This window comes from Haliotis rufescens, unplaced genomic scaffold, assembly GCF_023055435.1.
Source record: "Haliotis rufescens isolate VD_foot unplaced genomic scaffold, xgHalRufe1.0.p SCAF_1, whole genome shotgun sequence".
In the NCBI taxonomy this organism is placed as follows: Eukaryota; Metazoa; Mollusca; class Gastropoda; order Lepetellida; family Haliotidae; genus Haliotis; species Haliotis rufescens.
This window is the reverse complement of record NW_025963779.1, coordinates 29,388,073-29,460,161: the sequence shown is the minus strand read 5'-3', so window position 1 is coordinate 29,460,161 and position 72,089 is coordinate 29,388,073. Positions and strand designations below refer to the sequence as shown.

General features: G+C 39.8%; 3 protein-coding genes across 3 annotated transcripts; 2 read left to right on the top strand and 1 right to left on the bottom strand.

The window, feature by feature from the left end:
- Positions 1-10,023: 10,023 nt before the first annotated feature.
- On the top strand, positions 10,024-28,584 carry LOC124114068 (QRFP-like peptide receptor). Its single transcript, XM_046474610.2, has 3 exons — positions 10,024-10,150; positions 20,675-21,095; positions 22,044-28,584. The coding sequence occupies exons 2-3, from the start codon at positions 20,702-20,704 to the stop codon at positions 22,721-22,723; spliced, it is 1,074 nt and encodes a 357-aa protein (XP_046330566.1). The 5' UTR covers positions 10,024-10,150; positions 20,675-20,701; the 3' UTR covers positions 22,724-28,584.
- Positions 28,585-53,361: 24,777 nt separating this feature from the next.
- On the top strand, positions 53,362-67,062 carry LOC124114099. The gene is made up of 5 exons (XM_046474652.1): positions 53,362-53,455; positions 61,871-61,955; positions 63,646-63,927; positions 64,512-64,601; positions 64,734-67,062. Exons 2-5 carry the CDS (start codon positions 61,934-61,936, stop codon positions 66,887-66,889), a joined length of 2,550 nt encoding a protein of 849 aa, XP_046330608.1. The 5' UTR covers positions 53,362-53,455; positions 61,871-61,933; the 3' UTR covers positions 66,890-67,062.
- A 1,688-nt stretch (positions 67,063-68,750) lies between these two features.
- On the bottom strand, positions 68,751-71,442 carry LOC124114100 (major royal jelly protein 1-like). Its single transcript, XM_046474653.2, has one exon. It carries the CDS (start codon positions 71,391-71,393, stop codon positions 69,960-69,962), a length of 1,434 nt encoding a protein of 477 aa, XP_046330609.1. The 5' UTR covers positions 71,394-71,442; the 3' UTR covers positions 68,751-69,959.
- Between the last annotated feature and the right edge of the window lie 647 nt (positions 71,443-72,089).

Here is a 72,089-nt window from a genome sequence, read left to right as displayed (position 1 = left end):
TATACTGCTATGTATCCAAACACTTAAAATGTTTTGTATCATAACACTAATACTGTTACATATCCTACACTAATAATGTTTTGTATCCTAACACTACAATGTTGTGTATCCTAACACTAATAATGATGTGTATCATACCACTATATATAATTGTGTGTAACATACCACTAATAATGTGGTGTATCCTAACACTAATAATGTTGTGTATCCTAACATTAATAATGATGTGTAGCATAACACTAATAATATTGTGTATAATACTAACGGTAATGCTGTGTATCATACCACTGCTAATATTGCGGATCATTCAACTAATTATGGTTGAGATCATAACACTATAATGGTGTGTATCCTAACACTAATAATGATGTGTAGCATAACACTAATAATATTGTGTATCATTCAACTAATTATGGTTGAGATCATAACACTATAATGGTGTGTATCCTAACACTAATAATGATGTGTAGCATAACACTAATAATATTGTGTATCATTCAACTAATTATGGTTGAGATCATAACACTATAATGGTGTGTATCCTAACACTAATAATGATGTGTAGCATAACACTAATAATATTGTGTATCATTCAACTAATTATGGTTGAGATCATAGCACTATAAGGGTGTGTATCCTAACACTAATAATGATGTGTAGCATAACACTAATAATATTGTGTATCATTCAACTAATTATGGTTGAGATCATAACACTATAATGGTGTGTATCCTAACACTAATAATGATGTGTAGCATAACACTAATAATATTGTGTATCATTCAACTAATTATGGATGAGATCATAACACTATAATGGTGTGTATCCTAACACTAATAATGATGTGTATCCTAACACTAATAATATTGTGTATCATTCAACTAATTATGGATGAGATCATAACACTATAATGGTGTGTATCCTAACACTAATAATGATGTGTAGCATAACACTAATAATATTGCGGATCATTCAACTAATTATGGTTGAAATCATAACACTATAATGGTGTGTATCCTAACACTAATAATGATGTGTAGCATAACACTTATAATATTGTGTATCATTCAACTAATTATGGTTGAGATCATAAAACTATAATGGTGTGTATCCTAACACAATTAATGATTTGTAGCATAACACTAATAATATTGTGTATCATTCAACTAATTATGGTTGAGATCATAACACTATAATGGTGTGTATCCTAACACTAATAATGATGTGTATCCTAACACTAATAATATTGTGTATCATTCAACTAATTATGGTTGAGATCATAACACTATAAGGGTGTGTATCCTAACACTAATAATGATGTGTAGCATAACACTAATAATATTGTGTATCATTCAACTAATTATGGTTGAGATCATAGCACTATAAGGGTTTGTATCCTAACACTAATAATGATGTGTAGCATAACACTAATAATATTGTGTATCATTCAACTAATTATGGTTGAGATCATAACACTATAATGGTGTGTATCCTAACACTAATAATGATGTGTAGCATAACACTAATAATATTGTGTATCATTCAACTAATTATGGTTGAGATCATAACACTATAATGGTGTGTATCCTAACACTAATAATGATGTGTATCCTAACACTAATAATATTGTGTATCATTCAACTAATTATGGATGAGATCATAACACTATAATGGTGTGTATCCTAACACTAATAATGATGTGTAGCATAACACTAATAATATTGTGTATCATTCAACTAATTATGGTTTAGATCATAACACTATAATGGTGTGTATCCTAACACTAATAATGATGTGTAGCATAACACTAATAATATTGTGTATCATTCAACTAATTATGGTTGAGATCATAACACTATAATGGTGTGTATCCTAACACAATTAATGATTTGTAGCATAACACTAATAATATTGTGTATCATTCAACTAATTATGGTTGAGATCATAACACTATAATGGTGTGTATCCTAACACTAATAATGATGTGTAGCATAACACTAATAATATTGTGTATCATTCAACTAATTATGGTTGAGATCATGACACTATAATGGTGTGTATCCTAACACTAATAATGATGTGTAGCATAACACTAATAATATTGTGTATCATTCAACTAATTATGGTTGAGATCATAACACTATAATGGTGTGTATCCTAACACTAATAATGATGTGTATCCTAACACTAATAATATTGTGTATCATTCAACTAATTATGGTTGAGATCATAACACTATAAGGGTGTGTATCCTAACACTAATAATGATGTGTAGCATAACACTAATAATATTGTGTATCATTCAACTAATTATGGTTGAGATCATAACACTATAATGGTGTGTATCCTAACACTAATAATGATGTGTAGCATAACACTAATAATATTATGTATCATTCAACTAATTATGGTTGAGATCATAACACTATAATGGTGTGTATCCTAACACTAATAATGATGTGTATCATAACACTAATAATATTGTGTATCATTCAACTAATTATGGTTGAGATCATAACACTATAATGGTGTGTATCCTAACACTAATAATGATGTGTATCCTAACACTAATAATATTGTGTATCATTCAACTAATTATGGTTGAGATCATAACACTATAAGGGTGTGTATCCTAACACTAATAATGATGTGTATCCTAACACTAATAATATTGTGTATCATTCAACTAATTATGGTTGAGATCATAACACTATAATGGTGTGTATCCTAACACTAATAATGATGTGTAGCATAACACTAATAATATTGTGTATCATTCAACTAATTATGGTTGAGATCATAACACTATAATGGTGTGTATCCTAACACTAATAATGATGTGTAGCATAACACTAATAATATTGTGTATCATTCAACTAATTATGGTTGAGATCATAACACTATAATGGTGTGTATCGTAACACTAATAATAATGTGTAGCATAACACACCATATACCCCTCGAGATCTGTTGACATCTAATATTGTAGCTGACTATTAAGCATAATTTTTCGCCACTGTTGGTGACTACATTTACCGTTAACCACTGCGCAGGCCCTGTAGTTCCAATGTAATATAACATGTTGACGCGATACCGTTGTCCACTATTTGCCAATACTTGAAGCCATTGCAGAAATCAACTTTAGTAAGGTCTCACACGTCATAGCTAGCGAGATAGCCAACAAGCTGTGTTTTGATCACCACCTGTTTTCATCACCAACATGTTTCCAGTGACGCCAGAAGTAGACAAGCGCACCCACTACTGCCTATAACGGGCTAATATGTACCGTAAGGCCATTATCTCCGGAAGCACCCGATAGCCTGCAAGTTTTTACCAGCTTCATTACCTCCCCCGATCCAAGCATTTGGTACTTAACCAATTCGATTGTGTCATTCACGTGTGGACGCCAGCAATAGACGCTGAGTCGGCTGAAGGCGCCTTTCCAAGACATCCGTGAAATCCGTCGTGAAATGTGCGTCATGAGCGTGCAGCTGCCGCCAACACCTACTACTACTCACGCGGGCAGGCGTTCATAACACGATCAATCCTACCTTGAGGTCCAGGAGAAGTGCAATACACCTCAAACACCGCGGAAAACACAATTACCCCTATTCAACTGTTTTTGTTGAGTGAGTGAGTAAATGTGGACCAGGCATACTGGTGAATGTCCCGATACGCATAATGACATACTTTGAAACATATCGAATTTTTTAATATTTGGCGTTATGTATGTAGACAATTTGTATGTACTTCAGACGCTATGTACATGTATGTAGACCGTTTGTATGTCCCTCAGGTGTTATGTATGTAGACAGTGTGTATGTACCTCAGACAGTATGTATGTAGACAATTTGTATGTACTTCAGATGTTCTGTATGTAGACCGTTTGTATGTCCCTCAGGTGTTATGTATGTAGACAGTGTGTATGTACCTGAGACAGTATGTATGTAGACAATTTGTATATACTTCAGATGTTATGTATGTAGACCGTTTGTATGTCCCTCAGGTGTTATGTATGTAGACAGTGTGTATGTACCTTAGACGCTATGTATGTAGACCGTTTGTATGTACCTCACACGCTATGTATGTAGACCGTTTGTATGCACCTTAGACGCTATGTATGAAGACCGTTTGTATGTACCTTAGACGCTATGTATGAAGACCGTTTGTATGTACCTTAGACGCTATGTATGAAGACCGTTTGTATGTACCTTAGACGCTATGTATGTAGACCGTTTGTATGTACCTCAGACTCTATGTATGTAGACCGTTTGTATGTACCTTAGACGCTATGTATGAAAACCGTTTGTATGTACCTTAGACGCTATGAATGAAGACCGTTTGTATGTACCTTAGACGCTATGTATGAAGACCGTTTGTTTGTACCTTAGACGCTATGTATGTAGACCGTTTGTATGTACCTCAGACGCTATGTTTGTAGACCGTTTGTATGTACCTTAGACGCTATGTATGTAGACCGTTTGCATGTACCTCAGACGCTATGTTTGTAGACCGTTTGTATGTACCTTAGACGCTATGTATGTAGACCGTTTGCATGTACCTCAGACGCTATGTTTGTAGACCGTTTGTATGTACCTTAGACGCTATGTATGTAGACCGTTTGTATGTACCTTAGACGCTATGTATGTAGACCGTTTGTATGTACCTCAGACTCTATGTATGTAGACCGTTTGTATGTACCTTAGACGCTATGTATGAAGACCGTTTGTATGTACCTTAGACGCTATGTATGAAGACCGTTTGTATGTACCTTAGACGCTATGTATGTAGACCGTTTGTATGTACCTCAGACGCTATGTATGTAGACAGTTTGTATGTACCTTAGACGCTATGTATGTAGACCGTTTGTATGTACCTCAGACGCTATGTATGTAGACCGTTTGTATGTACCTTAGACGTTATGTATGTAGACAGTTTGTATGTACCCCAGACGCTATGTATGTAGACCGTTTGTATGTACCTTAGACGCTATGTATGTAGACCGTTTGTATGTACCTTAGACTATATGTGTGTAGACCGTTTGTATGTACCTCAGACGCTATGTATGTAGACCGTTTGTATGTACCTTAGACGCTATGTATGTAGACCGTTTGTATGTACCTTAGACGCTATGTATGTAGACAGTTTGTATGTACCTCAGACGCTATGTATGTAGACCGTTTGTATGTACCTCAGACGCTATGTATGAAGACCGTTTGTATGTACCTCACACGCTATGTATGTAGACCGTTTGTATGTACCTTAGACGTTATGTATGTAGACCGTTTGTATGTACCTTAGACGCTATGTATGTAGACCGTTTGTATGTACCTTAGACTCTATGTATGTAGACCGTTTGTATGTACCTCAGACGCTATGTTTGTAGACCGTTTGTATGTACATTAGACGCTTTGTATGTAGACCGTTTGTATATACCTCAAACGCTATGTATGTAGACCGTTTGTTTGTACCTTAGACGCTATGTATGTTGACCGTTTGTATGTACCTTAGACGCTATGTATGTAGACCGTTTGTATGTACCTTAGACGCTATGTATGTAGACCGTTTGTATGTACCTTAGACGCTATGTATGTAGACCGTTTGTATGTACCTTAGACGCTATGTATGTAGACCGTTTGTATGTACCTTAGACGCTATGTATGTAGACCGTTTGTTTGTACCTTAGGCGCTATGTTTGTAGACCGTTTGTTTTTACCTTAGACGCTATGTATGTAGACCGTTTGTATGTACCTTAGACGCTATGTATGTAGACCGTTACGTGTGTCAACGTAAACGTTCCTGTGTCCGCTGTGTTTACATACGGAATATGGGAAGACATAAACTTTGTATGGGAATGTTGGACCAATTGACGAAACGTTGTAAGTGTAGATATAATTGTAGTATGTAGCCGTAACCATGTGTTGACGTTTGTATATATGCACAATGTGTTCCTAAACGGTTTTGATCAATAAATGTGTACGATGTGAAAGGGAAAATCAAGACGTTTATGTAAACGGTGGAAGTATACTTTAAAGACAAGCGTTCGAGAGTATTGCACTTATATATAGACGTGCATGGACGTGTGTGTGTGTGTGTGTGTGTGTGTGTGTGTGTGTGTGTGTGTGTGTGTGTGTGTGTGTGTGTGTGTGTGTGTGTGTGTGCTTGTACTACATTTATAGTGCTCGCCCACTGAGATACAATGCTGCACATTATACTACGTCATGTCTACGTATACATAAAGGTTAAATTGACACATGTAAGCGCTATATATGGTTTAATATTGTAATCCAGATCTCATCTATACCATTTATTGCTGAAAGTAAATGTACAGAATAAAACTGTAACCTTTGAAAATATAGCCTGGAATACAAAATAACATCACGATCTTGACCGTTACCACCAACTGCTGTAAACATATACATGTTTTCAACATGACTCATGACGTATTATTCCTGTCTTACCAATCTGCGTCAATGCGTTCTGTTGAAGCATTTAAGTAAATAGAAATTGAAAATACATTCGATGTGAGAAAGATGATAAAGCCTTCATCTTAAATGTCAAACCTATGTTAATGGGGTTTCTACAAACAGATATAACAATTCTGTGGCTTCTATTGGCTCGTTGGTTGTATCAGGAAAGGTGTTTCAAACCCTGGGTGGAACTTGGAATGGTACCACTGAACCAGAGCTGAGGAACTATTTCTGCACCGAGAGGGCTGGATACGCTTACCTATTCGCGAACACTCGGTATCAGCACTCATAAACACATATTATGATACAGGCGGCACCGTACAAAGGAATCTGCTTAAAGCAGATATTTCTTATGCATATTGAAATAGATTTGTAGATTTTATTAATATGACTTAAGAGTTTTGAGAAGATTGTGTCGCTTTTATTTAACTCATTGCGTTGAACTGTTCAGTCATGGAATATAGAAGCAGGTGAGCTACAGGGACAGAGAGTTACATTTCCAATCGCCTGGCACTTGCTCTGTTGGTACCAGATTTAATGCGTTAACAGCGAGTTTAGTGATAGGAGAATTAACATTACTAGTGGTTCTGTGATTCCCTCTGGACGGTCCATGGTAAGATGTGAGTGACTACACTTTTCATACTGTAGATATAGATTGCACCACTGACCTTCACGGACTGCGGTGGAGGGGAGTTGTACCCAATGACGTCCGTATTACATATATACATAAGCCACGTAGCTATTGCTGACTTGTTGTAAATGTTTAATGACTGTACCAGATATAATCTGATGTCTTGTTATCGCTCCTGTCAATGTTTTATATGTTTTTATTGTCAGACTATACTAAGGACGACATATGTCCCGTTTCGGTCGTGAATGTGTTAAGTTTGTTTCCTTTTCATCACGGCAATGTAAACGTTTCTGACGTCTCTTTGGGGCTGAAACTGCGAATCCTTAGAGATTTGACAAACACCGATTACCAAATACATAATAACACGTTCAGCTACTTTGAATATTTATTTATCGTCACCTTGTAAATAAACGTTGGGAATAACACTCTCAATATAGTTCAATTTGTTATGCATATATATATGCAGTGCAGGGTACGGCGAAAACAATTTCAGATTCTGACCGACATTTTTAGGTCTGGTCATTGTTGCTATGGCAACACATGTTCACTCTGAGATAAACAACTCAAACGGTACACTAGTACTAGTGTGAGGTGTCGAAGTGAGTAGGTATCCTATGACTTTGAGAATTATAAATAACATTATCCTATCTGTGTACATTCACAAGGCACAGTTGAATTAATGGCTAAAACTGACGTTATAAGCATGAGTCAGATGTTACAAACCATTACTCTCAATATAGAGTCCATCTGACTAAAAGTAAGCCTTGAGAATTATAAATTGCATTGACCTTTATCAAAAGAATTATTTAGAACCAGCCAGTTTAAATGACACGTACCTCTTCTGTATGTACATATATCTTGCCTTAATCTGTGTAACGCTTCATATGAGAGTCTGGATTATCTGCCGAAACCGATGCCATTGGTCGCAGACGGCAAATAATGACAAAAATTATAGGAATGGGTCGCTGAAAAATTAAATCAGTGATGACACCAGGTGATCGCGAAAAGGGAAAGCGTGTCCCGTTGCACCCGCAGGTCACAAAAAGTAGGTGTTTGTTGTCTAACGTCTCACCAACCAATACGTTATCATCTATATATCTGAAACAGAGGTTGAACGTCTTGGCAATGTGTTTTTTTGGAGTTTAACAATAGAATAGTAGTCAAACTTACCAACTAACCCCTCAGAAAACCTCCCCACTTGAAAACACTAACACTGTGTAAGCTTATGCTACTTACATGTAACTGTATCTGATGGTGTGATGCTATCTTTGAAATATTCAATATGCGTAACGTGTGTAGCTTGTATGCATCATGTTCGGCTATTGGAAGTAGCCGTTCATATCGGATACTGTGATATATTGATGTAAGAATCGTTCCTCTAAGGGTATAGGGTGATTAACAGATATAAGTCCCTTGGGCACGCCAGAAACCTATGATTGTGGGTTCAAATCCAGGTTCGCCCCGATTATGTTTCTAGGTTTGTCAGCACCATACCCGTGCTCGTGGGTTTCGCCGAAGTGGTAAACGTCTAAGACCTGCATCACTTGGGGCTTTCCTCCCACATTAAGCTGACACGCCGTGATATGACTGGAATACTGTTAAAAGCGGCGTTAACCCAAACTCACTCACATTAACAGATATAATATATAATATAATATAATAATACTGTTTGAGTTACATAGTGAATAGGATAAATCTCCCACAGTAAACAGAAACGAGAACAAAATGATGACACTCTTGGAATTGGACACATCAATACGAGTTCCTTACACAGTGAGTGAGTGAGTGAGTGAGTATGGTTTTACGCCGCTTTTAGGAATATTGCAGCAATATGACGGCGGGGGACACAAATGGGCTTCACACATGGGCTTCTTTCTGAAAGTATTGTCCTGCCATATATTTATGCATCGTATTTCATAGTCACCTTTCCGTATTTGCTTGTGTAGTGATCATGTGACGCCCGATAACAAAGTAATCGATTTGAAATGACATTTACAGAAATTACAGAAACTCACACAACTGCATAATCTGTGATTGGTTAGGGTATACATGTCACGTTAATGTCAAAGATTTAGAGGTGATGTGAAATGGGGTTTATCGTCGCGTCCAAGATGTTTTCACTTATAAAGCGACGTGCATGCACATGTGTGTGTGTGGCTGCTTGTACTAGTTCGGACTGATGCCGATTTATAGTGCTAGCTCACTGATATACCATGCCGCAGTTTAACATGAATACCCCACTCAGACACAGTATACTGACTCCGAGCCGACCAGTCCTTGTTTAAGCTCCTTCATGCCGAGCACCAGGCAGGGTAACAACAAGTACCATCTTTTAACGTCTTTTGGTATGACGCGGCAGGGTATCGAACCCCTGACCTTCCGCTCTCCGGGCGGACCCTCTACCACTAGACCACGGAGTAGGTCACAAAGATTTATAAAGAAGAAAACAAACTGATCGAGGCTGTAAAACTTCAATCTGAAACTAAACTGACTACCAGTGCATCAGTATGTTTTACTGCTTGTTACAATTAAGTGTCTATTCTCGCCTTTGATAACTTAGGAATGTTCACTTATACCCTGGACTTAATCAAACGGATTATCTGAACAGACACAATGTCATTTGGCCCATATTCTATTCGCCAAAGATTGAACAACGAAATTATTCCGATGCGCCAAGCTCAAGGGGATTGCTATTTTAGCCCAAGACCTGTTGATGATGCGGTTCTTTCGTCAATACATAGCAACCACACAGAGCTGTTCACACCAGGGACATCAAGAAGCCCGTGTCCAGAGTGCGGGCCAAATCTCTCAGAAGGCGTGGTCTTCTCATGCTGCTAATTGATAACGTCTAGTATTTTACCATCTCTGCTCATGCGCGGCCGTCAACAAAACCAACAGATAGTAAGACATCGATCAGTTCGTGGTTAATTTGTCTGCGATGTTGAATGGTGGTAGCACACTTGAGACTGGTACAGGTGTGATATTACCTGAGAGACAAGTGCCTTGATGTGGAGTGCATCCTGAAGCATTGTGATTGATTTCTCATCAGGTAATTATAAAAATCAATAAATTTCAGAAACCTTTTTCTATCAATCGCGGATCAAGTTTCAGGCAGGCGTATATGAATGTGTTAAATGTACGATAGTTCATTTCATTATATTGATACCCATGCCTATATAAACTTAAACCTCGTTAATCCGTTCAAGTGGGCTCTCTATTTGTTCATATAATAACTCATTTCCAAATGTCTTTGTCCAATATGAAGTTATATAAGTTTGTACGTCCGTAATCCATATTAATGACTGAATGGTTAAAAAACATTAAATGGAATTGGATTTTGGTATGTTTTCGGATACTTCACGAAACGTTTTTATATCATCTCATTTGGTCCTATTGCAAAAAGTCCAAGAAGTTATTGGTATCAATTCTTACTTTTTCAACAATGTGGCTGTAATATTAGAAACGCTTGACGTATTGTGAACACATGGTTGACATGTATACCTCTCTATGCTAATTGTGATGCGTATGTTTTTGCGGGTGTTTTAAATGTTTTCGTTGCAAGCAATCTGTTTCTTCTACTCCTTGAACCGTCCTGCCATATTGAAGTACATAACATCCACGCGAGATAGTAACCAGATTCGTTAATCCACCGAAACGGTTTCCATTGGCGTAAAAGGCAAAATAGCGGTAAAAGTTATATCATTTAATTGCTGAAAATCAGTGATGACTTCGTTTTTCGTGAGAGGAAACGTGTTTGTTAACATATATCTCCTGGCTAGTCGCACACTCTCTGTTCAGAGATCCTTGAGAGTTTTCTCAAAATTACAATGGTTTAAACATGTCCACGTGTCACATTCATACGTTTTTGTCATGACTCAAAGCGGGAAGAAGCGGCATAGATGTAAATGAAGTGTCATTCTACATTCCATCATGCTCATCTTCTCGCTCATCATTAACTTTTGTCATTTTTACCGTTATTATTGATTGCACATTCAACGTCGACGATCGTGTCACGTTTCTTCCTGTTTATGAAGGCGCTACATAACTGGGTATGTGCGTCAGCGGAGCACCAGCCCAAGTATCGATTAAACAAGCACTGGAGGAAGGCATGTGAATAAACCTGTGGTCTGAAGCGGTGAAATCCGGACAATAACAGTACATAATCAGAGAAGAACATGGAGGACGCATTCTACTCTCAGCCAATTTACATGTTACATTGTTACATTAAGAAGTAAATCATGTTTTCAACGGCATTTAATCAAGCTCAACAACTTGTTATTAAATATTAACACGTTCATTATCTGGAGCCTCAGGTTACGTCTGCGTTCAGCTGCTTGTTAAATAAAAAGACATAAATCTTGAGGAGGGTCATTATTAGCAATTCTGTTTAGCCAAATACAAGCCCAATGTAGTTAGTCAAATGTCACATTTCAATAGAACCGGACCATGAGTACTGGTTATGTTGTTTGTATAGACCTCCACTGAGGCTCCACTGACCTCCACTGAGGCTCAACTGACCTCCACTGAGGCTCCACCAAAACAAAAGACAAAACCGATTCCCTAATCAAAAGAACTCTCTGCTGAAAGCAGCGTCCATCCACGATTCCGACTATAAAATAAGCATGTGTTGATGGAAATATTTGTGATACTAGGTGTTGGCTAAAATGTAAGCGTATCCTGCTCCTCCGGTGGCAGTGTTAACAAAAACATGCAAAAGACAGATTTTATCACCAAATGATGTACTCCCTACATGGCCTGAATTGAATTAAAATATAAAAAAAACTTTTTGGTTTTCAGACACCAAGTGTGAAAGGTTTCCATTTCAAGTTTGTTGTTTGTTTATTGTTTAACGCCGCACTCAGCAATATTCCTGCTATATGACGGCGATCTGTAAATAATCGAGTCTGGACCAGACAATCCAGTGACTGACATCATGAGCATCTATCCACGCAATTGAGATACGATGACATGCATCAACCAACTCAGCGAGCTTGACCACCCGATCCCGTTAGTCGCCTCTTACAAGCATTGTCGCCTCTTACGACAAGCATGGGTTGCTGAAGACCTATTCTCTACCGGGAGCTTCAGAGTTCATTTCAAGTCAAACCTGTCTTAGTTCTGCTGTATATCTGGGTTGCGCAATATACAATATAGCAGCCGCGTGATAGATCTTTCAAGCCAGTAGACTGGTACACATGTACCGGTGCAAATGCGTTAATTATTTCAGGTACGATACATGATTAATGATACCTGTACAGGTACTTATACGTTAAAGTCTTTAGAGTACGAATGCACAATTATTGTGGTATGAAGGATGACTACCGAACACTCGCTACTCCATCAGTTTGGCACTTTGAATTAAATTTGTGACGAAATAGGCAGTGCTGATACACAGTGACCTAACCAGTCATACAAATACAAAAAGCTGACCTGATTTTACCGTTGAACGTCAGCATACAATATTAGCTTTTGAAGGTGAATGCATATTAAAGCGTCGTTTTAAGACGCGTGGGAGAGTTACATGTATCGAATAGGGAAATTGGCAAGAATGTGTTCATGATTTTATTTCGAGACATCCACCTGTAAGTAGAACGTGGATAATATATATGTCTGTTAACACCTCGTAGAGCATAATTGGAAATTTAGCCAGAAAGATCTACAGATTGTATTACATGGTAGTCTTGATTCCGTAACGGATACGAGTATCGGATAAAGAAATGTTCATGCATCCCACCAATGAATATTTATCAAGGCCGTATTATATATCCCCAATTGCCATATTGTTACATCCGAGGGTCATTTCATGCACTGATTTAAACTATCGGTTTACTATGTATTGACCAGTTGCACAGCATTGTCTGGGACATGCTACAATGTATTTATAGACGTCATTTTCGCATTCCGCCTCCACAAATAGACCTGCCGAACGGCTGTTGCACGAAACTGGCATTTCGACATTATCAAAGATCGATTTCGTTACCTTTGTACGTCAAAGAAATCCATGACATGATGTGGAATCACGTGGCATCGACGCACGAAAACGTAAATCCATCGGCATTTGAACACATTCACTCATATCTAAATTGAGGACGTAAATATTTAACGTGTAAGACCACTCGGGATTGTCCCAGCATTGTAATAATGGCCTAGATGTACTCCTACTCACTCTGCTGCAGATCCACTCCTATACTTCTTCTCCGTAGGCGGATAGACGTCCCCTTAGAACGGCAGTGCAACACAAAAATTCATGTATAGTCATTACTATCCATTGCAAAAAACATATACAATTAGAATCATTTTGGTATAATCTATAACCCTGAACGGATCAGTAGACTTACGCTGTCATACTGAGGGCGAATCTCTAATTTGAACAATTGATAAGAAGGTGCTGACTCACCACTGTCGTTGTTGATGAAGTCACGTTTTCTGTGTGTCATGTTCGTTGTATAATGAGCGTTACCTGTACCCAACGGCTTCAACGTCATCAGAACTATAAAATTATACTTCTTTTGCCATTATTATTATTGTTATCTGTTTCAAGGCTATCGAGCTTTGTCATAGATGCCACGTGAATATCGAACGACCCCGTCGGCTTTATTATAATGTAATTTCATTATGAATTGTTTTGCTCGTAAATAATGCCTAGTAGATGTTGTATTTATCGCGAAGACCTTTTACAACAGAACGTCGACAATCCAAACGTCTTTGATTAGCGTGATTTCCGACAAAGTAAGATGATTTAAACATTTGGATTTATGGGAGCTCCTGGTTATCTGATTACGAAGTCATAGATTTGCTTCTGAATAATAATATAATTAATCAGCACAACACGCAGCTAAACTACACACATGCACATCAATATTTGAAGGCGTGGCCAAAAAAAAAGAACCAAGAAATGTATAACAGCGTTCAAATCTTTATATATTATATTATATTTTATTATATTACCCGCGGTTAAAGGTTTGATACTTTCCCAGAACTGAACCTGTCATCATTGTCTAGACTTGGACAATTGATCAAAGATTTGCTTTGATTACCATTATGTGGAACAAAGACCGTAACCTGGGATTCCTTAATTACTACCTGCTGGGTTCACGGCGGTGACACTGACACCAGGGCCAAATCCGCCAATACTGGCAGCAGAAGCAACAAGCACGCCTAGTGTCTACATGGCTATAGGGCTTGAGACAAATCCCTAAGTCTTCAGGGTCACATGTAAACGTCAAAATCCTCATGTCACTGTTTTGTGTATTTAGAATGAGTCGAGGGCATTGGTTGCCCTTGATTGAAAACAAGGCTAACAAACCTTGATGACATACGACTGATGTGAATGACCATATTGAAACCTCATGCTGCACACTGAAAACATGGGAAAGACAAAACCACTTTTCGGCAAACAATCACTTAGCAAAATTGTTAGGATGAAAATATATGAAAATGAAAAACAATTCTTGCTAATATGTACATAACTGCAACTTATAAACTGAGCGGCAATAGAAAGTATAGGTTGGCAATTTGTAATTTTCCTAAAAACGGCGATAACTTGTGGAAAGTGGGTATTGGGAATATGATAACCCAGGAACAGGTACCAAAAAACACCTCACCCGATCGCGCCACCTTTGACGGCGCTCCTGCGGTGATTAAAAAAATTGGTGAAACAGGTTTCCCGCCTATGGCATAAACTGCACGTGCATGTTAGCTGTATAAATGCGTTCGTCTGAACTGTATAACCACACGTGATGAAAGCACACAAAAGAAATGCCACGACTGTCACAGGAGCAGAGAGAGAGAGCTATCGGTATGGCCGAAATGGGGGCAACACAGGTCCAAATTGCCAGAAGGTTTGATTACCATTGACAGTAGCTAGGCTGATTCAACGGTACAGGCAGACAGGGAGGACACGGGACAGGCCTAGAACCGGACGACCCCGAGTGACAACACCACTGGAAGACGGGCAGATACGGCTCATTCACCTGCGAAACAGATTCGTAACAGCGACGGCAGCAACAGCGTTGGGACATCCCATTAGCCAACGTACAGTACTACGACGACTTCGTGCTGCTGGAATCCGAGCGCATCGTCCTTTCCGAGGAATGGTACTGACTGCTCAACATCGACGCCTGAGACTGCGATGGGCGAGGCAGGTTCGACGCTAGCAAGTGAGAAATTGGCGTCGAGTGCTGTTTACTGATGAAAGTCGGTTTAACTTGTTTCGAAATGACGGCAGAGAACGAGTTTATCGACGCAGGAGGAAAGTTTGGCTCCGGCGTGTATTCGAGAGGTCCATCCATTCGGCAGGGGAGGTGTCATGGTGTGGGACGGTATTAGTGGAGATTAAAAGACTGATTTGGTGAGTATACAGGGAAACCTGCAGTACAGAGACCAAGTGTTGCAGCCAGTTGCATTCCAGTCCACGTCATCAGAAGACTGACGTCATCGATGAGGCGGCGTATCACAGCATGCATGTCATACATGCTATTGAAGGCAACTGTGTCGACAATGAACTTGTAGTGTGTCTGACAATTTTTTGGTGACATTTCAGACAACTTTTGAAAATGAAATTTCTTACCCCACCATTGATTACCTTGAGCTTACATTACCTGTGATTGCACAATTTCATCCAAACTGTGGTTGATCAATCATTTGTTACCCCTCCCTAGATTATATTATAATTCACAACAAAACCTCTTCTTGTTATTTTTTTATCGATCATGGAACTCGACCTATACTTTCTATTGCCGCCCAGTTTATATTTTACCGGCTAATATGTAATATATATTCAATATTCATGTCTTGTTTTGATGGCTTCGTGAAAGAGGAATTTGATTCTGTTTGTGATTCTGAGACATCGCGGTTAAGTAGGCTCTACTGACCATTGTAGTTGTGGTAATAGTATATCAAAGAGAATTTAAATGTCACCCATTGAAGAGCTGGAGAAAGTTAGACATCATCACATTTTGCACAGCCCTTGCCAGTTCCTAAATACACGTATAATACATGAGAGATTAGTTTAAACATTCCCTTGGCAAGACCCTGTACTATAAGCTTGGAAATGGAAATCAATGATGGTGCCATTTGCCTTCGTCAAGGAATCTTAACGTTGCCACTTGACCTGCCATAGGTAGTTTCCTCGATCATATCAGTGACACATGTAGTCAACAAATGTCAACAGGTCAAAAATAATATGATCCATCAACTATTTCTTGGCCTCGCTATGTGCCATCGGTACTGTCTAAGTTCATTAGGGTTTGACTTTTCTTTGTTCTACAATTCTAGAATAGAATCAATAGGGTTTTTTAGTGATGCAATCTCAAGCCCAACTCTTGAGTGTAAGAATTCAGCGGGATTGTCCTGACATTCCACCGACAAGGCTATCTATTTTTTTCAAGCAATTTCCCTTTTCGATCAAGTTTAGAAACAATTGAGCATTGGCAGTCATTACCAGTAACCCAGGGAAAGCCTCTTGTGTCTGTTTGCAATCACCCTTTGCCTTTGTTGGTAGAGCTGTATTTGACCTTGGCATCCATCACGCATGTACATGTATGTTCAGTAAGCTGCACATTGTGTAGATCGCTCTGTCACTCTGTCAGTTATGGTTAAATGTTGTAAGGTATGTTAACTATATAGATACAAAAAATACTATTTTGACGTCATGGAAACCTTACTCTTTTACCAATTAGATAGCCCAGCGATGCTGTGTAAGACATTGTGCAGAATCGCGTCCCTATGGCGAGACAGGACCCGCCGACTGTGGATTCGAATCGCAGATACGCCCTGATTATGATCTCCAGTTGTACGATTCCGACTATTTCATACGCATGTTTTATGAATCCTATCAAATAGTTATGATACCAAATACAGACACATGCAAAGGCATGGTAATTATTTGTCTGAAAGAAACATGGGAATCTTTGGTACAAGTCAAAATAAGGAATTGCATCGGACATCATATTTGTCAATCAGCTATCACAAAACTTTGTGAAAGTTTTACTAAGGCTTTGAATGTTGTAACCCTAATCAAACAACTTTTGAGCAAGCCACTCTCCTCTAACAGTTCTGGAATAGGAATATAATCATAGGGTAATATGTTTTACTGTTCTGACAGATTGCATTTATGTGCACCTATTGCGTTTTAATTGGAAGCCAAATATGAAACGTTCCTAATTAAGCAGTTAGTAATATATGCCAATGTTCGCGTACATGTTTACTTGTACTGGACATAAATAGATGAGTCATACATTTATAACGAGAGAAAGAGAAAGACAAAGCAATCATCTTGACCTTTTCAGCTCTGTGAAGCCTTTGTTTCATCTAAAGACATGCCTCGTGGCCAGATAATGTGTTATTCCAATGGAGAATCGTCACGACATCGGTCTCCTTGCTGTGGGCATATGGATGACCCGGTGACGGATGCTCAGAAGGATTGTTTTGACAGCTCATTCCAAATACGCTTCCAGGAGTACCTTCCTAATCATAATTGCTCATATTTATATATTTATGTTCGTGCTTTACTCGTTTTATACAATAACATAATTCATGTAGTTACCTCTAAAGGGAATGAGCTCGAACCCCCCCCCCCCCCCCCCCCCCCCGAGGACCCCACTAGTCATATCACCGTTGACATGTAAAGGGACTAGCTAAACGAATATGTGGGGATGTTCAAGAACCATCATCCAGACACGTGGCGGTTACAGTCGCTAAGGGTTTTATGGATTGTCTTTATGAGATTACACTGAACGTTTTCGGACAGCGATGGTCAATGGTCTTTTATACCAGATTATTACAACTTTCCACATCTATAGTTATTGTGATTCCCAGTTCGAGTTTACCACAGCACTGTCTAAACTGTTATTCACGCAATTACAATAGTGAAGATTACCATCATTATCTGCGTAATCGTTATACGAGAGCCTCATTTTCCCGGTGGTTTCTATTCATCCTTCATATTTCTGACTAGATGCAAGCGAGACCATAAAGTTAGCCATACATGGTCGATAAAACAGGGTGTCTTTAGTTAATTTCCCGGTGTATAAAGGCACAAAGATAAGGTTCAGGTTGTTATATGTATCAGATACTTAAAATCCAGTTCGACACACAAAGGAATAGAAGTATGTGCTTGATGTAACACCCTGTTATTAATAGTATGTAAACATGCACGCCCATGTAATAGCTGTTCAGCTTTGCCTCTTAGTCGTTACATAATGCTGTCATTACTGTCCTCTTCAGTGCACCTGAAATAGCCTCTGACATTTGCTAAACGGTATTGCACAAGATTTACGAATCTTATTAAGAGACCCTGCCATTTAGAATGTCAATAGAATGAGTTCGTGATAGATAGGATCACCAGCCGTTAAGATGCAAATAGAATAGGTAACGTGACATACTGTACACTCACTTTTAATCATGCTTTCGATACACAAAGATCTAATTATGGGCTAAATACATAATCACCATCGACTTATAGGATGTCTGTGGTCCATGCCGCAGTCCACGTTTTTAATAGTGACACGCTATGGTCCATGTCGCAGTTCACATTATGAATAGTGGCATAGTATGGTCCATGTCGCAGTCCACGTTATGAATAGTGATACACTATGGTCCATGTCGCAGTCCACGTTATGAATAGTGACACACTATGGTCCATGTCGCAGTCCACGTTATAAATAGTGACATACTATGGTCCATGTCGCAGTCCACGTTTTGAATAGTGACACACTATGGTCCATGTCGCAGTCCACATTATGAATAGTAACACACTATGGTCCATGTCGCAGTCCACATAATGAATAGTGACACACTATGGTCTATGTCGCAGTCCACGTTATAAATAGTGACACACTATGGTCCATGTCGCAGTCCACGTTATGAATAGTGACGCACTATGGTCCATGTCGCAGTCCACATTATGAATAGTGACACACTATGGTCCATGTCGCAGTCCACGTTATGAATAGTGACACACTATGGTCCATGTCGCAGTCCACATTTTGAATAGTGACACACTATGGTCCATGTCGCAGTCCACGTTATAAATAGTGACACACTATGGTCCATGTCGCAGTCCACGTTATGAATAGTGACGCACTATGGTCCATGTCGCAGTCCACATTATGAATAGTGACATACTATGGTCCATGTCGCAGTCCACGTTATGAATAGTGACACACTATGGTCCATGTCGCAGTCCACGTTATGAATAGTGATACACTATGGTCCATGTCGCAGTCCGCGTTATAAATAGTGACACACTATGGTCCATGTCGCAGTCCGCGTTATAAATAGTGATACACTATGGTTCATGTCGCAGTCCACGTTATGAATAGTGACACACCATGGTCCATGTCGCAGTCCCAGTTTCAGTATGGTGACACATTTACAGGAACTTGTATCGTAGGCAGTAAGTGTGTTCCTGTGAGGGCACGGGGGATAGGTGGGGATTCAGGCGCTGCAATTCGCTGAGTTGGGTTGCTTCCCTTAGTCTCCCCAGGATCTGTTGATCGTAGGTTCGAAATCAGGAATCTCCCTGATTATGACCCTTCATGTGCCATACCTGCGACATACTTTCACCAAAGTGTGCGCTGTGGGTTTCTCTAAAGCATCCATGACAAACTGGCATGCTGTGATAAAACTGAGATACTGTTCAAAGCGTCCTTAAATCCCTCTCACTCACTTACTGTGTTCATGCTTTAAGATAAATAATAGATTAACATAATTATTAATAGAAACTGGTGCCTAACAGCTTTGAAGAGTTTTGCGTAGAGTTCTCAGCCACTCCTATAAATCTAAGATAGTCTCTTCTGGATATAGGTTGGCGAACGTATTGCCCAACAGGAGCCGTGATGCAATGATGTTGCTGATTTAGTATTTGGTCAACGAGATCCTATCCATGAACGATGAATTTATATACGTCCTATTTAAATTGTGCAAGGAATGAAGACACCAATGCCAAATGATTTATCAAGATAACGTTGGTCATCGTTTGCAAAACCTATCCCATAAGCATGAAAATATTCTTGTGATCAGTTATATTATGTCTGCATACATTATGAGTCCCCCTCTCTATTGTTCAAAGCTCTACCAACCTCACACAGTATGTTGTCCCAAATCAATGCCATTGAGGTCACATGTCGGTCATTTACTGGTCATGTTCATCAACGTCCTACATGTATCTCCATCTGACCATGGGATTGTGTCCAAGCAATGAATCTTCCATTGTTATTAGCTTGGTCAGTGGACAATCAATACACCTATAGTCTCCGAGCAGTGTTACACGATCCTTTCATGCACACTAGTATAAGTGAACCGTCTACATGGGCACAGCGTACACTACATAATCGAAGCACCACAACCACTGATATCGCAGGCCAATTATACATAGGTATCATTTAGTGAGCACTGCCAATTCCGATGAGTTCCTGGCAAATCGTTTGCTGTTAATGTATTTTAAATTAAATGTCTTAATATTTTGCAATTTGTATTTCTACGCTTGTATGAATTCTGATGCAAGGGTAGGAAGATGGCGTTTGTATAAGTGTATCTGTGTGATAACAAATCTGACGTTTGTTTCTTGCAGATCCTCCCCGATTCGGTGGCATCCGGGATGGATCAGCAACAAGAATATAACTCCTACAAGCACCTGTTGGAGTCCAAGAACTTCACAGCGTTTCTCGGATACCCCTACAACTTCACAGGGGCGGAGGACATACTTCATGACTTTGAGCACAGCTACTACACTCGTATGACATACAGAACAGTGATTCTGCTGTCACTGTATGCCCCTATCTTTCTCGTCGGACTCGTGGGGAACATCCTGATCATCTGCACTGTAGCAAGTGACAAGAATGTGAGGAAGGCCAAGAACTACTACTTGTTAAATCTAGCAGCAGCCGACCTTATGGTGACGCTATTCTGTATGCCGATGGCGATAACGACTATCATATACAGATTATGGATATACGGGGAATTTCTGTGTAAAGCTATAGTGTTCGTGCAAGGTAAGTTCATATGTACTGTTTTAAGGCTATTGATCTATGTATCTTGGTTGGAACCATGTTTATGTTAGATATGTCATAATGTTGCTCTATACGACATACATCAAAACAGTTCATGTTCATATTTGCATATACATGTCAAAACAACTAAGATTGTAGTCGAATGCTCAAACAAGGTTAAACATATATATTCGTATGCCCAGTATAAAACATATATTTTTCGCCCAATCTGTGCAATTGCTCATTGCGTGCATTAGGCAGCCGTTCGCCCAATGCGAGCAACGAGCAATGCAGCTTGCCAAGTGCACGCAATGTGCAAACAATAATCTGCTCATTGCATGCAAAGGGCAATAGTTTTGAATGAAAAGTAATTGTCCAAATATTTCACACTATGAGCACAACTAGCTTGCTCATTTCACGCAATGGGAAGGTAATGCCAAAAGCACACAATTGAAATTGGTATTGTTTTACATGTTTTGTTTGGCAATTATGCATAACCCAACCCATGCTTGTAAGCAGGAAAAGGGGGCGGTCGGGTAGCCTAGTGGTTACCCGAGTGGTTTCGCCCGTCACGCCTAAGACCCGGGTTCGATTCCCGACATGGGTACAATGTGTGAAGCCCATTTCTGGTGTCCCCCGCCGTGGTATTGCTGGAATATTGCTAAAAGCGGCGTACAACCATACTCACTCACTCACTGTAAGCAGGAAAAAAACAATTGTGTGAATAGATAAAGTTCAGCGAAGATCATCGTTTAGGTGAATAGATCCTTATGAAATATCTTTGTCCTTTCGACTTCTGTGAATAAGATTTTAAAACTCACGTCACCGTCCATTGCATGCATTGGGCAAACGGCCTGCCAAATGCACGCAGTGGGCAGTTGCACAGATTGCGTGTAACATTTACACCATAGCGCAACATCGATTCTAACCGTGTTTCAAACCGCATTTCAGGTATTGCAGTGGCCAACAGTATCTTCACGCTGACTGCGATGAGCATCGATCGTTACATCTCGATTCAGCATCCTGTAACAGCACATCGGGTGACATCGCCGGGACAGGCACTTATCATCATTTTGGTTATTTGGATCGTATCAGGCATTTTCATGGGACCACTTTTATATATAAGAAAAATTGACACATTGGAAATGCCACAATTAACTGTGATGCAATTCTGCATCGAGGACTGGCCGCAGGATTATGATCGTCAGGCATTTGGTGTATTTCTTCTGTTCATGATTTATATCATCCCAGGGGGCACTCTGGCCATCTGTTATGCGCATGTCGGTAAGACTCTTTGCAGCGATGATATGTGCAGGGAAAGCTCCGACAGCAGCACAAAGAGACTGTTCTCCAGAAAGCGTGCCGCTCGTATGCTCATCATACTTGTGGTGATATTCATGATCTGCTGGCTTCCATACAACATAACGTCACTCAGTGTTGACATCGCAGAAGAAAGTGAACCGGTCCGATTACTTCCCTTTGCTCTTTGGCTCGGACATGCGCACAGTGCAGTGAATCCGGTGATGTATTGGCTGCTGAACAGGCGATTTAGGGACAAGGTGCGCAGTATGATGAAGTACATCAGAAGAAGCAACATGTTTCTCAGTTCTCCTACACCAGATTACGTGTAATGAGGAATGAAGTTCTTAACAAGAGACGCTGGGCTAAATGCATGTGTGCATGGCATGGTACTTACAGTAACGTTTTCCTCCAGTCTCAAGGGTTCAAATAGGTTTTTTTTATAATACGTTCTGACATATGAGGAGAATCGATCAAATCACAATTGATTAATCTCATTTCTTTGACTTGCCATACTCTGTTGGCCACTGTCTAACGGTATTCAGACAGTTCTTCCTTGACAAAATGAGTAATCATTGCTAAATCGGGGTATTGTTATTAAACCAAATACCAATGTAATTATGTAGTCGCACAGGGCGAATTTGTTCGTCACTTTTTTAACACTCAACTATGTTAATTTGTGTGCAATTGTGCTGCTTTTAAGGCGGTTGTCTTTCATGAGGTTTCAGTTGCACGTTCCGTTGGTGCATTAAGCAGTTTTATCATCACCGTAAGTAGTGCAAGCTTGCCCAAAACAGTTTGACCATCGCTCTAAGTTGTGCTACTGTACTTAAGCAGTCTGACCATCGTAGTAAGTAGTCCAAGCTTCTATTAAGCGGTCTGACATCGCTGTCAGTTGTGCTCCTTTGCATTAAGCGGTCTGACCATCGCTGTTAGTAGTGTTTATTTGCATAATGACATTTCGTCCTTGACAAACTGAGTAATCATTGATAAAAGAACAAATTCTATTTTAATGATTTAACAATACATTTATTTACATTTAACTATAATTGTGCTGCGTGTAAGGCGGTTTCGTGAGGTTTCAGTCGCACGTTCCGTTGGTGCATTAAGCGGTTTGTTCATCACCGTAAGTTGCGCAAGTTTGCACAAAACAGTCCGACCGTCTCTGTAAGTAGTGCTACTTTCCATTAAGCGGTCTGCCCATTGCTGTAAGTTGTGCTACTTTGCACAAAACAGTCCGACCGTCTCTGTAAGTAGTGCTACTTTCCATTAAGCGGTCTGCCCATTGCTGTAAGTTGTGCTACTTTGCACAAAACAGTCCGACCGTCTCTGTAAGTAGTGCTACTTTCCATTAAGCGGTCTGCCCATTGCTGTAAGTTGTGCTACTTTGCACAAAACAGTCCGACCGTCTCTGTTAGTAGTGCTACTTTCAATTAAGCGGTCTGACTATCGCAGTAAGTAGTGCAAGCTTATATTAAGCAGTCTGACCATCGCTGTAAGTAGTGCTACTTGACATTAAGTGGTCTGACAATCGCTGTAAGCAGTGCTACTTTGCATTAAGCGGTCTGACTGTCGCTGTAAGTAGTGCAAGCTCATATTAAGCAGTCTGACCATCGCTGTAAGTTGTGCTACTTTGCACAAAACAGTCCGACCGTCTCTGTAAGTAGTGCTACTTTCCATTAAGCGGTCTGACCATCGCTGTAAGTAGTGATACTTTGCATTGTGCTGTCTGACCTTCGATGTAAGTAGTGCTACTTTGCATTGTGCTGCCTGACCATCGCTGTAAGTAGTGCTACTTTGCATTTAGCGGTCTGACCATCGCTGTAAGTAGTGCTACTTTGCATTAAGCGGTCTGACCATCGCTGTAAGTAGTGATACTTTGCATTGTGCTGTCTGACCTTCGATGTAAGTAGTGCTACTTTGCATTGTGCTGTCTGACCATCGCTGTAAGTAGTGCAACTTTGCATTAAGCGGTCTGACCATCGCTGTTAGTAGTGATACTTTGCATTGTGCTGTCTGACCATAGCTGTAAGTAGTGCTACTTTGCATTAAGCGGTCTGACCATCGCTGTAAGTAGTGATACTTTGCATTGTGCTGTCTGACCTTCGATGTAAGTAGTGCTACTTTGCATTGTGCTGTCTGACCATCGCTGTAAGTAGTGCTACTTTGCATTAAGCGGTCTGACCATCGCTGTAAGTAGTGCTACTTTGCATTAAGCGGTCTGACCATCGCTGTAAGTAGTGCTACTTTGCATTGTGCTGTCTGACCTTCGATGTAAGTAGTGCTACTGCATTAAGGGGACAGACCACCACTTTAAGTAGTGCTACTTGGGCATAATGACAGACTGGTTCTTCCTTGACAAAATGAGTAATCATGGCCCAGTGAACAATCGGGGTATCATCATTACTTCAAGTTCTATTTTAATGATGTAGCTTCACAATACAAATTTGTTCGTCAATTTGTCAACTTTCAACTAGGTTAATTTGTGTGTAATTGTGCTCCGTGTAAGGCGATTGTCTTTCGTGAGGTTTCAGTTGCACGTTCCGTTGGTGCATTTAGCAGTTTGATCGTCACTATAAGTGGTGCAAGCTTGCATAAAACAGTCTGACCATGGCTGTGAGTAGTGCTACTTTGCATTAAGCGGCATGACCATCGCTGTTAATAGTGCAAGCTTACATTATGAGGTCTCACCGTCGCTGTCAGTTGTGCTACTTTTTGATAAAGCAATGTGACCATAGCAGAAAGTAGTGCAAGCGTGTATTTCCATCGCTGTAAGTAGTGCTACTTTTCATTAAGCAGTCTGACCATCGCGGTAAGTAGTGCAACTTTTCATTAAGCAGTCTGACCATCGCTGTAAGTAGTGCTACTTTGCATTAAGCTGTCTGACCATCGCTGTAAGTAGTGTTACTTTGCATTAAGCGGTCTGACCATCGCTGTAAGCAGAGCTACTTTGCATTAAGCGGTCTGACCATCGCTGTATGTAGTGCAACTTTGCATGAAGCAGTCTGACCATCGCTGTAAGTAGTGCAACTTTGCAGTAAGCGGTCTGACCATCGCTGTAAGTAGTGCTACTTTGCATTAAGCTGTCTGACCATCGCTGTAAGTAGTGTTACTTTGCATTAAGCAGTCTGACCATCGCTGTAAGTAGTGCTACTTTGCATTAAGCGGTCTGACCATCGCTGTATGTAGTGCAACTTTGCATGAAGCAGTCTGACCATCGCTGTAAGTAGTGCAACTTTGCATTAAGCGGTCTGACCATCGCTGTAAGTAGTGCTACTTTGCATTTAGCTGACCATCGCTGTAAGTAGTGCTACTTTGCATTAACCAGTCTGACCATCGCTGTAAGTAGTGCTACTTTGCATTAAGCAGTCTGACCATCGCTGTAAGTAGTGCTACTTTGCATTAAGCAGTCTGACCATCGCTGTAAGTAGTGCTACTTTGCATAAAGCAGTCTGACCATCGCTGTAAGTAGTGCAACTTTGCATTAAGCGGTCTGACCATCGCTGGAAGTTGTGAAAGAGACAATATCATTTTATATATGTGAGTTATTGTGGGTATCACTGATATGTTGTAGGTTCTTGGTTTATAGACGGTAATACAATGATTTCGTTCGTACTTTGAAGTAGCGTATAATGCATGTGTTATTTTGTACTGGATTTTATTGTAATGTTCGAATCCTTACTACTCTGTCAATCACCTCTGTTTAGTTCATGAATATGCCAGATATCCCATGTCAATGTCCTTGCACGTTGTTGATGTAATAGTGTTGTGTCTGGTATTACCGTTACCGTTATTGCTACGTATCATAATCAAACAGCGTGCCGTAGATACGCATTTATCGTTAATGTGACCTTATACTGGCTGCCCTTTTCCAAAACGATCAGACAGCACAGGTTTTAAAAAAAGGAAAAGGATCCACACGGCTATGAAGACCCAGTCGAGTTAAGCTAAGTGTTAGAAAAGTTTTGTTCCATTTCCATTCAAAATATGTCATCCAAAAAATATAAGCAGTAATATATATTAGTTACGATTTGTTTCATTAATTTAACGCTTGTCTCGGTGGGATTTATCACTATAATGCAAGTCATTGTTTCATTCAGTGCAAATATGTGATGCATATAAACAGTTCACAGTCACGATAACTTCATATCTAATACCTGTTGTAAGACCCTTTTTACAGGCAGCTTCTGTGTAATTTGCTCACTTTTAGTGTTGGGCTATTTGTATATATGGCGTGTTGTATTGCCAGCTTTTGTAGAAATCGATGCATCAAGCTACATCCCATAGCTCAAACCACTTAAATATGTGCATAACTTAGTTTAGATTTGTCAGGATTCATAATCTTCAAAATTGATTATATATACAAATTCGTGGTAATTTGCACATAATCATGATTGAGTTTTAGTTTACGAAAATATCACATCTTTCCTCGGATCACTTCATTTCTCCAACGGATACATTATCTTTTTTAAAAACTGCCTTTTTATGTAAACCAATCCGAGATCTTTTACATTCAAATCATACATAGTTTTCTCTTTTTGTGTTTCTAGTCACACTTTATCCCATTTGGCTATAGTTTTGGTTCAGGTTTTACATAGTAAGATGTTATCCTCTTGTACATACATCTGGGACCTTAAATCTGAGTTGTTCTTTCGCATTTTTGCATTTCATTACCTAGATGATACACTATGTGATACAAACCCGGTTATTATTGCTCACCGAACCAGTTGATGTTCATATAAACCCTAGGCTATATGTTCGCAGCAGTCCTATCGACACCAGTTGAACACACTGACACTGTTTAACCATTTCTCACTAATTTCCTGTCGTACTGAATAGGATCTGTACAATGCATTGCCCCTGAAGCAGACATTAAAGCTTTCTAAATGGGATCGAGCGTTGAGACAAATGTGCGCGCAAGGATACTTAAGTGAATATCAACGCGGAGGAGGAAGGGATTTATATATTGAAATATGTTAACATGTTCACTCATACGCACAGTTTGCAATATATCAAATTGTACATGAAGAATGCAATATGGAGAGTATATAGTATTTTCAAAGTAAGAAGCAGGGTATCCCCTTCTGAATTCGCTGACCAGTCGTGCCAGAATCTGATTATCCATGGTTTGAATCCCAAATTCACAATGATTCTTGTTCCAGGTTGGTCAGCTTCAAACACGCGCAAGTGGGTTTTTACCAAACTGGTAAACATCAATATCAATCTATCACATTTTTGTTTCCTCACTCATTAGGCTTACACGCCGTGACACGGAAACCCTGTTCAAATCTGCGTTAACCTCAACTTACTCATTGTTAGTTTTCCTCCCACATGTATATTCCCTTGTCAGTGGAATGTTCTGCTTACATATACCATCACTCACTGAATACATCCATTTATCGATTCAAATGCCGAACACAACGTACAGGTTCCTACGAGAAGTGCCTTTCAACGTGTCAATAACGAACTGGTCCAGTTCTATGAAATAGAACCATAACCAACTCCATAAAACTCAAATAACACTGTTATCGCAGACATGTGTCTTAGTGTGAAACGCTTTGCTGTTGTGTTTCTTTGAGAATTATAGCTTATGGGCTATTCATACTTTTAATTGTGACTTTGAAATCATTCATTTGATTGACACGTACAGCAAATATTGAAAATAGTGTACAAGCGAAACAGAAAATAACTATCTATCGTTCATTAGCCAAGATATATGTACGTCAAGCTTTATCGAATTGTTTTTTATACTGTGTACATTGTGGTTCAATGTACAACACATTCCCGGTTTTACAGATACAACATGTTAATACAAGTGTAACTGGTCTCTCCACGACCAAAGGTTATAAGTTGGGACCGACCATTCAGTATTGGTGTGAAGGGCTTCGGGGGGCTGGCATCATTATTTGAGAGAGGATTTGTTCACTCAGCACTTCAAGACTTACAATGTTCTTCTCTGAAAGGAGGAACTAAACAATGTATTTTACAGGACATCCAGAATGTCTAGTGAACGTTATTTTGGGTAAATCATGAGGACAGTTTATTTTAGCCTAGGAATCCCCCCCTCCCAACCCGAATACAAATGGTCGATCGCTAACAGACAGAACAAATATTTTTATTACATGCCGAGTGCAATGACAACTTGTGATGTATAATTGTATTGTTAATTTTGCTACTCATAAATCGTTGTGACAGCTCCATTTTGTACTATTGTTACAATAAAATGTTAAAGAAACTATACATCTCATGTTTTTACTTTACAGGCAAAAGCTTAGAGATATGAATCCGCTTTTTCCGGATTTGAGAATGTTGTCTTTACACTTGACCATGGTAAATTGCTAAAATCATTCTGTAAATACATTCATATATACGTACGTGTGTCAATGAAAACCTTGACATGATACATTTAGTTTCACATCTGTGTTTTTGCATAACCTGGAAAGGAGTTTAAGTTTGAGCAAAGGAGTATATTTGCTGCACCATGCACCAAACATTTTCTCCCATGAGTCAAATATTTTAATAACGCTAAACATTAGCTGAATTAAGTTAACGAAATACGTTGAATGATGATTCAGGTTACTTGTTGACACAAACTTATGTATTTGTAATAGAAGCGAGAAAATCCATTTCCATATTCATACGATTATACGATTCCGACTAAACCATGAACATTTGTTCATGAATCCCTGTCAAAAAGTGATGATACAATGAACTGTGAGCAATAGAGTTAGTGTCATGATACTTGCTGACACACCTTTATGCATTTGCAAATAGAAAATATGAGTTTTGATCAAATGACACTTTGCGCGCCTGTGGGCAAAATGCGTTTGCCTATAGGCGAAACATTCCAATAAGGCTTTCAATTAGCTGAATTAAATGAGTTGACTTATGTGTCATGATACTTAGGGAAAAACCTTTATATATTCCAAAACCAAACCATGAAGTTTGAGCAAAGGAAAATATTTTCGCCATTGTGCGAAAAATATAATAACTCCACAAATTAGTGGGATTAAGTCAAAATGAGATGAATTATGTGTCATGATATTTGTAGAAACACATTTATAATATGCAAAACATAAACGTGAGTTTTGAGCAAAGGAAAGTATTCTCGCTAATCGGCCATACGTTTTCGCCCATGGGCGACATATTTTAATAAAGCCACAAATTAGTTGGTTTAAGTCAAAAATAGTTAAATTATGTGCCATGATACTTGTAGAGACACCTTTACAAATTTCAAAACAAAAACATGAATTTTGAGCTAAAAATATTCTCGCCCATAGGCCAGCCCATGAAATGTTCCCATGAAATGTACCCATGAAAACAGCATGTTGAATTTCGAAAATACCCTTGACCGAGACTGGCCACAGCATGGAGAGTTTCTGAACAAATGGGTTTCCCGAATTAAAATGAGACGTGTTTATATATTTAGTATTAGTTTGGAATGCAGATTTTCGCGGACACTCGGTGTTATCACTGATTTCCAGTGATCGACTCATATAATGTCCACAATTATTTTGCCTTTCTTTCCCAATGAAATCCATTTCGTCAGACAAACGTAACCGATTATTGTCTGGCGTTGACCATTTAGTTTGATACAATTTCAATCGCCACTGCATGAACCCTCTTGCACTTACATCATCAGATGGTGAGTGTGTAGACTACAGAACTAGATGGTCTTCATCGGTTAACAATAAATCACATCAGAACGTACTTGACTTTTTTGTCCCCCTTTTGTTGCAGAATATACTCAAAGAATATACTTCAGATTTTTCAACGCATATATTTTTTGTTCATATGCGTATCCAATCTTGTTGATTTTATTTTTGTTGTTGTTTTTTTGTTGGTTGGTTGGTTGGAGTGAGTGAGTGAGTGAGTATGATTTTACGCCGCTTTTAGCAATATTCCAGCAATATCACGGCGGGGGACACCAGAAATGGGCTTCACACATTGTACCCATGTCGGGAATCGAACCCGGGTCTTCGGCGTGACGAGCGAACGCTTTAACCACTAGTGGTTGGATGGTTGGTTGGTTGGTTTGTTGGTTGGTTTGTTAATGCCGGACTCAGGAATATTCAAGCAATATGACGGCGGTTTTGTAACTAATCGAGTCTTGATCAGACAGTCCAGCGATTGACATCAATAGCATCGATCCACGCAATTGAGATACGATGGCATGCATCAACCTAGCCAGCGAGCCTGATTATGATGTGTTATGACCATATCTTCGAGTGACAATATCAGCCCTTCAAAGATTCACAGCAATAACATCAGTAGTTGATATGCTTATTGTATATTTGTTGTTTCAAGCCGCACTCAGCAATATTCAAGCTATATGACGGCGGTCTGTAAAGAATCGAGACTGGATCAGACAATCCAGCGATTGACATCATGAGCATCGATCCACGCAGATGTTCGCGAAAAGCTGAGCCTTTCCTTTTCCATCGGTGGCAGCTCAATTACTTTCCTGAAAATACACGGGACAATATGGTATAAATCAAAATTGTGGTCATGTGGTCATTTGAAAATGCCCTCCAGTTCATTAAAGGCCTTGAAAGTTGTAACCCTGATCAAGCAGCCTTTGAGTAAGAGTGGTATGATGCTCTTTGAAATGTTCGTGGAAAGAGCATGCTCAATTGTACCTAAAACGTTGCGATATTTAGAACCAAAGGCTGGAGCTTCTGGAATATTGCTTGACATTATATTGCTCAAGTTGAAGTCAGACCCCTTGTAATGCAATCTTATGGATAGTGTTTGTCATAGTGTTATGCTTACCTCATAATATGTGACAGATGAGACGGGTTTAACTGGTCTCTTCTATTTGTAGTTCAGGTGGGTAAATCAGTGGAAGTGAATTGGCTATTTGACCTTCAGTCAACACTATCAGACCATCGATATACCTGAAGCTAAAGTGACAGTTCTTGAACAAATTACCTTGTTTTGATTTTGCCGATCCGAGCAGAAATTTTAACCTGTAATCATGACGAAACAGAATCGCATAGAGGGGACCACGACTGGTGTTCATGTGGAACCCTACTTCTTGCCTAAATGTCATATTCTCAGACTTCACTTTGATGCTTAATTCAGATGACATTTCCTTTCATTTTGACTAATTGTCCTGAACTTTGACGATATATGCAACTATACTCTGCACAAAAGAAACGCAATAGTGATTTTTGACGTATATTTTATATATCATATAAAATAGTCAACAGATGGTTATCGATTGTTCAAAATTTGCGCACATCATTGTCATTGACCGATGTACAATGTGACACACATGGAACAGTAGATCTGTCAAGGTGAAGGTCATCTGTTCTCAATATCTTGTATGGTCACCATTAGAGTCCAAATCGGACTGGCATCGTCGTCCAATAGAAGCAATCACATCCCGAATTGTGGCCTGGGAAATGTTCATTCACTGTCGGAGGTTCTGTGGTTGTTGCTGACGTGCCCGCAGTCGTTGATCCAGTGCATCCCAAATGTTCGATTGTGTTTAAATCTGGAGACATGGAGGGCCATGGTAGGACCTGGATGTTGTGTTTCCTGAAAAAGACAGTTGTCAGTCTTGTCGTGTGAGGTCGGGCGTTATCTTGTTGGCAGATTGCATAATGGGAAAGACGTGTGGCCGAGGAATCTCATCCGTGTAACGATGTGCTGTTAAATTCCCCAAAAATTACCCCAAGTCTGTTCTACCAGTGTGGAAAATGGCTGCCCACATCGTCACACTGCCACCACCAAATCTGTCCATTCCCTGTATGCAGTTTCATACATAACGTTGCCCGCGACACCTGTAAACACGACGTCTTCCATCCGCACAGCGAAGCATAAAACGTGACTCGCAACTAAACCAAACTTGTCTCCATCGCAATTGTGAACTTTGAACTTGACACCATTGACGTCGCAGCCGACGATGCGTTGGGATTCTGTCAGTCGTCGCATGTTTTCGCTGTTCACTTGCTGTAAGATTGCCGATGAAGACCTAACGTTTTCAGAGCCCAACAAGTGATGTTGTACGTGCATGTCATGTTGGTTGGTTTCGGCGCCAGGCTCTCACGTGGTTGTGTTGTTCGCGATTTTTCCATATTTTCACCAAATGTCTGCAGTACCTCATTCTATCCAAATAATTCAATCCCAATCTATGCAGAAATGGCAATTCATTTTGGTGCTAATTTTGTATGGATGTTGGAAATATTTTACTATTTTTACGTATTATATTTAGCATATATCTAAGGTCTACGTGTTTAACTCCCATGGATTAGGGAATGACGTGAATTTTCGTGTGGGAAAGTGGTACACAAAGTTGAAAAATCAATTTTTTGAAATTGGTTCCTTCCTGAGAATGCACATATTCAAGCAACTGATTTGAGTTTTGAGCATCCATGTTGTATTTATACCACTTGTCCCACATAATCCTTACTTACAAACAACATGTAGAAAGTAAATAGTTGATGTACCACTTAGATACACGGAACAATCAGGGCAGTTTAGGAATATAGCAGTTGCACGATACGGACTTTGCTGCACACTTGGGAACAATCTGGTAATCCAAGTCTTGTGCCAACAAGAGCATCATTATGGTAGATCGATGGTGGACGTAGTGTGAGAATACATACCAATTCGTTCCCACGACCTAATTGCTTCTGACAAAAGTTCTCATCTGATCTTTGCATACATGCGTCAGGTATTGGACCACTTCAACACACTGATTGTCCCTCACTCCGTACATGTACTAGGAGTCGCTCCCCGAGTGTACCGCCATCTTCCTCTCGATCTTCATCATTTGATGTGTTCGTAGTGAGATGTGATAACTGAATGACAGTGACTGTCCTAATTGTGTTTGCCCAGTACATAAAGTTGAACGCTGGAACATCGATCATATATTGTACAACGACTCGCTTATAGCAGCCTGGGAAATACATGCAGCTTCGTACTTTGTTAATTCGGGGACACAGGGATCTAGATCATAAACAGAACATTAATTTTATTTATACTTGAACAAACTGGTACCTCATCCCAAACATACAAATACATATAATATATATTATATAGGGCATGGTGCAATTATAAAGCGTGAGAACGTCTTACGATGACCTCATTACAATGTGCAAGAAATTGACCTAATGCTTTCATTGTTTTTACACATAAATAATTGTTTCAGTGGCATTTAGATGTTACAATTGTAATAAAGAAGGTGTTCACCCATAGAACTTGTCTTTCTTCATAAATAATTGTACGAGCTTATAAACATTAGGATTTCCTCAGTAATATGGTTAATGTATAATTTACAATCATTTAAAAAATTGGGACAGATTTGGATAACGTTATATTCGTCTTTAGTAAGAAAATGATTATCTTGCATATAATTTACACAAAACCTCTCTTCTCTCGATACATTTTTTTAACTTGCCATTTCAATTTGTAATGCAAGTAAACATGTTCTATACAATGGTAATTGCTATCCTTATTATTTTATTTATGACATTAAAATACAACACATAACTAAAAGTTTGTTTGCTATGCTTATATAAAAACAGTTTTCCATTACTACTCATGTCAACTTTCTTTTTCAAAACATCAACCAATCTTTGCTTAAAAGCAACTAGAAATACCTCACTATTTACAGACGTGGGATTCTCCCAGACATAACCAAATCCATGTGTATATGACATATTTGTAACATCACAAGCCCAAGAAATAAATCTCTTTATACTAGAATTAATTGAAATTCTATTCGTTCTTTGTAATATACAGTTATTTGTGTCTAGAAGTTTAATTGAAGCAACAAAATCCTTTCCATATCCAATAGAAATATCTGCATAAAGCAGAGACGACTCCGACTATGAGCATGTGTTTATGAATCACTATCAAATAGTGATGATGCCAGGTGTTCGTGAAAAGGTGAGCGTATCCTGCCCCACCGGTTGCACCGGTCACAAACACATGCAAAGGCAAGTCAAATCTTCAACTGAAAATAAAAACGGGAACGTATGGTACAGGTCACAATTGGGAAGTGCATCAGACATCATTTTTGTAAGTGATGTGTCAGATTTGGAAATGTCATCCTCATGTCTACCATACATCTTTTTGAAAGCTTTACTGAGGCCTTGAATGTTGTTTCAACAACAACTTCATGAGCAGGAGTCGTATGAAGCTCTTTGAAATCTTGGTAGAAAGAACATGTTTGGTTGTATCTCTGAAGTTGTGAAATGTAAACACCAAAGGCTGGAGCTGCTGGGGCAGTGTTCGACCTGAAACCAATATTTAAGAATACGAAGACATCTATTTTTATCATATAATGGGTAGGTTTCTCGGCAGGATAAAGCCAACGGATAAAAACGATATCCGTTGGGGTCATATGCGGATAGAGATGCAAATATCAAAGGTCAAGTAGGGACTACTTTCAATGTTTATAAACAAACATGGCGTCGCCCTCGTCATTCGGCGATCGAGTCAGAATTAAACATCGGGAATCTGGATAAACTACAGGGATAATTGTTATCATTATCAAAAGAACAGTCTAATATACTGAAAATCAGTGTCTAACTGTGACGTAGCGAAGGCATTTTATAAGTTTGGGCAACTTTGGAGATATAAATTTCGAAACAATTTTGCGAGGGCACGAGGCCTAGCAAAGCGGGATCAGTAGCCATATCTGTGCTTGTTGACCTCTGCGGCTTGAAACCTTCTCCACAAATTAAAATAGTTAGATTTGGTCGAAATAAGATGGAATTGTTACCTTGTTTGGTTTTGTCGCTGTCTGACTACACTTCTTAACGTTATGACAGGACAGACCGACTGTCAACAACGTCTGACCGTGGCCGTGACGTCTCATAGACTAGGGTTAGAGTAGCTTCCCTTTGACAAAGGGCAGTTACTCTAGCGGACAGACCGATGGATTGCCGCGAAAGGCACGTAAAAACAATTGTTGTTTTGCGTATTTGTTGCTTCGCCACTGTATAAGAGACAGATTTCAGTTGGAACTATATTGGCTACTGTCACTGTCCGACTGATGCATAACTTACCCTATTAATGCGCGCATTCCAAGAAAACTCGCAATGTTTCGGTAATGTTTGTGAGAGAGGGAAAGCGATTTTGAAGCACAGAATTAAAGAATGACATTATATGATAAAGCGGTTACCACGCTTGTGTGTTTGGGGATGGTATATATCCTGTATTAGGAATAAACACTAAGTATGTATTTAGCTCGCCAAGGCTCGCTAAATACAATGTTTATTCCTAATGCAGGATATTTACCATCCCCAAACACACTCGCGTGATAACCTCTATATACATACAGATACATATATTTACAAAATACATACAGAAAGAGTTTCGTTTATTAACTTGTAATAATCGCTCACAACATTTTCCGTATCGGTACAGATGACGAAAGGCCCATATCTCACATCCATAGTTCATGGTGGAAATATATTGACCCATCACCCGCATAAATACATGTCATCTAAATCAAATCCTTATCGCAATTTCGAACCACGGAACATATAAATAATGATAAAGAGAGCAAGCCCTTCTCTTACAGGAAGAACAATTGCTCACTATTTTCACAAAATACATTTGGGTCATGTTAACCTTACCCCACACAACGTTAATTAAGAAAGGATAAGATCAGACTCATAAATCTAGTCTCATTTTGTCCTCCAAATTAATGCTTAAGTAAACAAATGAAACAAACTATGAATTACCATTATAATGTGAGTTTTCTCCTGCCAATGTGATATTCAGCTACACCCTATACAATACTCGGATAGAATCAGGGTATGAGCCAACATTGTGTGCTTGCTTGAATTTCATAAAGTGATAATTACAATCGGGGCAGCCAGTAGTGGTGAGATTATAATATGAAAATTCATCTTTTGAAAATGTTTGTATGGTTCTCTTTCACCATTTATAAGTAAACATGTCATGTACTAACACTGATACAATTTATCATTACCCAGACATACGTATACATGCATGTTTACATCAAAATATTTATTTTCAATTTTAATATTCAAAGACAAATAAATGTAACATGCGAACAATAATTCTGATCAATAAACGATTATATAAAATTTATTATTATTATTGTTGTTGTTATTGTTATTGTGGTTATTAACACTTACGTACGTTGATCAGACAACTAAATATATTATATGACATGGGTATAGTCTATTCGATAAACGAAAATGTGTGAATCCCATTTTATGGTGTCCCCCATCGTGATATCGCTGGAATAATGCTAAAATCGGCGTAACACTATACTCACTCACTCACTCATTCACTCGATATACGACAGATGAATAGAATCAACAAACGTGAATACCCCCTTTTAATACCCTAGGATAGGAATACATGCTTTGTTGGCTGGAACTTTCCCGAAAGGAACGTTTGAATCCATGGTTGTGTAGGCTTTCAGTCAATGGGTGTTTGTAGCCGGATTGTGAGTGTTGGCTCGTTAACAGTGAGTGCTATAAAAAGCTATAATAAAAACATATCTCCTCGAAGATACACGTAAACATTCCCAACTGTATCGCCAATGCCTAAAAAGTAATAGTTTCCCCAGACACTGAAATGAAGTTACCTTACTAAGTTGCAAGACAAAAATGTATTTCGGATAAACATGTTGACGATTTGATTTAAGAATGTTTTAAGAACTTTGACAATACCATCATGGATCTACGTGTAACGTTGTGCCTGCCTTTATTGGCCAATGTCCGTCTAGGACAGATTATTAATTGGAAACACGACAGGAAAACTCTTAGTCTATATATTCCGCTTCTAACCCGTTATGACGATGTGCTTACCCTTCTAGCCAGGACCTGGTGTCATCATTCATTTACAGTGTTCTTCACTCACTCACTCACTCACTCACTCACTGCCGAAAAAGGCGACTATGCTTGTCGTAAGAGGGCGACTAACGGGATCGGGTGGTCAGTCTCGCTGACTTGGTTTGATGCATGTCATCGTATCGATGGATCGATGCTCATGATGTCAATCGCTGGATTGTCTGGTCAAGTCTCGATATTGCTGAGTGCGGCTTTAAACAACAAATATACAATAAACATATCAACTACTGATGTTATTGCTGTGAATTTTTGAAGGTCTGATATTGTCACTAGAAGATATAATCATAACACATACGTGTAGTAACTTGGACCCTGTGGCCCAGCCCTGTAAATACTCGCGGGCAGAATAGTCACTTAAAGGACAAGTCCGTTGACACTGTACTTCACTAGCAAAGTGTTATCCAACATATAACATTTGTTACATTTGACCACTTTCTAAATGGCATTGTGTGTTCATAGCATTCGGTCATGGGAGCCGTGCCAATTTACACTTGTCAGAGGGGTACACAAAGTATGTGATAAAAAAAATTCAAACGTGCGTTTGAAAAATGGCTATCGACGCGGTCGTGTTATCATCGCTCTGTTCCGCTGACATTATCTTGTGATTGAATGTCCAGTCTCTTTGTACTCAAAGGCTTCCTTAATTACTTCAAACAATGGCCCGTCCACGGCTATAGCATTCCTTTTAACGAAAGAATGATTTGTTGTAAGAAAATTGTGTATTCGAGTGACGTGGGAAAAACCTGAAACTCCCTTGAAGTAACGGTTATTACTCACGTAGACCTTTTATACTTTGTTGACCAGATAGAGAAACTTCCGACGAAGACGTCGATCGCTTTGTTGACCAGAACGAAAATGTTTTCACGAAGATCTCAATAATTTTCATAACCAGAGAGAAAGCCTTTTTTTGTTTGCCTTTTATTTTACGCCGTAGTCAGCAATAGTCAAGCTATTCCATTGGATCGGGCAACCGGATAGAAATGTAGGCGCGACAAGTCTACACTTAAAGTTATGTGACTGGCAGTTGAAACATTAGTGACAAACGCATTGGTGTCGCAGGATACACTGCACATGGACTTAGACCTCATGTGGTCGTTGCATATTATTATGTCATTCATGTCAACATCCAGCAATACCCTGCAACCCATGCAACCCATGCTTGTCATAAGAGGCGACTAACGGGATCGGGTGGTCAGTCTCACTGACTGGGTTGATGCATGTCATCGTATCGATGGATCGATGCTCATGATGTCAATCGCTGGATAGTCTGGTCCAGTCTCGATTCTTTACAGACCGCCGTCATATAGCTTGAATATTGCTGAGTGGGGCTTTAAACAACAAACAAACAAACAAACAAACAAATAACATACAGCAGAAAGAAATTGTTGCAAAAGTTAGGTTTAGCGCAATTTTGAACAGTGCTGCAGTTACTCCAAAGTGCGCCGACAGTCTAATGCGAGTGGAAAGCCAAAAAAAAAACGCAGACAGTAGATTTCCCTTACGCCCTACCTTTGGGGGCACCATCGAATTTAGGTGTTGTGCTGACAATTTAGGTGTTGTGCTGACAATCCAATCCCCCCCCCCCCCCCCCCCCCCCCCCCCCCCCACCCACACACACCCGCTTCGTTTCAGTTGCAAGTCGCAAAAACGAATATGATTGCTTTGATAACTTTACAGTTTATCTGCGGTCTGGAATATTGATAAAGACAGAAATAACTCCATAGAATGAGGGTTATAAAATTGATACACGTATATAAGATTGCAACGGCAATTAATGTTCTAAACATAAAGATGCACTTGATTTTAACTGAAGCTGGAATTTCCTTTTCTTCATTGAAACTATTAGTTTGTGGAGTTTCTATGATTGGGGTAGCAGTCTCATAAAAAGCGAACCTAATTTCTCTTGACGTTTAAAATGCAAAAATATCTCTTCTCGACGTCCCTAATGTACTCTGTAACGGGCGATTAATTCATTTCTGGGAGCTTCCGAAATGACCCAGTGACTGCCATTGTTTCCCTTTTTGTACTGTAGATATTTCACCAGGCCATCAAAGAACATGTGATGTGTATATGCTCTAATCACTTGGAAAGCTTCTGATAAATCCAATATGATTCCTGAAGACATTGATCAAGGAAGCACCCCAAGATATTCTATTGACCTAATTGGTTGTGAAATATAGCTGTCACACATATTAGCCAAGTGTCGCACCGGTGATTATCGAGACAGCACGTTTAAATCCCGTGTGGTCATGTGATCGGATGTTTTATCGATCGTAGACGAAAGACGTTCCAGCTGAAACTCCCGAAATAACGTAAATAACTTAACCAATTATACCATAAACATCATTGAGTTTTTACGTACACGAACAGTGGGTAGTTCATACTTTTGTATGACAGTGCACAGCCTAAACTACACTGCTCATGTATGCTTCAATAACATAAAGAATGCATATGTACGGAAGCCTTTTAGGACCATTTCATTTTTTCTTTTTCCCATGAAATTTCAAGATACTAACTTAAAATTTCCAGATGTTATGTTGAAATTTCAAGATACATACTAAGTTGAAATTTTCAGATTATAACTTGAAATTTTCAGATTATAACCTGAAATTTCAACTTAGTATCTTGAAATTTCAACTTAGTATTTTGAATTTCCAAGAAAAAAAATGCCCTTAAAGGCTTCCGTACATATGCCCCTGGGTGATGTTCAGTGGACCATGAATACCATCCTACCACTCACTCACTCACTCACTCACTCACTCACTCGGCTTCTATTTCAGAAGTCTCCTCAAAGGCCGTCACCAGATGTCTAATTAAAGTACCTGAGCATTGCCTTCTTTAATACTTAGGGCTAAGACGTTCAATAACGGATCTTTATGACCTTACGGGGAAATACGTGATACATTTACAGTGTCACCTTCATTTGGCATCCGCTCACGTGTAGGCTGAACATGCCACAACATGTGACTTTCTATTACTCTTCTTGTATCTACGTGTAGCTCGCACCCGGATAGCTGGGCATGAACATTTTAGTGTGATCAGTCAATTTCCACCGTTGTACCCATTTCGATGGGACATATTGAGATAATGATGATATTAGTAGCATGCATATGATTTATGTGACCTTTAAATTGCGTGAATCAATATTATTATTGGTATTTTGGATTCCTGCTGATGCGTCTTCATTCCCAACACATTGAGACCGCCTCCGTGGTCTAATGGTAGAGCGTCCGCCCGGAGAGCGGAAGGTCCGGTGTTCGATCCCCGACCGCGTCATACCAAAAGACGTTAAAAAATGGTACTTGTTGTTACCCTGTCTGGTACTAGGTCTTAAGGGACTTAAACAAGGACTGGTCCGCTCGGAGTCAGTATACTGTGTCTGAGTGGGGTATTCATGTTAAACTGCGGCATGGTATCGCAATGAGCTAGGACTACAAATCAGCATAAGTCCGGACTAGTACAGGCAGCCACACACACACACATACACGTCGCTATATAAGTGCAATAATCTTGGACGCGACGTTAAACCCTATTTCACCTCACCTCCCAACACATTTGACTTGGTCTACAACGTTATACTACAACGACGTAGATCATTGCTCATGATAATAATCAGTGGACTGTTTGTGTACAGGATCGATTGTTTACATGCCGCTGTCGTATGGCAGAAGTATTGATGGGTGTGGCGTTAGGCACGAACAATCACTTTCTTTTTTATGAAAATAGTGTGAATGGCGGGTGCTACGGGAGATCAGGACACGCCTACCCTATTCACGAATAGGGGTGTCACGATTAATCGAAATATTGATATATTGCTACTGGTAAGCACTTATGGTCACTAAATCGATTGTTAAATCAGTTTCTCATCAATAGTATCGATTTCAGTTAGTTGTTTACCATATCATGCGATTGAGTCAAATACTGTTCAAATGTGTTTTTCTTTCGATCATGAGTGGTAGTAATTTACACATGCTCTTTTTCTTAAATTATCAGGGTAAAGAAAAAAACAAATCAGTCATATCTCAAACATTACTTTTTATTTGTTGTTATGGTTATCACATTCAAAGGAAACTTTATTTCCAAGGTTTAATTCAACTCTAAAATCCATTTAAAATGATACACTGAAAACTATCGTTTTTTATCGCAATAGTTGCTTGCAATAGCAATAGTTATCGTAATAGTTTCTTTCAATATCAATAGTTATGGAAATAGTTATTCCCAGACCAAAAGTCACCCCTTTTCACGAAACACACGGTGTCATCACAGATTTTCAACGATTCATTCATAAACTTTTCATCACTGTTTTACGTTTAAATACAAATGGAATGTTTTGTGGAAGATAGTCGAGATATCTGCCATTTAGATTTGGATCTATTGACATATGACGCTGCTGGTGCGACTGACATACTCCATAAACGAGACATGATTCAGATAGGACCTCAGTCTATTCTTTCATTACCTTGTATAAGACCGCCTCTGTGGTCAGGTCCGGTGTCAGGTCGGAGAGCGGAAGGTCGGTGGTTCGATCCCCGGCCGCTACATACCAAAAGACGTTAAAAGGTGATACTTGTTGTTACCCTGCCTGGTGTTTCGATTAAGCGGTAAAATAGGGACTGGTCGGTTCGGAATCAGTATATTGTATCTAAGTGGGATTTATTGTTAAACTGCAGCATGGCAGTATCTAAGTGGACTGGCACTATAGAACTCTCACACACACACACACACACACACACACACACACACACACACACACACACACACACACACACACACACACACACACACACACACACACACACACACACACACACACATACTCACGCACAAACACACACATACATACGCACGCACGCACACACACACAAACACATACGCACACATACGCACATCACACATACGCACATCACAAACAAACACATACAAACACACCCGTGCATGCATATCGCTAAATAAGCGCAAAAATCTTGAACGCAACGTAAAATCGAATTCCTTTTCACCTCACCTACAGTGTGTAATGTGGCTGATTGCATGTCATCGTACCCCGACGGGATGAATGTTTGATCATGCTGTCAACCGTTGGTTGTCTTGTCCGGACTCGAATATTTACAGTCCATAATGTGCTGACTACACTCATTAAATCATTCTATTATCAATATGGTGTCATTATTTCAATATAGTTTCAAATAGTGAATACGTTTAGCTAAGCTACAATAATAGTGCATCCATCTGCCATAACATAAGAAGCAGTCATGACCCAGTGACACAGATCATCAATTAAGTATTCTGATGGTCAGGCGAGGTGTGATTGTCGTTTCAATAATACATTGGTATTAATGGAACTTGATCTCGCTATCGGAGACACACCGCCAAACCTAACGTTACTCAAATGTCAATCTGATTGCACGGCATAACTACTGGTGTCCAGATAGCAGCGTGGGGTACGACATCAACTACACCAACACAACATAAGACGTTATAACAGACATGCAGCAAGAACAATGGAGATGTCAAACTGTCCTTGCATAAAACGATGGTGTTATAGTTTTTGTGTGGTATGGTTGGCGAGTGTGGTTGGTTATTGAACTGTTCCAGCGATGTCGAGATAGGATTCCTAGGGCGTGGCGAGCCAACGCATTAACTCTTGGCCTACACCAACCCCGCCTCTCTCTCTCTCTCTCTCTCTCTCTCTCTCTCTCTCTCTCTCTCTCTCTCTCTCTCTCTCTATGAAGACGCACATGTTGCTGGGGACGTTTTCTCACCCGGAATCTGTAACAGAGGAGCAGCAAGTTCAAATGAAAAACAAACACACGTGTTGCATATTGTGTTTTGGGATTCCAACCTACATCTGCGTGGGAAGCGAACGCCGCCAGGCTACAACATCGTGTAGTTGTAACAGTTGTTTAATTCCCTTTTTCATCGTTGTGACCTTTAATAAGTACTTACATACTAAATAAATTGTACCATACAATATTTACACGTTCTAACACAAACGTATATGCCATATTTTAGAGGCGCTTCTATGGATTGCCGGGCGGTGAGTAGCGACATATCACAAATTGTTGCTTGCTTTAAGGTCATATTTGAATCGTCCTTTACACGCAACCACTACTACTATTCGCTGTGCAGAGTTGCGTCCCTTGGGCACACCAGAAACCTATGATTGTGGATTCGAATCCCGGTTATGTTTCAAGGTTTGTCAGCACCATACCCGTGCTCGTGGGTTTCACCGAAGTGGAAAACGTCTGAAACCTGCATCACTTCGAGCTTTCCTCCCACATTCAGCTGATACGCCGCGATATAACCGGAATACTGTTAAAAGCGGCGTCATAATTTCCATCTGACTGAATCCATACCTTTTACTCCTATACGATACCTCTCTGCTGCAAGGTGACCGCTCCAAAGAACGCCGCGTCCGGAGAAGCCTTGACCACCTGAGTGAGTGAGTGAGTTTGGTTTTCCGCCGCTTTTAGCAATATTCCAGCAATATCACGGCGGGGGACACCAGCAATGGGCTTCACACATTGTACCCATGTCGGGAATCGAACCCGGGTCTTCAGCGTGACGAGCTAACGCTTTAACCACTAGGCTACCCGACCGCCCCCCACCTGAGTGAAGGATACTTGAGTTCTTGAGGCAGCAGGTGTCAGCTTTCTAAAGCGATTCAGCTACATTTCAGCTACAGCCTCTATATATACCAGGGATCGCATTTCGGCAAACCTACAACCCGAGGATCCATTCCCGTGGTTCTCGCAATCTCAAATTACCCGCCCTGTTGATGCAGATGATCCCTGGATTAGGACATTGTTTTATCTTTTTATTTTTTTTATTTAATGAAAACCCAAACAAAACACATTTTCCTTCCATCGTGCTCCCTTTTCGGCCTAAATGCCATGTCTCTCAGAAACCACAGGTTGTATAACATAACCACAACCATATGGTGACGCGACTTATTTTTTTGTATTCGGCAATGCCCGTTTATATTCGAATTCGATTTCGAGATACAGGTTTTATTCTGATATCTTCGCTCTTTCGGTCGGAAAATTCTGGAGCCTCACTTGTTCGACGTTGATTGTCTAATTAGAAAGTTTACCGGACGCGGTTATTGTGTGCTTAGTTCTTCACAATATTACTTCACATATAACTGATATTAATCATCCGATAGGGTGTACGTTAAGTTCTGATCATATTTCGATTCCACACTAGATTATTTGAAGTAATATGCTTTAATTTACCTGTTCGATATTTTTCAAAATACCCTTTGTGTGAAAAGATGTGTATTTGTCAGACAATAATCGAGTTGTCTCCCTTGACACTCTGACAGCTTCGGTCAACATCTACTGAATATGCCTTCGTTGTTTACTGTATACGTTTCACGGGTATTGTAAATATGTGTTTGTTATTATTCGTTGGCACAGTACAGCAGTTTAGACACCTAGTTACCTTATTAATAGACTACTGGGCAAGAGGAAGTGAACATGTACACCTGTCTTGGTTCATCACTGTCACTGACTAAAAACTCCTGTCTCCTCAGAAAATGACAGTCTGTTCCCTCAGTGATGGCTTCATTCAGTCTTCTGGGATTCCAACGAACTCCCACAGGTGGACTCTCTCCCGAATAATCAGAGCATTACTTGTCAATATTAGGCTTATCCTGAGATACTGCATGACACTAACAAGGCTAAAGGTCGTGGATAACTCACTCAAGGTGTGATGTTCCACCGCTCTGTTGTCGGTATAGTTGTAACGCGTGACTGTTGCTTTGAACTTTTTGAACTTTGAACACCAGATTTGTCAAGGAACGGTCTGGTAAGCATTATGCAAATTATGATGACGTCATTTCTGCTGTGGACGACTTTTAACACAGGGATACAGGCACTACAGCATTGTTGGCAGAACTGTGTGGACCTCGGAGGTGATCATGTTGAGAAATAATAAGCAATCAACTCCATTAACACAGTACATCATTGTTAGGCTCAGTACTTTTCAGCCAACCCTGGTACACCTGCAATGTTCAGCTGTAAAGTACAACTGCAATGGACACCTGCAATGTACAACGGCGACGAACACGTTCAATGCACACCTGCAATGTACAATGGCAAAGGACACATGCAATATGCACCTGCAATGGACACGTTCAATAGACACATGTAATGTACACCTTCAAAGAACACCTCTCAAGTACAACAGCTTTATGCTACTTTAGTGTACAGCTGCATTATAAGTATGCATGTGTCGGCCGTACAACCCTTTTCCTCGAACTTTTGTGAAACGTAGTCAGTAAATACTTCATCACTGAAAGCCATATTTGTTAGTCTGGTATGTTCTTGTATTTCATGTATCCGTGTTACATTAAAAAGGCGAACTTTTCGGGCATACATCTCAAGCTAGGATCATATAAAAGTAATCATATCCAGATGGAACTTCTTCTTGACACTTAAGTCTGAAAATGTGTTCATAATAAGTCTTTAAGAGTTCGCTGTAGATCTAATAAACAGTGATGTAAATAGTATATACGCCCAAGTGTCTGCTCTGAAACTATTAAATTAGGAGGATTACTGACAATAGGTAGACATCCCCATGGGCCCCAATTGTGCTCCCTTCTTGCCGATCTGTTTCTTTATGTGTATTGTTATGTGTAGCGGCAAATGATTAAACGTCTTGTATAATATATCAAGTTCTGTCTTGGCCTGATTGGAACCGCAGTCAACAGTAGCAATTGGAACTTTCCTGAATATTTTATAGAGTTATCCGCCCTTGTTGTATACGTGAACATGTCCTGATACTTCGAGAAGTTTCTGAATGGAACAAATTCTGAAAGGCTAGCGGAAGAGTGACAAGAAGGCGATGCGAGGCCATTTCGAAACTGATTTGTTTCTAATATTTCAACGTGCTGTTTGGATATCTATTTTGAAACACCGAATTGTGGATTCAAGAAAGGCGAGAGGCCTCTTTCAAGACATTCAACAGTGACAATATTCTAAACATTCATGAGTGCACTGTCATTAATTCTAGGATCTGTTAGTTATTGCTGCTGTCACTTACTAAACTGACGGGCACCAAAATAAATTCTATTATGAACCCCCTATTTCTAATTTTGAGAGCGACAGGGGGCTTTTTTGTAGAGTACGGTACCTATGTTTGATGGTGGCTCAAATGAAACAAACAAGAAATGGTTATTCGATGGTTATTTGATACGGGTGTTGTTGGCGATATTACATGTATCATATCAATCTCACAACTGGTGACGTGCATTAGTTCTTTCATGGAACATGGTGGTCACAGTTTCGGAGAAGCTTCAGGCAGTTCAGGCGGAATTCCTGCTCGGACTGGCACAAACTTCTTCATAAGTTCAGGTATATCCATAATGATATGTCAATAATGGTTAACCGGCAATTCATTACCACTTATTTACCCAGTAGAGGTTCAGTTGAAACAAAGAGACCAGTGAATTCGGTATGTGATAGCATGCTGTCTCTAAATTTGTTGTGTATTCCATGTGTAAATATAAACGTCAAAACCATTTCCATTATCATAAGAAATTGCCGCTGAGAGCAGAGTACATTGTACGATTCCGACTGTCATGAGCATGTGTTTATGAACCACTACGAAATAGTGGTGGTTACGTGGAGGGTATCCTACTCCACCATTGGCACCTGTCACAAACACATGCAAAGGCAAGTCAATTGTTCACCTAAAAACACGAACTGTTACATGGTACAGGTCAAAATAAGAAATTGCAACGGACGTCATTTTTGTCGATTATGCTTAAATTTGAAATATTTTTTAAACCTTTAGGTCCTGATTTATGTGAATATTTCTTATTCGTGACATGGTGTCATCGTTATTGTAACTTTCAACTGCTTCCGCGCCTATTGACTTCCTATATGATATATGTCGAGAATATTGAGGATAACAAAGACGTCAATATCTGATGATATCCCTGTCAAATCTCTTCAAGAGAGCGTTTCTGAAAAGCACTGCCGACATTAACACTTTGATCTATGCTCATGATGTCAGTCCTGGATTGTCTTGTCCAGACTCGATTATTTACAGACCACCGTCATATAGCTGGAATATTGCAGAGTGCGGCGTTAAACAACAAACGAACAAAAAAAACAAAACTTGCTATGTCAACAAGCTCACCTTTACAGAACTGAAATAGGAAACGATGGTAATTATAAGAATACCATAATAAGAATAATTATAAGAATGTGATTTCAAAACTTCATGTGACATTAAGAGTTCGATATATTAGCATTTCATTTAAAACCTCAGTGGAAGACAAGTTGACCCATTTCAGTTCATTGAGTGTGTTGGGGTGTACTAGTCACGTGAACCTTCTGAACAAGGCGTATAAAATTACATTGGGTAAACTAACTTACACAAATTAACCGATTGATAGAAACGTTGAGGTTGGTGCCTAATGAGTTCTCATATATGTTTATATATTTACTTAGGGTCGCTGCAAAACAATTCCATGCCATATGTCGGATATGTTTTCAGCGTAATGTTGTGTCGTTGTGCAGATTTATAGAAAAGGCATTTGACATTATACTTGAACTGAATGATCTTACATGAGAAAACAATGAACGTATTGTGAGCCTGTGCAAATCTTTGTGTTTCACAGTGTAGAGCTGCATGATGAAAGCTGATATGTTCATGGAACTTTGAATGATGTGAAACTGTCCATACGCGAAGTGGGTGAGTTGGTATTCGGCCGCTTTGAACAGCGCTCCAGTTACATAACGGCGTGACAGTTTTATATGTCATGTTGGTCTTAGCACGGGTATAGTCACGATCAAGAGTGTATGGCACGTGTAAAGAGAGTATACACGAGAGGAGATACATAACAGTTAGGTTCTCCATGGGTTGTTCATATCCGCCTTCAACGCAGCTCGTGTAATAACCTTTTCATTACCGTGTACATGTGTCTCATCAAACTACTGGCAATATTCAACGGAATTCGCCTCTTTGTACGCGCAGCTGTAACCTTGCATCGCTCAAATTTATATCACCGCTCAAGACAATTCATCTGAGCAACTAGGGCTACTCTGTCATATCGCTTGTTTGCGTATCATAACTTTTATTATAGATGCTATTTCAGCACGGTTATTATTCATTCCACTCTCTCTGAATGAATGTGTGAAGCCCATTTCTGGTGTCCACCGTCATGATATTGCTGGAATATTGCTAAAAGCGGCGTTAAATTATTAAACCCTACTCACTCACTCACTCACTCACTCACTCTCGGAATGCACTTGTGAGCTGCAAGTAGCGGGGTTGATTAATGAAGATACATGGGTTAACTAACTGGCAATTCCACGCTGTATTTCTCTATTGGGATGACACATGACTAATGTAAATTCAAAACAGCCCAATCTCATTAAAATCAGATCTTAGTTTTTGCTACCGCTAAACAAAGATCTGAGAACATCCCATTACGGGTCACGTCAAAACGGCCTTTCGCGAACTTTGACCGACCAATGAAATGACTGACAAGAAATCGACATTAGCCAATCAGAAGGCAGCTTTCTCGAGCTTTACGACACTAGTTTCAAACTGGCGACTACGCTTCGAAACATATTTTGACGTATTCTCGATTACAAATTTTTAAACTGATAAAAAGACCATTCTGGAATGGCTTATAGAAGGTCTAGATTGTATGGATATAATCATTAAACCCGTAACTGTCGTTCGGAATACCCACAGTTAAATATTTTGAGGCTGCATGATTAGAAAACACATTCCGACTGTCACTTTCATGATCTGGTAAGCGACGCTCTGATTGGTTGGATGAAAGGTCGTTTTGACGTTACCAGTAATGGGATGTTCTCAGATCTTTGTTAAGCGATTGCGAGAAATAGGATATGATTATAATGATAATGAAAACGGCCACGATAAAATTGTGATGAAAATTATATTATGAATGGATCACTAACAATCAGTGATTACACTATGTGTTTGGGGAAAGGATAAGTTCGTCGTGCACAACATTTTTATGACAAGTAAATGTTTGTTAGTTACCACATGCCGCACCAAGCAATAATCCAGCTATACAAAGGTGGCAACTAAACAATCTAGTTTGGAACAGACAATCCATTGATGAGAGCAATGAAATAACGCCAGGGTGTCAACCTCGTCACCAAGCATGACCACTCGATCCATTGAGATATGCATTGAGAACAAGCGTAAGGCTTGATATAAGCACCATACTGTTTAAACATGGCCAATGAAAGTGAACAACTAGTCCTATAGACATTTGTTATTTTACAGTCACTCTAAGCCTAAGTGGGGAACCACAAAATAAGCCACTTGAGCCTTCCTACACTAGTCACAGCCAGTCGACCTATGAAGATCCGGGTTAGAATAGGTCTACAGCAACCCATGATTGCTGCAAAAGGCGACTATGCTTGTCGTAAGAGGCGACTAACGGGATCGGGTGGTCAGGCTCACTGACTTGGTTGATGCATGTCATCGTGTCCCAATTGCGTAGGACCCGTGAAGATTCCGGGATAGAATAGGTCTTCAGCAACCCATGCTTTACCGTAAAAGGTGACTATGCTTGTCGTAAGATGCGACTAACGGGATCGGGTGGTCAGGCTCGCTGACATGGTTGATGCATGTCATCGATCCCAATTGCGTGGATCGATGCTCATGATGTCAATCACTGGATTGTCTGGTCCAGTCTCCATTATTTACAGACCGCCGTCATATAACTGGACTATTGCTGAGTGCGGCGTTAAACAACAAACAAACAAACAACAAACATAATAGAAGAAGGACAATGTTATCAACAATGTTGATCTTCTCCATACAATAGCGTGTATCAGTATGTGTATACATAGTTGAATAGCACGAAAAGGTTCAGAAATAACATTATACTGTGTGTCCTCACATGATACATTGTAACCACAATGAAAGAGACATTTGGTCAAGTAGTCATAAATCAAATCGTAAGACAAACAAGTTGTGATAAATTGGTCCTGTGTGTGTTTGTGTGCGTGCGAACTACACTTGTGTGATAGAGAGACAGAGGAGGAAGTATGTGTTGGTTGTTATTGGTGTAAATATACTTTGCCCTACTTTGAGCCTGGCTACATATAACGCTACCACCAGCGTACGTCGTGTGTTAAAGTGTCGCTTGTGGGACGTGCCCTATTTACATACCATCTAATGTGAGTCTCTGTTGACGGACAGGAATTTCAATAGTCCTTGCGTTGAGGTCACTGTGAAAGTCGGACCTGGATGTGGGCATATATTTAGGCGTTTTGACACATGTAGCCCTGAAGCCTTAAAACTATGGATCGGTGTAAGATGTTGAATGGATGGGTTCAGTGCTTAGGTGTTGATATTGGTTCAGATATGCATGATGTACATTTAGTCCTGATTTTAAGGTAAATAAAATGTAAATGTTGTAGACAGGTTTATATAGATGCTGATGGATTCATTTTGATATTGATTTTGATGGATTTGTTGAAAATTGGTAATACATGTATGTGCATGTAGAAGAGTGAGTGAGTGAGTTGGGTTTAACGCCGCTTTTAACAGTATTCCAGTTATATCACGGCGTGTCAGCTTAATGTGGGAGGAAAGCCCGAAGTGATGCAGGTCTCAGACGTTTACCACTTCAGTGAAACCCACGAGCACGGGTATGGTGCTGACAAACCTAGAAACATAATCAGGGCGAACCGGGATTCGCACCCACAATCATAGGTTTCTGGCGTGCCCAAGGGACGCAACTCTGCACGGCGAATCGCGGCGCCTTAGACGACTGGGCCACCCGTGCCCCCTGCATGTAGAAGAAGATATGTGTACACACGTCGATGATTGTGAGGTGAGGTAAGGTGAAAATGGGTTTAACGTCGCGTCCAAGATTATTGCACTTATATAACGAAGTACATGCACATGTGTGTGTGTGGATGCTTGTACTAGTCTGGACTGATGCTGATGTGTAGTCCTAGCTCATTGCGATGCCATACCGCAGTTTAACATGAATACCCTACTCAGACACAGTATACTGACTCCGAGCCGACCAGTCCTTGTTTTAGCCCCTTAATTTGCCTGGTAACAGGGTAACAACAAGTACCAATTTTTAACGTCTTTAGGTATGACGCGGCAGGGAATCGAACCCCGGACCTTCACCTCTCCGGGCGGACGATCTAACACTAGACCACGGAGTCGGTCCTCGATGATTATGAAGCTCTACATGTATTAGTATTGACCAAAGTGAAGTGGGTGTTGGTGTAAGTGTTGGTGTGGGATTATTTAAGAATATAGTTTTTTACCTGATGTTAAATGTTCACAGTGATGTCAAACTAATCGTTTAAGTCATTGTATAGTTACAGTAGATTGTTACAGTAAATGTGAATATGGGTTTTGCGAGGATGATCTCGCGATCGTAGAATAACACTGTTGTTTGAAAACGCATTTGGTAAATTCATTCATTATACTACCTGAAATAATGAAAATACCCTTTAGCTTAAAAATGGCTAACTAAATAAAAGCCACAAACCCTTTCCATATTGTTAAGAAATATCAGCTATCGTGAGCAATCCGAAGGAATGTTTTCTCGTTGTGAATGAAATAAACCCTGAAACGAAAACACTACAAATGTCTTCTAAACTTCCGAGTCCATAACGAAGTCTCACGATTGATGTGTGTAAGATGTTAGGGCTTCTTTCTTTCATCAGGCGGTCTTTATCATGTTCTATTTGAAGGTACAATAATTTGAACATTTCTCCACCCTGCAGAGACGGCTTAAAGTCGTATCGGATCCCTCCTGTCTCGGTATCTTGGCTGATATGAGAACACTTGACTCGTATGCATGTTGCCACCATGTCGTGATGTATGCACATGAAGACCCACTGGGTGAACATTAGCATGCTGCTCCCTGCCTAGTGAGACAGACAGGGGTGACCAGTGGTGTACTTCATCAATAACGACTGCCATAGTATTATGATTGTTAAAACTACTATTGTGATACTATCATTGTAATAATAGTACATTGTATACACACACACACACACACACACACACATATATATATATATATATATATATATATATACAGATGTACATGTATTGTTATATATATATATACAGATGTACATATATTGCAATATATATATATATGTATATATATATTTATATCATACATATGTACATATATTGCAATATATATGTGTGTATATATAAATTTATATTATACAGATGTACATATATTGCAATATATATGTGTGTATATATATATATATATTGCAATATCTGTACATGTCCTTTCTAAAACCAAAAGCATCTATATTAAAAGCAACTAGGAGCAAAGGTTTCAGAATTTCATAATAGATAGTTGTGGTATTAACAATAAAGGGGCATTCACATGACACAACAAGTTGTATACAAGACACCTTTAGACTTTTACTGTGTACGTCTATATATTATATTATATTATATTATGTTGATACTACTGAAATTATTAAAAAACATATATGTTTATGTTTTTCGCAAGAAACTGCGATAAAGTGGCCCTCCAGTGTGTGCACGCTAACTCATAACGCTCATTGCACTTTATTGTACTTAGGTATTGGAAAAGAACTTACAATCTTTACAGCTTAATTTCATTTTTCAGTGCGTGTACACTGTGACTTTTGCACACTCTCCACTTCTGAATCTAATGTATATGTCCAAAACGTAATTGTTTGACAAAGCTGGTATGTTTGTTCACGCTTTCCGACTATCTGTAAAGGGAAGTGACTGGAATGTGTCACGCATGTCATTGTCTGCTGGCAAAGGAACATAGTTTAATAGATGAGTCGAGTCGTGCAAATAGGGATGGTTGCAATACAATGAACGAAGCACAGCGAATGCTTTTTACGACTTTTGTGCGAATAATATTAACCCAACAATCACAGGACATCGTTTCTGTTGCAATTAAATCATGCACATAAATGTAGACAGACAATTTACCGACAGGACCATGATTTTCTCTTTAATACCTGACAACATACAGTGTATGAACATACGCATTGACAATCAAGATACAATACCAACATGTCAAGGGTTTCAGTGTGAAGATGACGTCCACAACTTGCTGACGTCACGACCAATGGCGACAGGGAATGATATCGAGGCTTGTTGCTAGAAGATGAAATCTACACGCATTCACAACATCTGCTATCGCTGACGTTTGCGAACAAAACATTGAAGCGCGTTCATTCTCAGGTAAGTGGGCATATAACTGACCTGTGCACTGGGCGACCGCTTCAACATTGTTATGTCATGCAGCTGTGGAGTGTTATCACAATGTAATCATAATATCACTGCTTGAAAAGAATCGATTAATAATATTTAGTTTCAAGGACTATTTTATAAGAAGCTCGAAATATCTTAAAGGCAATGCTCGTACAAACAGGCATTTCTATCAAGTTATGATGATGTAATTCAAACATCTGTCTACTCCTCTGTTAAGACAAGTTCAATTCTCTGTTCATTTGAACCATGATTGATAAGGATCACATCAACTCTCATTTCCTCAACGCTTTAATAACAGCCCCTGCTAGCAATGGACAAACACTATTGAATATAAACAATATTCAAAGTGACATATTTCGTGTTATTCATATGCATATGAATTTAAGGGTAGGGGTCAAGTATAAGTTCACTCTGCGTGTGTACATGTACATTTATGCATTAGAGCGTGTTTTTTGACTGATGTGTGGTATATGTCGTGTCAAAAACTAACCTAATCCCCTGTTAACGCTGTTATGATAGTCGAGGTCACATTTACACAAACGCACCAGAATGTAGCCGAACAACACCAACGTATTGTCAGAAAGTTCGTTCGCAGTATGTTCAGTTGAAATGAATGTTCAAGTATGCACCTGTTACTGCGGCGTGGCAGTTATAAACTTTTAATGGATTTTTTTCGGAGGTTAAATAGCAAACAATGTGAATAAAAATAATTTTCCACTTTAAATGTATCTCTTCAGTGAGTGCAAACCGTTCTCCTCTGACATTTAAAGGAATTCAGATCGTTTACCTGCGTTACAATGACAGGATGAAACATATAGGTGCGCTACCCCCCTGCGGCGATAGTCGACAACTTGATATACCAGCCCCCAAGCTATAGCGCTAACTATCAAACTGACATTATAATCGGTCATAAAATTTGTTACGACTCATAACTGCATAGAAATGCTTAGTTTGGGCTTCTGAAGCGTGACAAGTTGCCCTTATTGAGATTTGTGAATAACGATTAACCGCCTTAAGCAGTCATGAATATAGAATAGATGTAAACTTACATCTTGATTGCCTTTAAGATCCACTGTGTAAGCACTGCTCTTCCGCGATTTTGCTTAGCACGTTTTGTCAATATTTGTCTTAAATGAGTCAGATGAACTTCGACACAAATTGGATTCTGAGCAGGATGTAATTGCGGAGGCAGATTCTGCATACATGTGCCTGCGCCTGCGTCTGCCCGTCATGTTGACCTTCTACACACTTGTACCTTTTTGTAAAAATGTCCTTCATGTGGATATTCCACAAGCATTTAACTGTATGTAACATCGCCAATCGTGGAAATCTTCCGCATTAATGTACCTATGTGCAATGGCGTCAGCGGTTATCTTCTTCGTACATGTAACTGTATATGTAACAGGTGACCACACTGTAGATCTTCTCTATACATGTAATTGAAGTAATAGTGTCAATCATGTAGATCTTCATTCTTGTAATTGTATGCAACAGCGTCTATCCTGTATATTGTCTCCATACCCGTACCTGTATGTAATAGCGTCAATCATGTAGATCTCCAAAGATGTACCTGTATGTAATAGCGTCAATCATGTAGATCTCCATGCATATACCTGTATGTAATAGCGTCAATCATGCATGTCTCCATACATGTACCTGTATGTAATAGCGTCAATCATGTAGATCTCTATGCATATACCTGTGTATAATAGCGTCAATCATGTATATCTCCATACACGCACCTGTATCTAACAGCATCAACCATGCATATCTTCATACATGTACCTGTATGTAAAAGCGTCAATCATGCATATCTTCCTACATGTACCTGTATGTAATAGCGTCAATCATGCATATCTCCATACATGTACCTGTATGTAACAGCGTCAATCATGTAGATCTCTATGCATATACCTGTGTGTAATAGCGTCAATCATGTATATCTCCATACACGCACCTGTATCTAACAGCGTCAACCATGCATATCTTCATACATGTACCAGTATGTAACAGCGTCAATCATGCATATCTTCATACATGTACCTGTATGTAATAGCGGCAATCATGCATATCTTCATACATGTACCTGTATGTAATAGCGGCAATCATGCATATCTTCATACATGTACCAGTATGTAACAGCGTCAATCATGCATATCTTCATACATGTACCTGTATGTAATAGCGGCAATCATGCATATCTTCATACATGTACCTGTATGTAACAGCGTCAATCATGCATATCTTCATACATGTACCTGTATGTAATAGCGTCAATCATGCATATCTCCATACATGTACCTGTATGTAATAGCGTCAATCATGCATATCTTCATACATGTACCTGTATGTAATAGCGTCAATCATGCATATCTCCATACATGTACCAGTATGTAATAGCGTCAATCATGCATATCTTCATACATGTACCTGTATGTAATAGCGTCAATCATGTAGATCTTCATACATGTACCTGTATGTAATAGCGTCAATCATGTAGATCTTCATACATGTACCTGTATGTAATAGCGTCAATCATGTAGATCTTCATACATGTACCTGTATGTAACAGCGTCAATCATACATGTAGATCTACTACCTATTTCATCTGCATGTCTTTACGTAAAATCATGTTAATCTACATCACGACACGAGAAATGCTAATCAGTATGATACACAGTCTGTGTATAGGAATTTATATTCTAACAATTAGAATAATTATTGTTTAACATGATCAACTGGGCGCACGTATGTCTTCGTCATAATTCCTCACCCAAATGATTCTTGTCATTATTACAGTTACCTTTGCCATGTTGATTTCCCCCAACAGGATAATTATGCCTTCCGTTCTCTTTCGATTCATTACATCGATTTCCGACTGTTTAGATTTTAAAACAATAATTAATATATACTTGTATGAGTTACATGTAACCTTTAACAAACAACTTTGTCAGGCATTTTCTAAATTCAAGTCGCTATATAAGTGCAATAATCTTGGACGCGACGTTAAACCCAATTTTACCTCACCTCACCTCTAAATCCAAACGATAACACAATGCATATTTTCACATGTGTGAAGTAAACAGTAAACAGTATGGCAATCGTTGAGTGCTTCATGCAAAATCACTCTCAACTCCCGTTTTCCGGTGCAAAATATTGTGTTATCTCACAACCTTGTTATCAGGTCGACGTTACCGGAATTGTTGTCAGTTAAGCGTGACCTTGACCTAGTATTTGCCCTTGAAAGATTAAGTGTGTTTTACGTGTTCTGTTTGTCTTCCGAGAGAACTCGGCACCACATCTTGACAATTAGAATTAATGCCGCAATGACGAGGAGACTATAAAGCATGAGTTACCATAGCTCATGCTTCTTGCACAGGGTCGAAACTTCAGGGTCGATTCCCAACATGGATAAAATATGAAATTTAGAAATACTTATAGAATATTGCGAATAGGGACAAAAAGCACACATACATTAGTAGTGTAATAGTTTGTTTGTCCTGGCATTCTAGGCATGTGAAGTTTAATAATACGTTCAGTTTTAAAAACGGGGGATGGGAAACTCCCATGGAGAATTAATTGAATAAAAATAATAATTGTATATCAAGAAATCTCGATGTGTTGAATATGGTTGAGATATACACTGAATGTGGATTAGCTAGTCATCGAATATGGTCATTTGCGATGGTAAATATATTGAAGGTGAAGGGGGTGGGTACGGGTGGCCCAGTCGTCTAAGGCGCCGCGATTCGCTGTGCAGAGTCGCGTCCCTTGGGCACGCCAGGAGCCTAGGATTGCGGGTTCGAATCCCGGTTCGCCCCGATTATGTTTCAAGGTTTTTCAGGACCATACCCGTGCTCGTTGGTTTCACCGAAGTGGTAAACGTCTGAGACCTGCATCACTTCGGGCTTTCCTCCCACATTAAGCTGACACGCCGCAATATAACTGTAATACTGTTAAAAGCGGCGTTAAACCCAACTCACTCACACACTAAGGTCAAAGACGTTTAACACTTTGCTTGTGTGATACTTGTATGATATGCTTGTATAATTCTTGTATGATGCTTTCAGGCTAGGAATGATAATCGAGTCCAATCTCTGATTCCAACCCATAATCAGCGGATCCTTATACTGCTCGAGGTGGAATTCTGCATAGCTAATAACTGGTTACCTGCTGGCCATGTTGAAGCGATATTGATGGACAGTTCAACATTACGCAATACAACAAACATCAGTAAACTGATTGTCCATGGTTGATTAATCATGTACACTTGATAGCTGGGAACAGAAGTCAAATGCTGTCAGTATACAATATGTTTATGTTATTTAATTGTTCAAGTCTCGTCTAATTATATTTCTCCTTGTCCCCGTGTACACGTGGTGCTGGTGTCCATGTGGTTAAACTCTGTTTGTTCACCACTGACTAAATCCTGTCAGGCGCCCCCCGGAGAGCGGAAGGTCCGGGGTTCGATTCCCAGCCGCGTCATACCAAAAGACGTTAAAAGATGATACTTGTTGTTACCCTGTCTGGCGCTCGGCATTAAGGGGCTAAAACAAGGACTTGTATGCTCGGAGTCAGTATACTGTGTCTGAGTGGGATATTCATGTTAAACTGCGGCATGGTATCTCAGTGTGCTAGCACTATAAGTCGGCATCTGTCCGGACTAGCATAAGCAGCCACACACAAACACACACATACACGTACATGCACGTCGCTATATAAGTGCAATAATCTTGGACGTGACGTTAAACCCCATTTCACCGCACTTAATCCTGTCAGAACGGTGTCGGCATTACTCACGTAGCCCGGCGGTCTACCATAGCGATGTCCTCTGTTTTCAAAGTGGAGTTCTGTGTTCGTGGGTGTGTTTTGTGACCGGGAGTCTAATTGGTATTCATCGAAAGCTGGCTCTAACAAAACAGTAGAAGAAATAGGATTATAGCCTCAGTGACATCGCCGAGACAACATCAGCTTGATAAAGTGGGTTAAAGTTGGGTCAGTGAGTGAAGTTCGTTTACATTTACAACACAAGCGACAAGGTTCCTCAAAGATGACCGGGTGATGACGTTAAATGTTGCCTGAGAATAACGTATTTTAGACCGAGTCTTTGAAATGCACATAAGGAGGAGAATTTACGGATGTCAACTTCTTGATTAAAAGGAACATAAGGTTTCGAGTGTATACTTATTCCTTCATGAGGTTGACATCCATAAATTCTCTCCCCTATTTTACCTGATGAAGGAGTCAGCACATACTCCGAAACGTTGTGTTGCTCATAATATAGAAGTTGACATCTATAAATTCTCATCCGTATTTTATACCGGTTTGAATACTTTCAAGCTAAAGTTAAAATACATGTACATTATGTTGGATATACAGCAAACTACGGTTATAACGAACTCAAAAGGACCACTGATTGTAGTTCGATATAACCGTAGTTCCTTATAAGCATATGCACAGCAAATGGCCGGGACCGAAAATATGTTCGTTATATCCGTCAGTTCGTTATAAGCGTGTTCGTTATAAGCGTAGTTTACTCTATATTGTTTTGAATTAGGATTCCGGATCAGATGTCAGAAATGACATTGTGTATCTGTCGATTGGCACGTGTGGTAAAATGAAGTGAAGTTTCGAATTAGTAACATCATGTGGCAACATAGAGCCCGGAAGGGTGTTTATCATCCAAAGTACTTGTTACGATACATCAAGAGGGTAGTGACGTCTCATTTCTCATTCCATTATCTGTTAAGTGTTTGCTTATAACACATGGTCGTAAAACATATCTTTATTTCCAAACTAATGATACTCCCCTCTGCATGTGCATTTGATGTGCACACGAAGTCCCCAGTACTCCATACTGGGTAAAAGCTGCATAAGAAGGGACGCGGCAACTACAGTGTGCGTGCGTGCGAGCGTGCGTGCGTGTGTGCGTTCGTTCGTGCGTGCGTCCTATCGAAGTATATCGTTGCTCTGGCTATCCATTACTGGTTAATCTGGTCAAGGCCTAAAGACAAAATAGTGATATGAAAATTATATGAATGGTGACCAGGTGTCCGTGAAAAGGGAACTCATGTCCTGCTCTCCCGGTAGCACCTACCACTCCAGAGCTCCAGATAAGCTTTTGGTGTTGTGGGTATTTTACCCATGCATTTTAAAATCATTGGGTATCAGTAATTCTATCTGCGTATTCAAATTTCTGTTACCCACTAGTTTTTACACATGTGGGTATTTAAGTTAAATATTTAAAAACACTATTCATCTAGTCCCTGCAAACTGGTGTCGTGTGGGTTCGAGAGCTTTATAGGACTCAAAAATACCACGATACTCCCACACGAAAGTGTGATGGCAAATGATCAGGATGTAACTGTCATCGTGGAGTTTGGCAAGGTTGACGGAATGCCCGTTTATAATTTCAAAATAAGTTGCTGATTTGCTAATCGAATACGCAGGGTTACTTCACAATAATTTGATGATACGCACAAATTTTATTTTTGTAGTGTATCTGTAATGTTCGTTGCGTATTTGATACGCTTGGATTATATTTTACTGCGTATTTCTGCATTTCTGATGCGTATTTCACGCAGATACGCAGCTTATCTGGAGCTCTGCACTCACACAATTTTCATAACAAAAGTAATTGCCTGGCAGTGAGTAAGGAGGTGACAACTCTGGGTCAAAGTGTGGGATAACATCGCCCATCAAACTGACAAGTCGAGTGTCATATTTAGTCCGTGTTGCTTGTTTGTTGTTTACCGCAGCAAAATTCCAGCTATATGACGACGGTCTGTACATAATTGCGTCTGGACCAGACAATCCAGTGATTGACATCATGACCATCGATCAACTGGGATACGATGACATGCATCAACCAAGTCAGCGAGTCTGACCACCCGATCTCGTTAGTCGCCTCTTAGAACAAGCATAGTTCTATTTGTACCATAAACTATCTTGAATAACTTAACCAGCTCATACATGTTGCTCCTTGCAGACATATTACTGGTATTTGATACCTCAAAATCCGAATATCAAAACCAAAACCTATATCCAGATGTCCAGTGTGAAGGTGAACTTCAAGTTTTATAGACTCACAGGACTTAACTTCCTTTGATAAGTCTTTCTCTAAAGGATCAAATCCAATAACTACAATGTAAACACACTGGTTTACGTTCCTGTAAGCACGCCGCTTTTAAAATGTGAAAAACGATAACGAGGAAAGAAATGCCACACATGTGACCTTCCTTCATCAACATTAAGCACATCTGATAATGCATGCCCCCTGTCCTTAGAGACACAGGCACCGGGATGTTTTGTTGCAACCTCGATAGCTTCAGTATCTCAGATTCTTAAAATAAACTTTTATACCAATTTTTATTTTCTTAACAAAATGGATTTTTTAACATAACGTTGAACTGAAGGAACCCGTTTTGAAGTTTGAATTGTTTGTTTTGCAATAAATGGTAATCATAGTGAGTGAGTGAGTGAGTGAGTATGGTTTTACGCCGCTTTTAGCAATATTCCAGCAATTTCACGTCGGGGGACACCAGAAATGGGCTTCACACATTGTACCCGTGTCGGGAATCGAACCCGGGTCGTCGGCGTGACGAGCGAACGCTTTAACCACTAGGCTACCCGACCGCTCCTAAATGTAATCATAAATAGATGTCACAAGTGCATAACATGAATCAAGACAGTATAATTGAAAAGGATAATTATATGTGCATTCATTTGGCTTTTTGTACCGTCTACAAATACGCTTTCAATACTAGTAGTTATTCGTGTACTTGACACAAGCACATGGTTAATTTGGTTGGATTTACGGTCGGCAGTTATTTGCTCCAAGTCCGCTATTGCTAGGTGAAGCATAGTCATAAATCAAGATCGAGTGAGTGTATAGTGTTATACGCCGCTTTCAGCAATATTCTAGCAATATCAAGGGGGTGGGGTAGCCTAGATTAAGTGGTTAAAGCGTTCGCTCGTCGCGCCGAAGACCCGGGTTCGATTCCCAAAATGTGTGCAATGTGTAAACGCAACTTTCTTGTGTCCTCCGCACTGATATTGCAGGAATATTACTGACTCACTCAATAACTCCAGCAATATCACGGCAGGACATTATCAAGAATTAAAAAGTGATGAATGGTCATGTGGGGGTGTCGTGATTGGGGTACGGAACGCCGCCCAGGGTTTGCATTCTTCAACAGAGGTAAACGCATGTCTTGTAGGTTTGCCACACACGGACAACGATGTCAGATACATTCAAGTAGGAAGTTCAGGATGCCAAGAATACCTTCCCTGTTTCCCAGGGTACACAACTAAGTCATTGTTTGTACGTTCACATAGATGTAATCATTTATTTGTGTATGGTTAAAATATGTCCATCGTTTCCAGGCACTGGGGGAATACCAATGTTCAGTTAACCTGGGAACGCGGCTCGACACCAGAGCGGCCACCATGACAGCTATCATCACACCAGGTATGTTACCTTATTAGTTATGGTGTCTTTAGTTGCCGTCAGCCGAGCCCAATATTTTTTCCGCTAACCTAATATGACACCATAACAAATTAATAATGCCGAAAAGTTTACACTAACTGGTATCCATATCGCACATGTCATGTCAAAATGAAAACTTGACACTTTCAACCGTTGACGTTAAGGGTCAAATTGAGACTACACTTTAAATCTTTGAGGCCAAATCTTGTTGATAATTTTAACTATGATCTCTATCAATAAAGTCTAAAAATCTTTAAAAAAATAATATCCTTGCATATCAAAACTGAAGATAATTAAAACACAAAACAGTGTCGAATAAAGAATATCGGTACCAGAATTGTCATGTGAAATATGTGAGGTGGGTGTTGGAAAATCCAAAATGGCTGTTACTGACGGTATACGTTCTCATTTTAGGTAAGTAACAACGATCTTGGATTTTTACTGACGCTATATGGGCTCACATGGGGGTTGGTAGTTCTGCTCTCTCACTGGTCAATCTCTCTTTGAGGCACGATAAGTATTAATGTGTCCTTTTGCGGCTGCACTATAACATTCACATGGACACAGGTACTCTTCGAAAATGAATTCCATGTCAATGTTCAACGTGGTACTTGGCGTCCAGTAGTTTGCTAAAAGGGTTATGTCACTTAGTTTATTGGATCGAATCCATGATTCGTACTGATGCCGATACTTGTTTGTTTGTTTTTTATTGTTGTTGTTGTTGTTTAACGCCGCACTCAGCCATATTCCAGCTATATACGGCGGTCTGTAAATGAGCGAGTCTGGACCAGTTAATCCAGTGATTGACATGATGAGCTTCGAGCCACGCAATTGTGATCAATGACATACATTAACCAAATCAGCGAGTCTGACCACCCGATCCCGTTAGCCGCCTCTTACGACAAGCATAGTCGCGTCTTACGGCAAGCATGGGTTGCTGAAGACCTATTCTCTACCCGAATGTCAGTAATCAGCTAATACCCATGCCTTCATAAGAGCATCTATATGCGTTCGATAGAGAAATGATGATTTCCGTCGCATGTGTTCAAACTCATGTTTAAAGATGCACTTGTATTGATTCATTAACATTGAAGCAATTTATCCAATCTGCTATCAGAAAATGTAACATCAAACTTGTTTGTATCAGTTATTGGAATGAGTGAAATACGAACACAAACTGTTTGTATATTGCTGTCACAACAGGTTGTGTTATGAAAATGACATCGACAATACAAATATTTGAAATGATATCTAAAGAATCGCTGAAAGATTTGTTTTCACTCATACTGTAATTGGTGGGTACTTTGATTTTAGAATCATCTGATCTCAAAAAGACCACTTGACTTTCCAAAGGAGCAAAATCATTATTGCGCATGCGTAGATTAATTCACTTACTAAACGTGCACACCATTGTATGAAAATGGCGACGTTACGACATTATCAATGTCACAACGTCGCCTTTTGGTTAAGAAACCCCAAAACAAATAACGCGGTAAATTTGACGTTTTTGCGCTTTGGTTAATGTTGACACTTTTGAAGCCCTAATGAAGCTATGTTGTCTAACAACTGCTTTGGCATACAACACGGGTTGAATGTGCTATATATCATGGAACCTAGACCCCAGCGTTCCCTGAATAAGTCACGATCACGTATTGACATATATGTCACACAGGTTTACCGGACACAGTGATTGAGAAGATCAGCCACGGACTGGCGGGGGACTGGCACAAGTTCGGCATCCACATTGGTTTCTCCAGTATTCAGCTACAGAACCTTCAAGCCTCGTTTCAAACAATGGGTCTGTGTTGTGCAGTTGCTCGGATGCTAGACAAGTGGGGGAAAGTTGTTGTTCAATACTGGAAGATGGACAAAAGCATGAGGTTCCTTGGCAGCATCCTAAATCAGATTGAAAGATGCGACATCATGGAGGACCTAAATCTGGAAAAGACGGATGGTAACACAAAGACATTGAGCTTAGCACATATATGTTCAACCTAGGATAGACAGGCAGTCCTAAATGTAATAATCTACATTGGAAATTAGAACACGTCATTGCCTTTGTAATACTCGTTCTTGTATCGACTTCATGACAAAGAGTCAATATGGACTCGATCTTTTGTAAACAAATATGAACTACCTATTCATTGTAAATTGAAAATAACTGTATCAAACGAATTTGACAATAGTGGCAGGTTCATCATTATCGTAAATCGGAGCACCAAGGTGTAAAGATAGGACCATACAGTGTGTTTCTAAGAAACCCAATGCTACTTACATTCAAACGTAATGTATTCGTATTCTGATGCGCCCTTGTTCACAGTTATGTCAATTCCATGGTTTCTTTATAATTATGATTTTTGTTTTGTTTTGTGACATCATGGCATCGATCCACGCAATTGGGATACGATGACATGCATCAACCAAGTCAGTGAGCCTGACCACCTGATCCAGTCAGTCACATCTTACGACAAGCATAGTCGCTTCTTTATGTGAATGTGTTTATCACTATATTCGTATTTTTATGTTTCCTTTACTTAGGAAACACATCCGATTTGACTCTTGACGTGGAAATAGTAAACAAGCTCAAAAGTATCTGCCTTTGCCTGAAATGGTCTTCAAATATTGATGGTAAGTATTAAAATGTTCTCAACATTCATATAACTTCAATCATGTCTAACCGCAAAATCAAAAATAAGTATCATGTTCTTATAATTACATGTATATGCACAATTTCTATTTACTAGTGCTATTTGTTTTTAGTTCGCCTGTTGAGTCGAGTCCAAAAATGGAGAGAAGACTGTGATCTCTTCTACGAGACAAGAGCATACAAACAGGTTCGACGAATCGTAGATGAAAAAGGAATTGTGATCATCAAGGGAAAGCAAGGGGACGGGAAGACATTCCTTGCTGAACACCTTGTTTTACATTATCTTTCCCTTGGATATGAAGTGGCAACGGTTAACTCTCCTAAAGAGTGGAGACAGAGATGGAACCCAACCATCAGACAGATCATATTCATTGACGACGTATTTGGAAAGACTCAAGCTTTTCCAAGTCTTGCCTTGGAACAATGGGCTATTCTTGGTCAGGAGATGACAGAATGCATTAGACAGGGCTACACAAAGGTTATTTCAACTGTTAGAGATTATATTCACAAAGACTGTCAAGGAATAGTTCGTGGAGTGGAGATTTTCCGGAACATTGTAGATATTTCAAGTGATGAGTGGAAACTGACATTTGATGAGAAATTTGGGATGTTGGCATTTTATCTAAAGAACTTTGATGTAAACATTGACAAAAGCCAAATGAAGGAAATAGCACAGAATGACTACATCCAAGGATTCCCCCTTCGATGCAGAATCTTTTTCTCAGACCAGCAGCTCAAGAAGCAAGGACTCGGCTTCTTTCTCGGGCATTTGGCTGATGTTCTGGTTGATGAACTAAATTACCTGAAGCAAACGGACAAAATCAAATATTTTGCACTTGTGATGCTGTTGTTTTGGGACGGTGTAATTCCACAAGAAACTTTTAAATCTGGCAAGGAACAGAGTGTGAGGACACGAATTGTTAAATTCCTCGGACTAAGGTCACCCGAACCAGTTGAAAGACTATTTACTGTCCTGCGATCCGAGCTTGGGCTTAATGCTGAGGTTATGGATCTGTGCAAACTCCATGAAGTCTTTCTTTCCTTGACTGGCACATACGTCATTCAGGTGGGATCAACATTTCGGTTTTTGCATGAATCAGTAGCAGAAGCCATTGCCTTCACTTTTGGTAATTCTTCAAAATACCAAGATTTCTACATCTCATACTGTTCTTTCCAGGAGTTTCAGCAACGCGTTCTGTTATCGCCAAGTGACTGTCCTTTCAGAAACAACCCATGTTCAGTAAATGTGAATGTTTCATCTTACTCAACACTGGCTGAACGTCTTACGATGGAGGTGGAAAGAGGACATGCATCAGATTTGCTCAACAACTCCAGGTTCTTCAAAAAAGGGTTTCCTGAACACTGGAAGAAATACCTCTCTGGACTTGAATCTAAAACACTAAAGAGCATCCTAGACCTGAAGGATAAGCGAGGAAACAATTTTGCTAGTCTTGTTGCAAGACAAGGTTGCGTGCCCTTGCTAGAATTCGTGACATCCACAACACCCATACCAACTGTCAGTCAACTCATGCTACAGGCGGCATCAACAGGCAAAACAGAAGCCGTGGAAATGTTGTTGACAGAAGGAGCAAATATTAACCAAAAGACAAGTCTTGGTCAAACCGCTTTGCTTCTATCGTCAGTTGAAGGACATATTTCACTGGCCAACTTCCTTCTTGAGAAAGGTGCTGATATCAACATCACAGACACTCAAGGGTGTTGTCCTCTACATAGCGCGAGTGCTCACGGACAGCTTTCTATTGTTCAACAGCTTCTTGAGAAAGGTGCAAACATTAACTGCTGTGACTCGATCGGTTCCACTGCGATATTTTACGCATCCCTGAAAGGTCATCTGGAAATAGTGCAAACACTGATTGAGCATGGTGCTGACATTACAATGAGCAATACGTTTGGAGGGCAACCGCTACTTGCAGCATGTGTCAATGGACACATGTCTGTGGTACAGCTTGTGCTTGATAAGAAACCAGATTTGAACCATAAGGATTTCAATGGCAAAACATCCCTCCATTGGGCGTCGCAGCGCGGGTTCACTGAAATAGTGGAAACTCTTATAAGCAAAGGAGCAGAGGTCAACCTCAAAGATGAGAAATGGCAAACGCCACTTCACTTATCAGCCATGAAGGGTCACACTCACATCTGGCGTATCCTTGCGGCTGCAGGAGCCAATATGTACATCACTGACAGAGACGGAAATACTCCAGTGGCACTGGCGAACAAGGAATCGAAAATACCATTCTTATTTGACTAATCTGTGAATGGTGTATATTACGTGTAAATAATCACGTTGTTGGAGAAAGGTTATATTTTTATTGAAAAACCCATCATTCAACAGACACTGCCCACTGATGTCTTCAATGGAGTTGATAACGAAAAGTGTCATCTCTACTTTTATGGAATGAATAAACAATTTCTACTCCTGTCTATACCAAAGTGTGCAATACTGTTTCTTTTTTAACGATTAACAACTTCCATATCTATTTAGTCGAGTACCACAATAGTTGAGACACAGCGTGGGAAGTAGAAAATAAGATAGAAAGAGACATATGAAGAGAGTGTCCGACAGAAAAAAGGTGCGGTGAAATTTAGTTTAACGTCGCGTCCAAGATGCATGTGTCTGTGTGTGTGTGGCTGCTTGTACTAGACTGATGCCGAATTATAGTGCTAGCTCACTGAAATACCATACCGAAGTTTAACATGAATACCCCACTCAGACACAGTATACTGACTCCGAGCCGACCAGTCCTTGTTTTAGCCCCTTAATGCCAGACAGGGTAGCAACAAGTACCATATTTTAACGTCTGCTATGACGTGGTTGGGAATCGATCCCCGGACCTTGGAGGCGGTCCAGTTGTATCATAAAATGTCATGATACATAAACGTCACCATTGTATACTTTGAGTGTAGGTCATTCGGAACCGATGCTCGGACATGTTGCTTGGCCGTATGTAATCCAGCGTCACCTATTTGTAAACAAGCGTGGGCTCAAATCTAGGAATAGTGTTTTCACCTTAAATAGGGTCCAGGCCCGATATGCAGTTGATGGACAGGAGTAGTCAATACTCACAGAGCTCATGTTCAGAAGTAAACGACTCCTCCCAAACTAGCTGTCGCCAGTCTCAAACATATTTAAGAATAGGGACGAGATGAATGTTCATTTTAACATATATTTACATATTTAATAAAATATATCTGAATGAGGAATTGCAAATGAGCTTCGTGAACATGACCTTGAAGTATGTACTGTATCGCCGTTTAATAAACCGCCAAAAAAAAATGAATGTCCCTCTGACATTTCTGTGTCTAACAAGTCTGCACGGAAAATGTAATTATATCATTATTGTAATCTGACTATTTGATGATCGTCGTTGAGAACGACAGAAATTATAGCGTTGCACATACTGAGTAGAAATTTGCGGAAACCAGTATGTAGATTTTTATAGAGCTTAATATCAAATGTCTTCTGTGTTCTTATTACGAAGGTCTTAACATTAAGTTTGCTTTAAATATATTAAGGTGTGCGATAAACAATATCTATTGAAAGACATTTTGTCAAGAGGACTAATAGATGAGTGAGTGAGTTTGGTTTAACGCCGCTGTGGACAGTGTTTCAGATGTTACACACAGGTTACAAAACTCCCGATGTGATGCAGGTGATTTGGCATATCGTTGAGGCTGCTGGAGCCATTATGTACAATGCTGATAGAGACGGAAATAATGGCACTGGAGAATAAGGAATCGAAAATACCATTCTTATTTGGCTTATCTCATGGCATGTATGTGATTCTGTGATTCGTGTATATTGTGTGTAAATAATCATGTTGTTGAAGATCGGTTATAGATTTTTCATGAAAAATCCATCGTTCGTTTTAATTTATTTCACTATATTTTACTAATTCCCCTAACGAACAGACACTCCTCTCTGCAAGAAACATGTGCTGATACTTTGTTTAGATGTTTTTAATCGATTTGATAACGAAAAATGTTAGATCTACTTTTATGGGGGAAAACAAATTCTACCTATGTCTGTTCCTAAGTGTGTAATACTGTATCTAGAGGGGAGAGACAGCGGAGGAGGTAGAGAGGGAAAGATACAGACAGACCGACAGAAATAAGGAGACGGCAGTGATTTTATTGACGCTTCGTGGAGCTGACTTTACAAGTTTACGGGTTGGATATGGTATAAGACAAACACAACAATTTCTGTCCTTCGTCGGTACACATACTGCAAAATGTAACTTATCGACCATTTAAAGTATCGATAAAATCTGTCTTAGTTCCAACATATACCTTGACAACCCCCTCAGCAATTGAAGGGAAGTAACTCATGGACAAGCAGATTGATGTTCAGTAACTCTGGGTTCGTGGTTGTCTAGGTGTATGTGTTTCTACTAAGAACCCCAAACAGGAAAGAACGAGTAGGCAAATGTTTGTAAACCGTACCGATCGAATATTGCATATATCGTATTCAAAAGTCACTTTGTTTTACGCCGCACTCAGAAATATTCCAGCTATATGACGGCGGTCTGTAAATAATCGAGTCTGGACCAGACAATCCAGTGATTGACGTCATGAGCATCGATCCACGCAATTGGGATCGATAACATGCATTAACAAAGTCAGCGAGCCTGACCACCCGATCCCGTTAGTCGCCTCTTACGACAAGCATAGTCGCCTTTTACGGCAAGCATAGGTTGCTGAAGACCTATTCTAACCCGGATCTTCACAGGTCTGTTCAAAAGTCAAGAATCGAGTCGAGTTCAAATGACAAGATAACGAATACACTATGCCACATTAACGGGTCATTAAGGTACCTAGAGGAGTCATGCTGTCTGTGTATGTCCGGAAGTCCATTTCGGGTGTGGTTCCACTGACAGTGCAGATCAACCTCCACTGCGCATAAGACGTGCAGTCGGTATGTGCCCTCACATCACCTTCCAAACAAGCACATGTCCATTATGATTCTTCATGCGCGTCTTCTCAATAAAGTCATGCCAGTTCACGTTTTCGGATGGTCCCGTGGGGTTTCCGGGAAATGATAGCCACCTCCTGCTTGTTTGAAAGAGTCGACAGAAGACGAGTGTATGGTAGTCTTCGTAGACTTGGCAAATAGTGCGTCATAATGCATGACGTCGAGGACCGTTCCTCATTCTTTCAGCCACTGGTTTGCCTGGTCCAGAGTCGACATTTTACTTCAGGCCACCGTAATATAGCTGATTTCAGTGTCTTATAACATACAATCATATTGGCAGTGACAAACATTTGAACAAAGACAAACTAGATATTGCATGATAAATTGCGAAAGGCCTGTAAGGCAGTAATTAACGCGAAACAAGCACTGAACACACTGAAAAAACAGTCCATACACCTCTCCAGCCTTGATTCGACGCAGCATTCTTATCATTCACAGGCGTTGGTGTAGTTGTTGTAGTTGTTGTCGTTGTTGTCGTTGTTGTAGTTGTTGTCGTTGTTGTAGTTGTTGTCGTTGTTGGCAGAGGCGATGTCTTTTTCTTCAAATAACTGTCCTCACCAACGTCGACTTTCCAAATGTAGTAGTTATAGGTGTGATGGTAGTCCATGACGTCAAGAAAATACCTCACAAGATTTGATGACGTAATCCACAAAAATCCTTCTGTATCCAAGGTAACGGTGTCGATCCAGTTAATTCTGTCGTCAGCTACCGCCCTCGCCTGAGGGACACTTCTTAATGTGTTTTCAGATGCGTCGGGGTAGCTCAGTAGATCCGTGATCTGCCAACTGTACACAGCACCCAGGCCTAGAGCCCCATAATACAAGTTGTCGTGGCCCAAAACAATACCTCGCGACTGTGAGGGCTTGAATCCTACTCGTTTGATATAGTTATCAAGCTCGGACACATATGTGGAATTTTTTATGAGTTTTCTGAAGAATTCAGTACTTATCCTATACAATCCGAACCCTCCAAGGTGGGAAAAAACAACATAGTCCCTCCTCGGCGATAAAGCGATTCCGTCGATATTAGCAGATGTATTTGCCAGTTTGATAGTACGATCATCTATAGTAATTGTATTGTTGCCATATTCATACGCGAATAATGTGTGTTCCACCGCGATTGAGAAGTTGTCGTTCATGCTGTAGAAGATAAGCCTCCGTCTAAGTATGTCCGATATGTAAGCATATCCAGCTTCAGGGTCAATAACAATGTCGGACAGATATGAATCCGCAATAGAAGCTACTTCTGGTGGAAAAACATAACGAATGACAACTTCTTTTTTGTCAATGTCATAAATAATCAATTTGGGTTGACACAAATTTCTCACTCCACCCCAAAAGGTATTCACTCTGCCAGTGTCAATTATCCACATCCATCCTTTCACGGGGTCGATTTCTATGTTGTTCACCGTCTGTAATGCATCGCAGTCAGCAAGTGTCTGCCAATCCCAGTTCGGAAAAGCTTCGAGATATGGGGCGCCGTCTTTTTCAACAACCCGGTTTAAAGTTGCCGACACTCCGCTGCTTATACGAGGAATTGTTACATAAATGTCCCCTTTGTACACTTTGAGCCCGCCCAGCAGTGTGTTTCTGTAGTCGTAGGGATAGGTCATTCGGAACCGATGATAGGACATGTTGCTTGGCCGTATGTAGTCCAGCGTAACCCATTTGTAAACAAGGGTGGGCTCAAAGATTGGAATAGTGTTTTCCTGAATGGGGCGCAGGCCCGATATGCAGTTGATGTACAAGAGTAAGGTCAACGCGGCAATACTCACAGACGCCATGTTGGAAAGTGAAGGACAACCCCCTCAGCGCGCTGTTGCCGAACCCAACTTAGTCTATATTTAGAATCTGATGTAGGACCGGTGCTTCTTATTTTGTTACCCATAAGATTTTGTCATTTTAATATGCGGTTGGTGTTCTGCCGTACAGTTAACGCTCGTCCGAGTCCGTGGTGCGAAGTAAAGGATGTTCTATGCTTTGAATAAACATCTTTGGGAAAGGAATGTAGTGTTCATTTAACATATATTGACATAAATTATTATTTAATCTAGTACACTTTGTCATAGAATGAATAATTGCAAAATATGGGATCTCATTTGCAGGGCTTGGTAATCTCATTTTGAAGCAATTTAGGTTGTCACCGTTTAATAACCGCACTCAAAATCTGAATGACATTTCAGTGCCTAACAGGTCTGCACAGGAAATGTGATAATATCATAATTGTAACCTAAGTATTTGATTATGGTCGATGAGAGCGACAGAACTTTACACCACTGCATATACTGACTAGAAATGCGTCTAATATGTCCGGGGTTTTTTTATAGAAAGGTATCAAATTTAACATCAAGTTTGCTTTAAATATATGAAGACACTGAATAATATTCATTTAGTAAAATATATATTGTCAGGAGGACTCATATATGAGTGAGACCCGTGAAGATCCGGTTAAAGAATTGGTCTTCAGCCACCCATGCTGG

What these genes read in the sequence shown, in the direction of transcription:
- LOC124114099 (XM_046474652.1), top strand. Translation starts at nt 61,934, where the DNA reads ATGACAGCTATCATCACACCAG. An exon ending in AAATCTGGAAAAGACGGATG is followed by an intron (nt 63,928 to 64,511) that starts GTAACACAAAGA and finishes TCCTTTACTTAG; the next exon opens with GAAACACATCCGATTTGACT. An exon ending in ATGGTCTTCAAATATTGATG is followed by an intron (nt 64,602 to 64,733) that starts GTAAGTATTAAA and finishes ATTTGTTTTTAG; the next exon opens with TTCGCCTGTTGAGTCGAGTC.
- LOC124114068 (XM_046474610.2), top strand. Translation starts at nt 20,702, where the DNA reads ATGGATCAGCAACAAGAATATAACTCCTACAAGCACCTGTTGGAGTCC. An exon ending in AGCTATAGTGTTCGTGCAAG is followed by an intron (nt 21,096 to 22,043) that starts GTAAGTTCATAT and finishes ACCGCATTTCAG; the next exon opens with GTATTGCAGTGGCCAACAGT.
- LOC124114100 (XM_046474653.2), bottom strand. Translation starts at nt 71,393, where the DNA reads ATGGCGTCTGTGAGTATTGCCGCGTTGACCTTACTCTTGTACATCAAC.